A 72,089-nucleotide genomic window follows, 5' to 3' on the forward strand; every position below is an offset into this window, starting at 1 on the left:
AGCACCAGAATGAGTTTAGTCTTTTTTTTTTTTAATTTTTATTTTTTTTAGTGTTTATTTACTTTTGAGAGAGACAGAGACAGAGTGGGGGACGGGCAGAGAGAGACGGAGACACAGAGTCCGAAGCAGGCTCCAGGCTCTGAGCTGTCAGCACAGAGCCCGACGCGGGGCTGGAACTCACGAACCATGAGATCATGACCTGAGCTGAAGTCAGATGCTTAATCGACTGAGCCACCCAGGTGCCCCACAGCTGCCAGTCTAGTCCTGAGGTGAATCGGAAGCAGGGGAAACAATGCACTTTACTTAGACACTCAGCTCCCCCAGTCAAGCAAAAGAAACGAAGCCCTTGAGAAAACTGGAGACTGGAGGTATGATAGTAAAACACGCACCTCCTCCTCCTTAGTCACCCCGAAGGCTGCTGCCTGGTCCCAGCTGGCTTGAGGGAGGCCGAGAAGAGGCTGTTCATTTGGCATTTTTTACTTAGACCCAAACGAGAGCAAGAGGGTAGGTTTGAAGACATTATTGTCACTCCAAGCCATCAAACCTCCATCCCAAACACCATTGTCCACTCTGCCAGGCACACCAAGTGATGAGGTGACAAAGGCCGGCATCCCAAGGGAGTTCCCAACCTGATGTCACAAGCAGCTGAGAAACACGCACTGCCGCGGACTGTGCCTCCAAACAGTTACAGGGTGTGGATAAAATTCTGGGGAGCAGAGAGGACATTTCTGTGGGCACTGCTAAGCTCTGAGAACCTGGAAGGGTAAAAAGCAGAGTCCCCAGTCACAAAGAGTCCCAGCAGTTTTTAAGACAATGAAGGCTGGGTACAACAGACTTTAGCAAAGGGGAGAAAGTTTGCAAGAGGAGAAGTGATGCAGTGAAAAGGCAGGGCGGAAAGAACCTACGCCTAGAAAGCAGAGTCATGTCAAAATGGCGCCTGACTGAATAAGCATCCGGGAAAGGCGATGCAAGGGGAATAAAGAGCTCTCCTGTCATAAAAGGAAATGTTTTCTGTAACTCAGGGTACAAGGTCGGGAGACCTGGGATTTTTGATCACCTGGTTTCGAAGATAAGCCAAGCCCCCCATTCAAGAGAAGAGGCAGGCTGGACCTCCTTAGTACCTGGATCCCGAAGAGGCCCCACAGGCCCTGTGGAAGATGTGGAGGCCCGCCACTGTCCTTGAGGAGGTCCCAGTGCTAATAAAGACACAACACAGACTGGCACCCTGTCATGAGAAGTGGCTGGAAGTCAGGCACTCTGGCTGAGAGGCCTTGAGGCAACAATCATGTGAGACACCTTTTATGACTTCTTGTGGGTCTGTCTTCCTTGCCAGACATGGGCTTCTCAAGGACAGAGAACACACCTTTTTTAATCTCTGAATTTTCAGGGCCTAGCCCCTGTGGGCACATGAGAATATTCAATGTTCAATATATGAATTTCCTCAGGATTTTCATGTAATGTACACATTCGACCCTCACAAGATGGGTTTTAAAAATTCCATTGTAAAGTGGAGAACCGGAGAGGCTTGGAGAGATGAAATGCCTTTTCTAAGATGACACAGCTAGGAAATAGCAAAGCCCTGTGTGACCCATCTTCCCAGCAACCTCACCGTTCACCTCCCTCCACCCCCACAACTGCCCCGTGGCATTCCAACCACAGACGGCGCGAGATAGGCCCTCAACGCCCTGTCCTCGTCCTGCCTCGTCTTCGCACACTCAGCAAGCAAGAGTACGAGAAGCTTCTGTGTACGAGAGACTGAACGAGGCACCGCACATACTGCTGTGAATCAAAGTCCCTGCTTGCAGGGAGCTTGCATTCCAGAAAGGAGGCGGAGAGTGAGCAAGAAAGGACATACGTGAACCTCAGCAGGTGACATGAGCTACAAAGAAAACCACTCTCAGTCGTGATCGAGTGTCACAGGGGAAGACAGTGCGACTAGGGATGAGCCGGATACTCAGCAGAAACAGGGAAGGGGTCCTAGGGAAGGGGCATGGGCAGTCTGGAGCCCCGAAACAGGGCCTCTGGAAAATGAGCTCCCCACACTTTCAGCCCCTCCAGAGAAGAAGGATGGTCCTGTGCTGCCACTCAACCCCCCAGCACAGGGACAGGAGTATAGTAGTTATGAGGCTACTTCAGTGGTTCAGGTAGATACCAGTGGCTTGGATCAGGAAGGTAGTGGTGCGAATAGAGAAGGTTAAAAGGATCTGGGGGACACATTTTGGCAGTAGAGTCAAGGGGGGGTTGCTAATGGGGTATATTTGCTCATTATTGTCACTCTGCCCAGTAACCTTCTCCCCTACTGGTCCTCAGGTGTCACTGTTGTTTTTAACAACTTTATTGAGATTGAATTCATATACCATACAATTCACCTATGTGAGTGTATAATTCAAGGGCTTTTCGTATATTCACCAAGTTGTGCAACAATTACAGAATCAATTTCAAAGCACCACCTGAAAAGGAAAGCCTGTGGCCCTCAGCCATAACCCCTCAATGCTCCCATTTCCACCAGATCTAGGCAAACAGTAATCTACTCCCTGTCTCTACAGATTTGCCTATGCTAGATATTTCACCCAAAGGAAATCATACAATATTTGATGCTTTGTGACTGCCTTCTTTCACTCAGCATAACGTTCTCAAGCTTCATGCACGTTGTAGTATGCATCAGTACTTTTTTCCTCTTTAACGTCAAAGAACATTCCAGGGTACGGACACCACATTTAATTTATCCATTCATCACGGGAGGGACATTTGAGCTGTTTTCATTTTGCAGCTATAATGAGTAATACTGTTCTGAACATTCACGTACAAGTTGTGTGTGTGTGTGTGTGTGTGTGTGTGTGAACCTGTATTTTCATTTCTCTTGGGTGCCGACCGAGGAGTGGAATTGCTGGGTCACGTGGTAACTCTGTGTTTCACCTTCGGAGGAAATGCCAGACTGTCCTCCAAAGTGGCTGCACTGTTTTACGTTCCCACCAGCAGTGTGTGAGTGTTCTCTGGTGTCACTTTAAAGCATTTCCCCACCTCTTTTTCCTGGAGTGTCACCCAGGAGGCGTTAGATGCTTCTTCCATTCTCACCAATACTCTGTGCAAATCCCGATGGCACTTCTTTGCATGCTGTGCCGTCTTCACTAATTTTCTTAGCTCTCTGTGGCCGTCTTTAACAGGGACTGTCTCTTTCACCTCTTCATTCCCAACGTCTAATTCCTGGCACATGGCTGGTTTCCAGCCTCCTCCACGACTGGGTCAAAGAGGCAGTCCGGATTCATTGGAACACTCCCAGATAATTTGGAGCCAGTCAACAACAGGTCTGAAGTCTTCAGGGACACTGAAAAAAGATCAAAGCAAAATCTGAAAGCAAGCTGCTACAGAGCTGAGGCTACAGGGAAAAGATTATCTGCTTCTATAGCTGCCTTCCGACAGATGTTATAAATGAGTAATTTATAAATGTGCAATTTACAGGATATCTACAACAGTGCCCAGAATGCTGATTCAGGGAGAACAGGGTGAGTAATGAGATTTTTATGGGACATTGTGTGCAGGTTTGTTTGGGATACGTAGTATTGGTTTCTCAGCAATCACTAATGGCTTCCCTGACCCCTCCCAATCCCTGGGGCAGAAAAATATGAATTCAGACAGTATCCAAATAATACCATTTAAATAATTATTTCATAACTGACACGGCATACTCTTTGGACATGATCACATGACCTTTCTTTTTTTTTTTTTTTTCTTCCTGGCAGTCCCAATAAACCCAGATGGGCAAACGATCCCTTAGGAAACTATTGGTGTTTCAGAAAATCTATTTCGCTTCCACGGCTTGGCTCTACGTCCATTTCTACGTCTCTTCATTTATGAGGCCACATTTGCGTGAAAACAAGATCCTTGTTTTATCCAAAAGACATTCTTAGGCTTAGGGTTTCCTGAGACTCTTCTTATTATAGAGATGATCTTGGAGCTGATGTGAAGCTCAGAACAGAATAACTCATCAGAAATAAATAGATCAGTAAATAAGCTGAGGGGCCGGGGCCAGTTCCACCACAAAGTCACAATGGAAACCTCATTGCTACGTAACATTTTTTTCATGTGTCACCAAAGGGTTGAACAGAAGAACAGTTCCCAGTATAGGGTTCTAGGGTGGTAGAGCTCCTTGAAATAGGATTTGGGGTTTTTAAAACTTTACAGAAAGCACAAACATGCCACGCAAAGGCCACCGAAATATCTGAAACAACATCTAACAGTCTCAACTTATTTCTCATAAACCTAATTTTTTCCCCACCAAATCCACTTTGTCCCAGTCCATCCACCCACACTTCATGAAACAATCCTTGACGTCACTGTTCAAGCCAAAAATCCAACCATCGTCTTTGATTTCTCTCTGGCCTTTATTCCCCGCACCTGATTTGTCAGGAAGTCCTATCAGTTTTCCTCCCAAAACACATCCAACCATTTCTCTCCATTTCCACTCTCTCTGCACCAGCCTAAGCCACTATTCTCTCTTCCCTGGCCAAGCTCTTAACTTCCAGACAGTCTCCCTGCCCTTAGGGGATACATTACCCCATGACAATCCACTCTCCTCGCTCCAGCCTTGGCTGCACTGCTTCAAACCCAGTCATTCCTTCTACCTTAGGCTTGAAACCCTCCTCTCTACGGTAGCCTGCAACCCCTCCCTCCCAAACCCGCCCCCTGCCTATCCCCCATCCTTGTTTTCCATCCTCACTGGCCTTCTTTCTATTGCTAAAGTTCCCAAGCTCTTTCTCTCCTCCAGGCTGTATCAGCTGTACCCCCTTCCTGAATGTTTGCTGCAGAGCATAAAGGGCTGACCTCATCTTTTGGCTCTCAGCCTCTGATGCCACTTTCTCTCAGGGTCTTTCACTCCATCCAGCTCCTATCGCTTCTTGGATCTAAAACCAGTAGAGTCACACTATCTAACGTCATCGCCATCACCCTCTCACAGCCCTTACCTCCATTTCCTTTACTACTCTCTGAAATTAAATTCGATATTCTTTGTTAAATAAATATGTTTTTTTTTTATTTTTTGCTTACTATTATTTTATACTAGAGTAGTGCCTGGTCAAAAGTGCTTTCAACTGGGTGTTTTAGCACTGATTATCTTGGGCAGATCTAAACTCTGATTGGCAGTAACATATGACTTTGATCCTTGGGAAGGAGAAAAAAAAATACTTGATAATAATAATCACGGTGATGACAGCTAAAATTTATGGATCCCTTACTGAGTGCCAGGCATTGCAATAAATATTTCATGGGCAAACCTCATTTAACGCTCACAACAAACCTGTTACATAAATACTTTATTATGTACTACTATGCTCACTTGATAGGTGAAACAATTTGAGCACACAGAGACCCAACTAAGCGCCTATGGACATCATGAAGAAAGGCTAGAGGACCAGACCTGGAGCCCATGTTGTCTGAACCTGAAGTTCCTGATCGTCATCGCTGTAGTATTCTGAGTCTCTTAATGGCTGCAATTTAACCAACTTTTTCTCTTAGAATTAAGTTTCTAGATAATAAAAATGTCTGTCTGAAAAAAGTTCAGATGTATTTTAGGACTATTTACAAGTGCCATAGGAACCCAGCTGGTCCCACACTGGGGCTCCTTATCCAACATGGCACATAACTGATCTGTTAGCACCCCAAGTTTCAGATACCAACCAACTTGGCAGCCACCATGTTGCTAATTTGTTCGTTTCCAATGAGACAACAGCTGTCAAGTGGATGTGATAGGGATGTTTGGGGATCAAGCCATTCTCTCTCTGCAGACAAATCCACACAGGGAGTAAGACCATGAGCAGAAGTTGACTTGCCAAAGATCAAATGTGGCGAAGGGTGAGTATAAAGATGATAATGGCTGATGCTCCTGATTCCTCGGGGACAGGGGCTGGGGGTGGAGTCTCTCTCCTGCACAACGGACCTGGACAGGCACTGCCTCTCTTCAACTTCTTTCTGCAAAGCCTTTTCTTCCTTTGCCTGCATCGGTGCCTACAGTCCATTCATCATTGTCTTAGCCTAGAAAACATTTTATTTCTAAGATGACTTTGCACTTTTTCACACTGATCTAAGTCAGTGTTATAGCTTAACCCAGAGGACGACCTTACCGATTTTGACTCCTTGCGAGGCGCCTTGTGGACCCTGTATTCTATCTACAAGAGAGGATTGGTTGATCCAAAATGGGATGGGAAGGAGGGGCAGTGGAAAGCTCTCAGCTGGTGATCGGAGCGCCTTCTCATACTCCATCCCAAGCCTTACGTGAGCAGGGGGAAAAAATGTTTCTTTCCCTTTCCCCTGTTTTCCCTTCAGAGCTTTCAGTATGACACCAGCAATAAGGCATCCTGTACTCATAATTCTGTCTTAACTCATCATTTACGACAGCTGATCTTACAACCTTCCCTGCTTGTATCATAACGAAGAGAAAAATTGATAGGCAGTTAGGGCAAAGGTTTTGCCAACTGCTATTGCTTTTACCCCAGGATTGCCTGGAAGCATGCTTTTTCCTTTCACTTCTCTCCCTAACCCATCACGTGAGTTAAAAGCCATAGGGAACCTGGCAGAAACATCTCAGGCAAGGTTCTGATTTTCAGGAAGTCCCAGAGCCCTGTCTTTGGGATAGCCTTGGGGTAAGTGTTCTCTGTCCCATTGTGATCAGGGAACATTTTCTTGGTAGTGGCAATGCATGGAGAAACAAAATCTTGGAAAAGAGGTTACCCTCTGAGAATTAAACTAGTAAAATACACGGTGTCATTGTGATTAGCCATCTGTGAGCATAAAGCAAAAGACAGCCTGTAAATGTGTCACTGAAGAATTTGCAGACACCCAAACCTCCAATAAAGATGATGGGAATAATCTCAGGGAGATGAGTCTGGAACTTGACAGCAATTTCGAAAGCAGGAAACTAATCAACTGCGATGTATTTTGGCTCAGAAAAGCTTGGGGAGGCGGTGAAACTACCACTCCAAAGAGCATTTGACACGTGCTCCCCAAGAGCACTGCCATCCTGAGCCTAGGGGAGAGTGAGCCCCAGGATAAAACGCCCTGCATCTTCCTAGAGTGTCAATTCTACCCAAAGATCTCGGGGAAATTATTTTAAAATAAACGTGAAAGTTTTATAGAGTAGGTAACGGGAGGGAACATTTTATGAACCTGAAGTTTACGACTGACAAGAAGAGAAGATTTTTCTGCTTTGCCCCAAGTCTTGTCTGCACGCAGGTAAGAAAGCCCTGCCTAAAATATCCACCCGCTTGTTATTTTTACTGTTTAAGACTGCCACAGAGTCACTCCTTCTCTCATTCATTCTCTAACACTGACCAGAATTGTAAGATCCAGAGCAAACACTCTCAGCTGGCCCAAGTCACGAGCCAAGTCCTCGCCTAAAATTTCAATGTGGTATATCAATCAGGGTCCGGTCAGAAGTAACCACACCAGTAATTTGAACAGTGAGGACTTCATATAAAGAACTGTTCACTAGTAACAGGGGGTTGATGCCTATGGGCTAAGGAGCATAAGGAAGCAGGAGTGGACCTGTGGCCCATCTGGCCGTGCCCGTTCATTTGTGTGCCGTCTGTGGCTGTTTTCTCACTACAACATTCCATTGAGTAATACAGACCCCATGGCCCGTGAAGCCTAAAATATTTACTTGCTGGCTCTTTCCAGAAAAGTTTTGCACACCCTTGCTCTAAAAAATACAAGACCAGCAGATAAGGGAGACAGCCACTACATCTAGGGCTGAGACAGAGCACCCCAAAAAGAGAAAAATCTGAGAAAAAATATCCCACTACACCAGGCTGAGATTCAGATCCCATTTGAGAAGTTGTGACTGGGGCCCACTGGATAGCAAGAAATTCACTGAAGTGCCATAGGCCCGTGCTGGCAAGTTGAAAACTTCCTGTTGGGCCGTGATGGGACTCACTGGGAAGCCCCCATTAGGAGGCCCCCAAGACTCACTAGGAATTCACAGATGGGTGTCTGTGAAACTCACTGAAGTGTTTGTGTCATGGCTGCCCCATATGCCTTTGGCAGCCTCACGCCACAGGAGCCGGAGATAAAAGAACAGGGGAACCAGGAAGAGAAACTCCTTCCCCCTGCAGTGTCCCTCCAAAGTCCCCTATTGATGAAGCCTAGTATCAAGCCATCTGGTAAACCAGAAATGTTTACAGGATACAGCTCCAGTATCAGAAACAGGGCAAAGAAGCGTGCGTTGGGAGCTGAGAACCAACAAATTGGGTGCCAGTATGTATGTAATTTATTAAAAAGAACGACAGTTTCATAACATGTTGATTATTGCTATTGCTAGATTAAAAGGTTCTAGAATTTTTGAAATTCGCCTTAGGTTAAAATGCAAGTATAACTCTTCCCTCTCTCGAAAACCACTAAAATGGCAGCAAAAGATGTTTTGTTCTGTTTTGTTTTGTTTTTAGTATAAAACTCTAACGAATAAAGACAGTAGGAGGCACACTTAAAGAAATTTTCATAATTCCACAAATTTTAGGAAGACAGAAAGCAGATGGAGAGAGGCACAGTGAGTGACATACAAGGGTGGCAGCCTGCAGAGGGGATGTGAGCCAGTTCCTCCCACAGGACCTTGAAAAGAACAGAATTTGAAGGAAACAGGCATCATCAAACTTAGGGATGTGGAACAGGGCCGAAAACATGGTACATTAGTTTGCTTGGGCTACCATAACAAAGTACCGCAGACGAGGGGCTTAAACAACAAGAAATATATTTTCTCACAGTTCTGGCATTTAGAAGTCCAAGATCAAGGTGTCAGCAGAATCAGTTTCTTCTGAGATCACTTCCTTGGCTTGTGAATGGACGTCTTCTGCCTGTGGCTTCACATAGTTTTCCCTCTGTAATTGCCTGTGTCCAAATTTCCTCTTCTTATAAGGATACTAGTCATATTGGATTAGGGCCACTCTGATGACTTCATTTTAATTGGATTACCTCTTTAAAACTGTCTCCAAATATAATCACATTCTGAGGTACTTCAACACATAGATTTGGGGGACACACAGTTCAGCCCATAAAGAGTCAAAAGTCCCTTTGTGGAAGGGTTGGCTCCTTGCCTCCTCCTTCACCTCATGAAGCCCCCCATCACATACGCACATGCACACACACACACACACACACACACACACAAACACACACACAGGACCCATGGTTCATTCTCAGGAAAAGACAAACAGGAAACTCAGGACATTAGTCAAAATCCAGGAAAGAGAGAGGTCAACAGTTGAAAACAGAAGTTTAAGTGAAATTTCTACTTCTAGAAATAGCCCTTATAGGTGGAAGATTTGAAAAGTCTTCTTTTGGAAAAATTACAATCCCCAAATAAAAAGCTGCCAGATACTGATATCAGCTCTACAGGTAGCATCCAATCCCAGTATCTTGAAAATTACTTATGAATATGTCCAGTCCCCACTTTCAGCACTTCTAATCAGCTTTTAGTCATCACTATTAAATGTGAAGAGACAATCAGACATTTGGAAAAGTCATCCAACATGAAAAGAACCCAAAACATGGCAACAACTTTCAACATTTGGAAAGAACCCAAAATACCACAACTGAAAGAAAAAGGAGGAAGGGGAGGAGTAAGGAAGAAAAGAAAACTATGAGGTTAGTCAATAAGGCAGAAAGAATGAAAGTGGAGAGATAAGAAGAGATGAGGCAAATATAAGAGGAAGATGGGATGCTACATAGACAAGTGTTGGGGAACAAACTGGAAAATTGTTGGTCAAAATAAAAAATGTAACACTGAGGCACCTGGGTGGCCCGGTCAGTTAAGCATCCACCACTTGATTTCAGCTCAGATCCTGATCTCAGCATCGTGAGATAGAGCCCCACGTTGGGCTCCACGCTGAGCATGGAGACTGCTTAGGATTCTCTCTCTCCCTCTCTCTCTCTACACCCCCCACTCTTAAAAAAGTAACAACGAGTTTGGTAGATAAAAACTAAGAAACATTTTGGTAAGTAGAGCAAATAAAATCAAAAGAACTGTGAAGAGAAAAGATAAGAAACTTAGAGTATTGGCCCAGGAAACTCAACAATAGATTAATAAAATAGAAGGGAAAATGGAGAGAAAGCTATTTTCATATTCATACCAGAGAATATTTTCCAGGGCCAAAGGATATGAGATTCTCCAGACTGAAAGAACAATACACCATGTCCAGCACAGCAAACGATAAAAAGCAAGCACATAGGCTCTTCATTAAGAAATATCAGAGCACCAGAAAGTAAAAGAAGCAAATCTTGTAAATTTCCTTGGGGTTGGGAGGAAAGGTCATTGACAAAGTGTATGGAATGAAATAATATCAGACTTCTTAACAACAAATCTGATGATTAGAAAGCAATGGAAAAAATAGTTTCAAAATTATGAGGCAAAATGATTTGCAACCTACCATTATATACCCAAATGATCAACTAAGTATGAAGGTAGATCAGAAACAAAAAGGCAATATTTTAAACACATAATTATCACTATGAACAACTTCCCACGAGTATAGGAGCATGTGCTCCCTCCTTCAAGTGAGGGGGCAAATGCAGAATGAGTTGGAAACAGTGGATGCAACACAAAGACACAAAAAAGGAAATCCATGATGAGAGCAGCAGGCCTGAGAAGCAACTGTCCAAATGGAAACCAAGAGAGGAAGCATTTGGAGAGAGGAACCCAGGGAAAAAGAATTAGTTGATAGGTTATTTTGTTTATTTGACCATTTGGAAAATAATATTAATGGATGTGTAAGAAAATACAATGCAGCATGAAAAATATTAAATAGAAGCGCACACACACAAAAATAAGCAAATAAAAAATGAGGAAAATACTAACTCTAGGAAAAAACAATATGTACAAGAAAGAAGATAGAACTATGACACAGTTCTTGGTTATTAATATTTTTCATAGTCATAATAATGTCAATCCTGACTGCTGATTTGATCAAAAATACTTTATATCATTCAAATAGAGCGTAGGAAGAGAAGGTGGGCAGGATGGGGGGGGGTGTAGAAGAATGAGAGTTAAACCTTCGCCCATTGTAACAGAATATCCGTCCTTAACACCTAAAGTTAATAATTTAATAAATGATAAAGCAAGCGTTTTATTTAGAAATAAGAAGGTAACACCTTGGTTTGTAAGCATAATTCATTCTGGAAATATGCTTGTAATCCAAAGCACTTGTATTTCAAAGTGAATTTCCCATAAGAAATAGTGGAAACTCTCATGATTCGTTCCATAACCCAAAAATATTCATATAAAAATGATTACAATACTGTAATATAATACAAAATAATAAATAAAATACAAAATATAAAGAGAAATAAACAAATTAACCTGCACTTACCTTTGAAAACCTTCATGGCTGGTGTGAGGGAGACGAGAGAGGAGGGTTATCGTGCAGGACGACTTTCACTATCACTAGCAGAATCACTCCTGGCTCACTGGAATCTTTTTCTTTTTGTGAAACTTTAACAAGAAACCTATTCACTGACACTTGCTTTTAACCCCTTTTGAGGGTTTTGCGGAAAGGTGACATTGCATCGACGATCACCCACAATCCCACAGCAAGAGAGAGAAGAGCCATTGGCTCGGTTGTGATCATGTGATGTTCGGCGTCACGTACTACTCGTGTTGCAAGACAGCTCTCGTTTATAGAGCTAAAATACATTAGAAATGTTTGCTTGTGTTGCAGAACACCCAGAACAAGTTACTCACAATCCAAGGTTCTACTGTATAAGAAAGCAAGAGCTGGAAGAGTTGAAAATGGTTGCCTGCAAGGAGTTGGACAATTGGTTGGAACAATTAGTTGAGGACTTCTGTTTTGCATTTTGATCCATTGAATATTTGAGTTTCAAACTAGCGCATGCATTACTTCATTAAAAACTGAATTGAAGAAGCGAAGAATCGAGCTAGAATGTTGGAGTGGGAGATGACAGGCAGTTGATGCACCTTTGGAACCTTAAAAATACTGGAGTGGATAGCAGACTTCCTGCAGGTCAGTGGAAAGGGGGATCATACTATTTTAGCTGTATGTGAAAGGAAAATATGAGGCCAGCAGACTGAAGGACTTAAGAATAATCAGGTTAAAAGCAGAACCCAGAATTCACAAACTTTAATAAATCCTAGGGCCCTTTATGGCTTAATCTTTGCAGACTAGTAATCGAAAGTAGTTCAAAAGTAATTCCATTCAAAAAAAGCATGAAAGGAAATTCAATTCATAATCTAACACAGCCATTTTGAAAACCCTCCCTCCTGTCTTCACTTCTCTTGCTCTCTTTAACCACGGTTTCGGATATTGCGAGTCAAACCCTCTCTCTGCAACACCACGCGCTCTTGATCCTGAAGATGGATTTGGCTGCTCTCCTTTTTCTGTCTGAGGTCTGTCCCTTCTCACGTATTCTTTCAGTTTTAAATTTGCTAAGCAGGCTGACAAGACCTTTTCTGTAGCTAGCAGGACTGGGGGAGAGAGAACACCATAACAAAGTATCAAACCTTGTCCTTATTCCCACACATAGAATTTTCTGGGTTAATGGGGTGCCTGGGTGGCTCAGTCAGTTAAGCGGCAGACTTCAGCTCAGGTCATGATCTCGTGGTCCGTGAGTTCGAGCCCCACGTCGGGCTCTGTGCTGACAGCTTAGAGCCTGGAGCTTGTTTCAGATTCTGTGTCTCCCTCTCTCTGACCCTCCCCCGTTCATGCTCTGTCTCTCTCTGTCTCAAAAATAAATAAATGTAAAAAAAAATTTTTTTTTAAAAAAGAATTTTCTGGGTTAAAATTGAAGGCGTGGAGAGACATTTCTCACCACGTTGCCCTTTCTTTAGGTTATTTCTCCAAAGGACTGCCTCAGTATGCCTTCACTTCTGGGGTGAGCTGGTGAGACATTGAGGAGAGAAAAGAGAAATCCAAACATGTGTGCATGAGTGATTTACCCAGACCTCTGGGCTCAAATAGTCTCTACAATACAAGCTCCTTGAGGGCAAGGATTTCTGATTGCTTTGTTCCCTGCTGTATCCCCAGTGTCTCAAACAGAGCCCTCCCTGAACTAGGTGCTCAGTAAGTTGCCTAGAACTTGAACATCCAGCAGCTAGCATCTTAGTGATGTCAACACCAGTCTTTCTAGGTCTCACCAAGCAGGTACCTTCTCCCTGCAATGATCTGGCATCGACGCAAGTGTTTAAAAGGTGGCATTTCTATTGTAACTGGAGGGCCAGGCTCTTCCTCAGCCCCATAAGCTGGTTGATATACGGCCATTCCCCAGCACATTGTTAATACACTAAGACAATCTGGTTTCTGAGCATGCACTGCCAGCCACTTGACCTCAAACGAGGGTGAATTCACCTAGGAAACGCCACTCAAGAGGACCCTCGCAATTGCCAGCCTCCCCTGGTGATATCCCCAGCTTAATCTATAGCCTAGTATTGCAGAACTGGGACAATGGGCTGGGAACCATGAGATGCAGAACCAAAAACCAAACACAGAACCCCCTCACTCTGGCAAGCATGGGATTTAACAGGCAGACCTGGCGGAGCTTCAGGGGAATTACCCTGAGAACACACAGTCCTTTAGGTCATTTCCCAGAGCTACTGAGCGATCGGCACATGGGAGGAACCAAGGGACCCCGTGTCACCGGGAGCGAGTCAGCCAACATGGGTAGCTTTGGTAAGACTCAACTAGATATGACCCTTAAGGACATATAAAAATGACAGAGGGGATTTTTCAGTGCATCTCTGTACAGATGCAGATGACCCACAGATGCACCTGGAAACAACCTCTTCAACACCGCGTTCCCTGCCTCTACCCTGGGATGACTCCACTTTGCTTCCCAAGGGTAGAGAGCACACGATGTCCCCCAGAGAGGAAAAGCAGAGGGAAAGAATTTCCCATTTTAACCTGGTCTCCTTTGTTATTTTAGGGCCTACTGTCATCGAAGCCATTTCAAAAATCTGAAAAGAAGTTTTATTTTCAAATTCATAATGTTGACCAAAGAGACTTGCCTTTATTATGCTCATAAATCATTCATACCTCCTTAATAGCAAAGAAATTATTTTTAATTTTTAGAATACTTTTTTCCTCTTTCTTCCCAACACAAGAGGAAATGAGAATAATATTTTATGTTAATAGGAACAAAATGTTCAAAATGTATGCACTGTATAGAAATCTTATAAAATGTTTCATTGGAAACATTTTTTAAGCAACAAAGGAAATGAAACACAAAAAGCCACATTAAAAGCACATTGATGATTTTTACTTTAACGAGGAAACTGAGTGAAGTAGATTAGGGGAGGGTAGATGGGAGCCCTGAGAGAAAATTATGTTCCTCGGGACTCGTGGGGTTAGGGGCTGTCCCAGATCCCAACGGGAAGCCCAGCCCAGCTCTCAGGGGCACTCTCTGCTGGTCAGCCCCTTCCAGAGGTCAGAAAAGCTTCCCTGAGCAAGGTCAAAGCTCAGCCTCCAGGGACTGAGGCAGGTCCTGCAATACAGGACCATTTCTCTCTGCCAGAAGGATGTCAGTACACTCCCTGGACCAGACAACTGCTCCAATCATAACCTAGAAACTCCCTGGGATCCACCGAAGGGTTAATGGTGAGAGGCAGGGAGAAGTTAATAGCAAAGAATAAAGGGCACTGGCAACCCATCAGAACCCACAGCATCAAGGACAGTACGGGTGGGAAACAAGATTCAGAGGGTAGAAAGTCATTTCTTTGGCACTGACCAAATGGCACGTGGTTTTGGCAACTGTGCCGGAGAATGCAAAGGTGCATGCATTGCAGCGAGAGCGTCTGCGTGCGGTGGCTCAGTGGTCTGAGACAACCAGGCTTCCCAGCTTCCAGAGAGATTTACGACCCGCATTTTCGGATTACAGCACCTTTCTGTAGGAACAGCCACACTGAGTCCTAAAGGCAAAGCTGAGGGGGCCCTGGAGCAAAGCAGGCAGGACCTTGCCACACAAGGCAGGGCAAACTAAACAAGCAGCTGCCCCTGGGTGCGAACAAGAGATGGAGGCAAGCCCCCTCCTGCCCACCCACCCCGTCAAAATACCACTCACAAGTTACTAACACTAAAATATCCTAAATGCTTTGAATTAGTCTCATCCTTGTTAAAATGCTTTCTAAGACATTTACAGCTTATGCACTAAACAAATCATTTTTTTTTAAAGCAGATTCTGATCAATGAGAAAGGGGAACGAAGGGAGAGGAAAATGTGTATTTGAGGACCCACCACCTACCAGTTACTTTCCTGGTGTTTTTCAGCTTTACCTCATGTAAGTCTCACAATAGCTGCTCCGCGTAGGTATTAGGTTATTTTTTTTGTTGTTTGCCAGCTTCGTTGGTTCTCCATGCAATCATCTTCTGCCCTGTTGAATGCATCACCCAGGCTCCCGTTTCTGGTAAGGACTGGCCCACGGGAGACACAAGACAGGAAGAGAGAGAGAACAACGTATTTCTTCCCCATTCCCTCCATGTTTTCAAGCTGCATTTCTGTCTGCAGCTGTTTTCCATTACAGGCTCTTTAATATGTGACTCTTAGGCTATTGCTTGCATTACTCTGATAAAAATTAATTTTCAGAGGGGCATCCGGGTGGCTCAGTCCGTTAAGTGTCCGACTTCAGCTCCGGTCATGATCTCGCATCTGGTGGGTTGGAGCCCCACGTCAGGCTCTATGCTGACAGCTCAGAGCCTGGAGATTCAGATTCTGTGACTCCCTCCCTGTCTGCCCCTCCCCTGCTTGCACTCCATCTCTCTCTGTCTCTCAAAAATAAACAAACTTTTTTATTAAAAAAGATTTTTTAATTAATTTTCAGAAATGAAGAATTAGGCTACAGGGAAGAGGTTGGAGAGAGAGGTGACAGATAGCTACATGGGAGCACTCCCTGTGGAACCTTGAAAATCAGAAGGCTTGTGGGAGACGACCCTACATGACACACAGGCTCCTCAATCCAGAACCACAGGTAACCCAGGCTGGTGGCAAATGTCTTCCAACTTTCTATGTAGTAGGGCAGTTTCCCTGTCTTCTTGGTTGGGGCAGTTGTGATCTCTTCTTTTCATTCAAAAAGAGATACACCGGATCAACCTATAAGCCAAAGAGCCCCTTCACTGTCTTCTTCCAGGAAAAGTAGATAGTTTTCTGATAAATAGGAAGTCTGTGTCCAGCCCTGATATCTGGGGTCCATTCAGATCCCATCTCCACCATGACTCACGTTAGACTACAAATGGTCTGGTGAAATAGAAATGATGATCTGTGCCTACTTGTCTCTTTGTTCCTACTACAACAGGAAAAATAAAAATAAAAACATAGCCAAGTCATTGCTTGGTTCGTTAATACAATTAAATTTAAAAGAACACTAAACACAGATTTTTAGCGTCCATGTGGAAATAGTACAAAGTCAACATACCACATAACTAATGACAAGAACATCTACTGTCTTTGTATTCCCTGACTTTATTACCTAAAGTATGTTATAGTCAAAGAGGACAGTTCACATAAACTATAATTTTCCATTTATTACACTCCTTTTGTTTTGAATTTGAGAGGCCTGATGTTTGAGACATGCTCTTTGACATCCATAAATAAAGACCTTTTTTAGCCACCGAGCTCCTCTGACATTAACAGAGCAGCTGTTAATCTGAAAAAAATTGGCCCCTTTGAGGAAGCCATCAGAATTTTACTGTGCAAAAATCAATACCTGTGAACAGGAGCTCTGGCGTGCAGTGAACCAGCAAGGAGACATTTCACAGGAGTAACAGTCCTTCCCCAGCTGGGACTGGCCAATGCCCTGACCTTCTGGTAGGCAAGATAAACCTGGCTAGAAAGTAAAATTCTATCATCAAGAAAAGAAACAGCAACACATTCACAACTTTGCTTGAAGAGTGGAACTTCAGTCAAGAAGGATCGCATATCTCATCACTCTATCTATAGGAAGCTTAAGAATAAAGCCTACATATGTTGTGCTGTGTAAATAAAAGAAATTCGATATATCTTTTTTTCCTAATAAAGCAGGTTTATTAAAGGTGCAGAGTATAATGCCATCAAATAAGCTAGAGTAGGTGCAATTACATTGAGCCAGAAATTTCTAAGAAAGCACTTAAATAAATGAAGCTCAGAAATAATTAAGGTTCCTAATGATAACCCAGTGACCCAGAGACACCACACGATCTGAAAGAGCTTTCTATCTCAACTTCTTTCCTGTAGAGTTTTCCTGCTGAGTTTGTTATAGCATACCAGTTCTTGATGGAGTCATAATTCTCTGACAGTAGGCATAATCTCACTGCTATAGCAAACAGAATGTTAATAATCTGTGCAACTAATTCTTTGTTTTTTTTCTTTATTTCAAAGTTTATTTAGGGAGATAGAGAGAGCGCACAAACAGGAGAGGGGCAGAGAGAGAGGGAGAGAGAGAGAACCCCAAGGAGGCTCCATACTGTCAGCATGGAGTCCAGTGTGGGGCTCGAACTCACAAACCCCAAGATCACAGCCTGAGCCAAAACTAAGAGCTAGATGCTTAACCAACTGAGCCATCCAGGTGCCCCTGTGTAATTTTCTTGATCTAGGTTTGTGAAACTTTACTTTCCAAAATTTAGGTGAATAAGTTACAGAATAACAGAGCCAAGTTAAATCACTCCCCATGGGCATCAATCAACCTCCTGTATGGTTCTATAGCATCCGAATTGTAATGGTTAATTTTCTGTGTCAACTTGACTGGGTCATGCTGTTCCCAAATAGTTGGTTAAATATTATGTCTGGGTATGTCTCTGAGGATGTTTCTAAGGAGACTGGAATTTGAATTGGTAGACTAAGTAGATTGCCCTCCCCATATGGTGGGGGGCGGGGGATATCATCCAGTCCATTGAGGACCTGGATAGAACAAAAGGGTGGAAGAAAGGGAAATCGTCTCTCTCTCTCTCTCTCTCTGAGCTGGACATGGCCTTCTCTTGCCCTTGTACTGGGACTTATACCATTGGCACTCTTGGTTGTCAGAACTTTGGGACTGAGCTGTAACTTACACTATCTGCTTTCTTAGGACTCCAGCTTGCAGATGGCAGATCATCAGACTTCTCAGCCTTCATGACCATCACATGAGCCAACTGGCCATTACTAATATATATTAACATATATTAATTATATATTATGTCATTATAATATTTATTTAAATTATATTTAAATTATTAATTAAAATTAATATATTATTATGATATAAAATATATTAATTATATGTAATATATTACATAATATAATAAATGTTAATTTTATATACTATAATTATATAATTTATATAACATATACAATTTATATAATTATATAATTATATTACACCTTAATTTATTAATGTATGTAATATGATATATAAAATGTGAAATATGATAAATCATATATAGTATCTGTAATATGATAAACAATATAATCAATGTATATTAAATAATTATATTAATTATATATTAATTAATATACATATAATAATGCTAGCTAACGGTTGCCAAATACTCTGCATTGGCATTATCATGTCAAGTTCACAGGCATTATCTCAGTTAAGCCTTATAGAATTCCTTACAAGGGAGAAGGATTATTATTATCCTCACTTGTAAATTCAACATTCCATATATATTTATTGAGCATTTACTGTGTTCCAGACACTGACCAGAGTTTATAGCTGTGAACCCATCTGACCTGGAGCCTATTTTCTCCTGCAAAGCATACACTACATAAGTAAACCAACAGGTAAACAAGGTGATTCAGGCAGTAAAAGTTTTCATAAAGACAATAAAATGACATCATGGGAATAAGAGTGACCATGGCAGCCAGGGAGTAACTGGGGAAAGGCCCTTTGAGAAATGGTACTTGAGCAGAAGCCGAAGGTGGAAGAGTAGTTACCCATGTGAAGGTTCTGGAAAGTTGGCTGATCGGTCTCATCTGGCCTTATGAGTGTTTCAGGGAGGGTGAAATCTCCAATATCAACCAAAACTTCAGGGCTCCAACACACTTCACACCCACCACCTTGTTAGTCTCTATACCCCCAAAGGGTTTTATTTCTCTGAAATTTGTATCCACTGGACTGTGTATTTACATATCTTTCTCATGCTCCTCCTCTCTGGTGATGCATAGGCAATTACATGCTACAATCCCAAAGGCTGTTTTTATTATAATTACATTTTTTCCAGTATCTACCATTTTCATTCTAACCCACGCAGGTTATAGCTACTGTGTGTTATCAGAAACAGCTGTTTGGCTCTTTTCAACTATTCTGAACAGACTGAGAAGGAACAGAAGCATAAAGGTACTTCTGACGAATACAGAACACACACACACACACACACACAAGATCAGAGTTAGCACTAAACCTAAGCAAATCTGGAATAGCATTCACCAGTTTCATAAATACCAGAAATACCCACATGCTTTTTGTTTAGCATGATATATTTTTTCAAGAAAGATGCTTTAAATTTTCCATTTCATGCCAAGGTAGGTTTTATGCCTCGGTAATGTACAACATATGGATCTTATGACATTATGCATTATTTGCATCCCAATAAAACAGCTCATTAATCAAATGGCCTATTGTAACCTCCAGCCGCAGAAACCACAAAACACACCCAAGAAGGAGGGTCATTTTTAACTCAGAATGTCTCCTTTTAAAATAATATTTGTCTGATCATGTTAAACAGTGGTCAAATGTGCAAGAGATTGTTAGTGTATTAGGAAAGAGATGGTAATAAGGACGAAGCCAGCCCTAAAACACACACACAGTGAATTTCTTCCCTGACTTTGGGCCATGTGTTTTGCTTTCCTCCAGTTGATTCTGAATGGTGTTTTCTTATGAGGTCAAAACAAGGTCTTTTTGTAGCAACCAACATTTAGCTATAATAATGTACAGCTAAATTAGGAGCAGGTCAATCGTTGAAGAGTTCATTAGAGAAGTAAATTGGAATTTTACACCCACACCAACGATTGCAAACTCACCAAACCTAATGAAATATGCAAACAGGACTATAAGCCCTAGTCTACTGCTTCTCTCATATCAGTTCTTCACATGTGTGTCAGCCAGGATCCCAATGGCAAGAAATAAAAGCCAACCGCAGTCAACTTATTAGCAAAGGAAGAATTCTTCAGAATATCGATGGTGGGAGGGTGCTACTGCTAACATCATCCGTGAGAGCTGGAAGATCAGACTTCGGAATGAGTAGGAAACCAGGAGGCTCCACAAGGACATGAGACTTGAAGCAAACAACCCTGCAGTGTCCCCATAACTCGAAGAGCTTGGTCAGAAAGCCTCAGCTGCCACTGCTCCTAACATGAGTCATCTCTGTTTCTCCTGACCTTGCATCATTCACTCAGGATGCGATGTCCCAGGGAAGAGAGGTGAACTAGGTTCACGGGCCTATTTGGAGTGGAAAGATGTCCATCCTCTTGGCTTCCTGGGTAGGAGATGAGTGCCTGGAATTACTCTCCCACTAAGACCTCTACAATGACAACAGAGAATTAGTATGCCTGAAAAGGGGAGCGATTGCTAAATTGTGCAAAGCATTGATTGATGACCTATTACATGCCATGAATTACGCTAGACGATTTTCAACCCACGTGTTCTCATTTAAGCACATTTAAAACCCCACAGCCATCATGTGGGATTTCGTACTCATTTTATTGATGGAGTCGGTGAGGATTGGGAAGATTAAGTAACCTGGACAAGGTGACAGTGTTTAGTAAGGCCCAAAGTTGGATGTTCAGTCTTGGTCTCCCAACTCCTGGTCCAATGTTCTCTTTGCGATACCAGAGGTGCCTCATTAACTGAAGTCAACTTGACTTGTAAATTTCAACTTTCCCAGCCCTGTTAATTGGTCTATAAATATCCTAAGGATTAGAAATTTCGGAGTGACCGAAATATTCTAACGAAGAACCTTACATTTAGAAAACCAGGGGTTTCACTAAATGTATTCTTTGGCCTGTTCTGGTGTTTTATGACTTTCAGCTTCGGTGTTCAACCACGGTCCCAAGAAAGAAAACATAAGTCGCCTCGGCTTGTCTCAAATGGACACACAACTGCATGAGTACTGGAATCTTTCACTGCCCCCATCATAGAGTTGGATGGTTATTATACTAAGCGGGTTGCACACGAGTTGTCCAGAGGCTGACACACCATCTTGTTTCATTTCCCAAGCACAGAGAATGGTATATGAAGTTGTCATTTGTCACTTGTCCCCATGAGGGCTACTACCAAACTCCACATACATGGGGCTACCTTCTAGGAATTCTAGGCTGAAATACTGTCATCTCTTTTACGGAGAGCACAGACCTTGGAGTCAGGTTGACCTGAGTTCAAGTCCCTGCACTGCCTTCACAAGCACGTTCTTGGTAAGTTATTCCCTTTCTCTGAAACACCACTTCATACTCTATAAATTAGAAATGATGTTTACTTTGTCACATTTTTTAAAAATCATAAATAAATGTAAAGTCCCCAGCTTTGTGCCTGGCTTATATAAATAGACATTCAATAAAAGGCAGCTCTTATAATTGATATGGCTTTGGGTGACAAATTGCCAGAAAAATCATTTCATTCCATTTCTTCCAGGTGGATGAAGTGTAAGAAGTTCATGAGTTTTCAGGATTATGCTTTCGTTACCTAGCATTTTGCTTAATATAATTTTGTATTTGGTGATATATATCTCATTGCATATTTAGTTTTCTATCTGTATTAGGGTTCTACTACAGAAATAGAATGAGTTGGATAGATATAATATGTATTATGCACATATTTATATTATATAATATATAAACATATTTAATACATATACACACGCACATACACACACATACACACATATTTCAAAGAATTAGCTTATACAATGTGGGAACTGGACTTAAATTTCTAGGGCAGACCAGCAGGCTGAAAACTCTCAGGCAGAACCTGATGCTCCCATCCAGAGGTAGAGTTTCTTCTTCCTTAGGGAAACCTCAGCTTTTCTCCTAAGGTCTTTCAATTGATTAGATGAAGTTCATCTACCTTATAATCTTCTTTATTGAAAGTCAACTGATTGTAGGTGTTAATCATATAAAAATACCTTCACAGCAACACCTAGATTAGTGTTTGATTGAATAACTGGGTGTTATAACCTAACCAAGTTGGTATGTAAAACTACTACAGTTCCCTCCTTATCAATTTGGCACCCCTTCATACCTCCTTCAACCATACTTTACCTCCAAATCAAGACAAAAACAAGTAATAATTCCACCTAACAGGATCCAATGACCTTATATATAACTGAAAATGCACTAACCCTTTCCCCAGAAGAGGACGCAACGTTTTGGGGTGTCATTTGTACTTCTCCTTGATATTCCATAACTTAAACACTGTGATGTAAGCTTAACTATTATTAATACATCTTATGTTAGATGATAAGGGGATAAGGGAGGAAAGAAAACAAAAATATTATATATATATATATATATATATATATATTAATACAGGCATACACACACATAAATATATTCATAAAAAATTAGGAAGAAATATTAACAATGACAGTCCTTGTTTCTGCAACTGGTCATATGGTCTTAGCTTGCATTTATGATTACTTCCACGACTCATTCCATATTCTCTTTGTCTTCTGCAAGAACCTTAGTTTGTCATGGTTCTTAGCCTAGTGGAGTGACCCAAATCTTCATCTGAAAGGTCTGGGCCATTAGTCCAGCCTGAATTAAGTCCCTGTAGTTTTCCATTTACTTTAATCACATTGGGAATCAGGATCAAGGAACCCATCCAGCATAGGACAACATTGCCTGTTGATTTAGAGGCATAAGGAGACCTAAGTGGCCAGATGATGGTCTTAACTTTCAGTTCAGTGGAACCACTGTTGTGTCTCTCGGTTGGAAATAGTTTCTTCCTTGGAAACTAAGACTTCCGGAACAATAGAGAATAAAGTCCCAGGGGTAGAAAATAAAATTTTTGCTAGTGGATCATTAGGGGTAATAGTAAATAGTGCCATTTCTATGTCTACCCCCTCATTTCCTGGACCTATGAATTCTAGTTTTTGGAGAAACTGGACCATGTATTAAATGCTGATTCAGAGTACCTATAGCCTGTTGTATGACATTGGTCCAGTCCTGCAAGGTATTGTCACCTCACTGGCATTGAACTAAGGCTTCAAAAGGCAATTCCACTTTTTTAAGCAAACCAGTTGCTTCAGGATAATGGGGAACATGATAAAGCTCATGGATTCCATGATCATGGGCCCATTACCATACTTCATTCACTACAAAGGGAGTTCCTTGATCAGAAGCAATTCTGTGTGGAGTACCATTATGGGAGATAAAGAATTCTGTTAGTCCACAGATGGTAGTTCAGCAGAAGCACCGTATGCAGGGAAGGCAAATCTATATCTAGAGTAATGTTTATTCTAGTAAGAACAAAGAACTGCCCCTTCCATTATGGAAGCAGTCCAATGTAATCAACCTGCCACCAAGTAGCTGGCTGATCACCTTTGGGAATGGTGCCATATCAGAGACTCACTGTTGGTTTCTGCTACTGATAGACTGGCACTCAGTTGTGGCTGTAGTAGATTGGCCTTGGTGAGTAGAAGTTCATGTTACTGAACCTCAGTCCCTGCTACCATACCCACTTTGTTCACGAGCCCATTGGGAAAGATGGCCAAGGAAAGAAGCTGACTGGTAGCCACAAAACAAGTCATCCTATCCATTTGATTATTAATACCCTCCTCTGAAGAGGTTACTCCTCTGTGAGCATTCACATAGGACAGAGATCTATTCACTCTATTTCCCAAAGATATTCCTCGACATACCTCTTCCCGAGACCTTCTTATCACCAGTTTTCCAATATTTCCCTTCCAAATCCCTGACTGTCCAGCCAAACCATTGGCCACAGCCCATGAACTGATATAAACTCACACCTCTGGCCACTTCTCTTTACAAGTAAGATGAGAAACCACTGAGAGATTTCCCTTCACCATGTACTCCAGGGATGTTCTAGAAGAGAACTGTGGTGCTGCAGCTGTCCACTTTTAGGCGGTGCCTGAATAGCATGCACATCAAAACCACCTGTACATCAAAATTGTTTCTCTTCTTTCATCAACTGCTCATAGGGAACTCCCCATGAGGCCATAGATACACGTTTGGAGAGAGACAGTAATAGAGTAGAAATAGGAACCATGGACATTTGGTCACTTCCTCATGTAAATTATTAAAACTTCAGGGTCTGATTTTTGTATATACCACCTCCACTTGAAAATAGAATGCCACTGTACACATCCATCTTGGCTTGGGCAGATCAGACAATAGCAAGTGTATTATGCTGTCATGAACACATGGAAACTCGTCAAGTCACATGGAAACATGGTGACCTCTGGTCAAGCATTCAGTTTCTATTAAGTCCCAGGTGCAAGAAGAAGCTGTTTCTCCAAAGAGTAGTTATCCACAGGGTATGGCAAGGCTTTGATCCAAAGTCCAAAGGGTCTATACTGACCAGCATAATAGCATCAGTGTCATGGACTAGTACGATGTCTTGTGGAAGCCAAAGTTGATTGAGGTTCCTGAAGTTGTGACATAGGGATGGAGAATTTATATTCTCCCAATGTAGGACAGTGAAGGTGTATTGCTGACCTTGCCAGCTGGAATCAAACTGCTACTGATTGCCTTTACTAACAGATATTTAAAAAAAAACAAAAAAGCATATGCCTGTACAACAGCTGCATATCAGTTACCGGGGGGTATGTTAAGTTGCACAAGCAATGAAACCACATCTGCACCAGCAGCTGCTGGTTAAGTTGCAATAATCCACTGTCATTTTCCATGATCCATCTGTCTTCTACACAGTCTAATAGGTGAGCTGAGTGGAGAGTGGTGGGAATCACGACCTTGTGTCTCTGAAGTCCTTGATTAGTGGCACTAATGTCTTAGTTCACTACTTAGATAGCATAAGTTCTAGTGGCTTCCACTTGGACTTCCCCCAATTACAGCTCTTACTCCACAGGTCGGGGAACCAATGTGTGGATTCTGTCAGTTGTCGAGTATGTCTTTTCTAATTATGCATTCCAGAATTGAAAAAATAACCATAGTATGGGTTCAGCAACTCAGTGAATCCACTGTGACATGAATCTGAGCTAAAACTCCATTGATCACCAAATCTCCATAAGTCCTACTGTTTTTGACGACAACGATATTTTGAGTCTTCTGAAGTTATTATCAATTCAGGGCAAGTGTCCAGTAGTCCCTGAAAGGTCTGATTATTTCCTTTTACCCAGTGCAGTTATTCTGGTAAAAGACAATAGATCCCTTTAGGGAAGTCCAGGAGAAAGATTAAAAGTATTCACTTTGGGGACACCTGGGTGGCTCAGTAGGTTAAGCATCTGACTTCAGCTTGGGTCACGATCTCACAGTTCGTGAGTTCGAACGCCGCATCAGACTCTGTGCCGATAGTTAAGAGCCTGGAGCCTGCTTCAGATTCTGTGTCTCCCTCTCTCTCTGCCCCTCCCTTGCGTGCTCTCTCTCTCTGTCTCAAAAATAAATAAATTTTTTTTTAAATTAGAAGTATTCATTTTTGGCAAGTGTAGCTGGTTCCTTTCTAACCTGGCCTTAATCGGCTCAAGTCCAGTGATTGTCTGAGGAGTCATGACTCTCTGTCTTACTTTACTCCCATAGCCACAACAAAATACCACAGACTGGATGATTGAACAATCAAAATTTTCTCAAAGTTCTGGGACCCAAGATCAAGGGGTCAGCAAGTTTGGTTTTTCCTGGAGCCTCTCTAGTTGTCTTACAGATGGCTCTCTGTCCTCCACTGGCCTTTTCTCTGTGCTCAGAGAAAAATATTTTGACAGTATTTTGAGACAGAGAAAGAGAGCATATGAGCATGAGGTGGGGAGGGGCAGAGAGAGAGAGAGAGAGAGAGAGAGAGAGAGAGAGAGAGAGAATCCCAAGCAGGGTCCACAACTGTCAGGATAGAGCCCAGCTCGAGGTCTCAGTCTCACCAACTGTGAGATCATGACCTGAGCCAACATCAAGGGTCAGAAGCTTAACTGACTGAGACACCCAGATGCCCCTCTTCCTCCTCTTATAAAGACACAGGTCATACTGGATTGGGGCTCTACCCCATGACCTCATTTAACCTTAATTACTCCTTTAGGGGTGCCTGGGTGGCTCAGTCAGTTAAGCATCCGACTTCAGCTCAGGTCATGATCTCACGGTTCATGAGTTCAAGCCCCACATTGGGCTCTGTGCTGACAGCTCAGAACCTGGAGCCTGCTTCAGATTCTGTGTCTCCCTCTCTCTGTGCCCCTCCCCTGCTCACACTCTGTCTCTCTCAAAAATGAATAAACATTTAAAAAAATTAACCTTAATTACCCTTTTAAAGACCTTGTCTTCAAATATAGTCTCATTGACAATTAGGGCTTCACCATACAAATTTAGGAAGGGCACCATTTGATGCATAACTATTTCTATGCTTCAAGTTAGACTCCTGTTCCCTCAACCTGCAACACTTCCACTTGTACAGATCAAGTGAGAATTCAGTAGAATGTCTATCTACTCTTTTTCTAGGGACACTGTGATCATCTAGCCAGCACCATACCTCTTTGTGAGTCAGATTATTCTGCTTCCTTCTTTGGTGTCAACAGTCCCCACTGTAAATTCTGACCTGAAAGGAAGAGCAACCACAGAGCTCATGAAGGACGCTGAGACTGCCCTCAAAAATTTATTTCTCACAGTCGTAATGAAAGGTGTGTTCCCTAGGTCCTCCCAGGGTGGATGAGTGGGTCTTAGATGATAAATCTACTCTAAAATTCCAATCTCCCTAAGCCTTTAAAAACCTTCCCGAATAGTATAGCAAGGCAATTCTGCCATTTCAACTTAATTAATTTATTTTCGAGAGACAGAGTACGAGTAGCGAAGGGGCAGAAAGAGAGGGAAACATAGAATCTGAAACAGGCTCCAGGCTCTGAATTCTCAACACAGAGCCTGATGTGGGACTTGAACCCATGAACCATGAGATCATGACCTGAGCTTAAGTTGAACGCTGAACCAACTGAGCCACCCAGGCTCCCCTCAACTTAGCTTAGAGCAGACAACCTTTCGGTCCATGTTTCAGCCAATTAAACAAACAAACTTAGAGTGGTTTCTAAATCTTCAGGCTAAAAAACCGAATCCAGGAGTTTTGCTTAGTGAACGTATATCAGTTAAATTCAGCCTGACCCAACTTTATGTTTTTTTCTGCGATACCCCACTCCCTTACTATGCATCCTGACACATATCACAGATTATTATCCGTATGATTTGGAAAAATCATGAGGTTCTCTGGGTATGTTTTGCATCTCCTCATGCATCACACTTTGCACCTCACCCCCTGGAACTTCAGTCTCATTAGAGTTTTAAAGCAAAGATGGGTATGGAGTATGTCCTGAAGAAAATCGGCAGTGTCTTGCCAGGGAATCACATCAGGGAGATTATTACAGATTCTTCGGACAAAGCAGTGTTAACGTCCTCAGACAAGGAAGGGGAGGTACTATTGGCAAAGAACACTCAACAGAACTTAAGGGTCCAGTACCCTCAGGTTCATTGAGGTTTCCTGATACATCCCATTTCAATTTTCAGGATCCCATTCTTTCCCACCAATGGGCCCACTTTAACAGAAGAAACTCTGTGAGGTTGGGATTCGGTGTTTGTTGTATTAATGCTACACATAGGATAAGACTCAGAGTTTGGCTTTCAGAAATCTCAGTCCTGCAACAATAGAAGATTGGTGTTTCTTTCAGGACGTGTATGCAGAACTTGAGCTAGGAATTTACACCTCTGAGTTCATCCTTGTGTTTCCCTAGTTTCTCCAGGCCAGTTAGAAGCAAGCAACCAAGATCATTATACTCCTTAATTTGACTAAAATATTCTGAAACACCAATCAAATGTAATTACCCAGAACTTTGCCTTTTATACCCATTTGATTAGGAGTATCCAATGATGATATTTTGTGTTCCTCTATTGCCACATCATGCCACAGACTACCAGTGCCCTCTTTACCACAGGAAATGGCGTTACTAGTGCCTCTAAATGTAAACAGTCTAATCACATTAGTCTAACAGTAGAGCCAATTCTCAATCTTATATCCCCTTGTAAATGTAGCTGGACTCTGCCAGATTAGAAAAACAATTCCAGAAAAGCTAGAATCAATTCAGAAACTCATCTTTGAGATTCTGTACTTCTAGAACTACCCTTGGTACCAAATTTGTATTGGTCAGGGTTCTAGCAGAGAAAGGGAACCAATAGAGAGAGAGAGAGAGAGAGAGAGAGAGAGAGGGGAAGGAAGGAAGGAAGGAAGGAAGGAAGGAAGGAAGGAAGGGGGATTAGATAATAGAGAGATAGATAGATAGATAGATAGATAGACAGACAGACAGATAGAGGCATAATTTCTTCTTCAGAGAAACCTGATTGTTCTTAAGGTTTTTCAACTGATTGGATGGACCTCACCCAGATAATGTGGTCAATGTCTTTTACTTAAAGTCAATTGACTGTAGATGTTAGCCACAGCTACAAAATACATTCACAACAACACCTAGATTAGCATTTCATTGAATAATTCGGTACTGTCTCCTAGTCAGGTTGACACATAAAACTAACCATCACACTACTGTCTGCTGAGAAAAATTGGAACATTAGAGCATGCGACATTTCAAGAAAATGAAGTCCATGTGATAGTCCATCATTCCAAATACTCTCTGGCATTGAACTCAGTCCAGGTAATTCTGGAAATAAATCAAAATCCAATAACTGAGATGAAGCCAATGTTGATATGTCAAAGATAACACCAGAGCGATGAAACCTGCATCTCAACATAGTTAAGCCTTTGAGATGGGCACTGGTTACTCTGTGAGTGAGAATTAAAGGACCCTGTTGCCCCAAAATATTTCTGTGGCATTAAAGTGCACTATTTCCAGGAGTCACTTTTCAAAACTTTTCCTGAGAGTATTCATGTTATGTCATTAGTGAGAATTATATTAAATATTAAATAAGACTTTTGGTAAGTATCCAAGGAAATAAAACACAGGAAAGTTTATTCTTATCAAAGCAGAAAGAGAAGGGAGGGGCCCTTGGTTGAACAGCTCTTCAACTTGACTAGTTCGCATTATACCACTTTACATTAATTCGTCTTATCTTCAAAACAACCCCAGAAGTAAATATCACTATTTTAATAGGGAAATTGAGGCCAATAATTGGCAGTGCTGAAAGATTCCCCATCAATTCAGCTCTGAATATACTTTCCACTACATCTGCTTTCTGTCCAACCAGACTATATCTCCAAGAGATGCAGAGAAGCCAGGGAGAGGAAGAGGAGAGGTCCAAAAGAGAGCTGGGGTCTGTTTCACCTCTGCCTGACATCAACACTCTTAATTCTGTCCTTCTCACAGAACTGGTAAGTCATCTTTGGGGACGTCCAATTATTTCCAACCTAACGCTAGACCAAATTCTCAGTCTTATATCCCCTTTCAAGTGCAGCCAAGCTCTGCCAGTCCCATACCTGATATTTGCGAGGCCTGTGGCAGGAAGACAAGCGAAGGTCCATATGCCACATTTATAGCCTTTTCAGCATTATAAACTAAGCTAGCAAACTGCTATCTAGAACACGTTCTATCCTTCCACCTTAACAAGTGTGCCATCATAATGACCTAGAGATCCAGTTCAACTTTGCCAGTCTCAGACCCTTTGGAGTTTCATAACAGAACATGGTGGTGATGCTGGGGAAGTTGACAGCTCGCCCTCAGCTCAGAGACCACTCCACTTTTTTTTTCTCTCTCTCCAGCAACCTGTTACACCTCATGTGTGCCTGTATGGACACCCCACCCAGGATCTAAGGTATGTCCACACCTCTATAAACAGCTTCCCCTTGGCCAGCACAGGGACCCAGGGATTCCTATCTACACAGTGACCTCCCCTCAGGAGGATGGACTTTAAGAAGATCCCAGAAGTGGGAGTGGACTATTTGGGCAAGAAACTGTTGTTGAAGTATGGTCTAGAGGGATGGATATGGACTCTGGGTAAGCACATCCCCTTGCCTCTCAAGAGCTGTGCCCAATGGGGAAGGACACAGCTGGAAAAGGACCAGAGCAGGACCATCTAAAGCATGAGGACCCAGTGCAGGGACCTCTTTCGCACAGTATAAAGACTGAAGACGGCCTCCCTGACAAACTGGTGGCATGTCTCAGTCTCTGGGCTACTATTGTACCTGGCCCCCTTCCCTAGCCTGCCTCTCTTATTCACTGCCAGCTCCAGACCCATTAAGACAATGTATTGTCGCCATGTTCATTTTACAATAACATACACAAGGCATGAATTCACAGTCACCAAGCCTTATTACACTCTCAAACAGCTCTCGCTAGAGGAAATAGTCTGGCGGGATTTTGCACTGTAATATTTATTGTGGCAATAACATGGAGACTCCCTACTCCCCACCAACACACACACACACACACACACACACACACACACACACACACACACTCTGCTTCTGCTTGTTCCAGAATCCAATAAAAGAAAGCAACAAATAAAAAGAATGTATTTGATTAAAGTCACTAAGTACAAGCTTTTCCTTTAAAAAAAAAAAAAGGAAACTAAATAGAACAATCTAATTTTTTTTAGGCTTTTGTTTCTCTGCATCACAAGGCATAATTTTTTTAAATAGGATCTTGGCAGGTTTAAAAAAAAAATTGTGACTTTCCTAAATTTCCCTTGGGCTCCTAGATTCTCAGGGACTCACTCATGATTCCTAACATTCTGCTAGACATTCTAGCCTTCAACACTATAACGGCAAAATTTGCATACCAATTTTTATTTATTTATTTTAAATGTTTATGTTTGAGAGAGAGATAGAGGGCTCATGTGTGAGCGCGGGGGAGGAGCAGAGAAGGGAAGAATCGGAAGCCGGATCTACGCTGGCAGCACGCAGCCCAATGCAGGGCTCGAACTCACGAACTGTGAGATCATGGCCTGAGCTGAAATTGGATGCTTAACCAACTGAGCCACCCAGGTGCCCCTGCATCCCAATTTTTAGTTGGAGAGATGACTCCGACAGAGGGATTACGAGAAGTTGCTGGGCAGTGTTCTTCAGACACACAATACACATGTGAAGCTCTGGCTCCTGACCCCTGTGTTTGAGTCTGGTGCTATCTGTCCCAACAGGACAGTTTCCATACTATTTTTCTCATCACCTTGCCTGGATTAGCTCTTTCATTTTTAGCCATGACTTATTTTTACCACACGGGCAGTCCCTTATTGTCTGTTTCCTCATAAGTTACAACGGTGCTCCTATCGTAAAAATCATTGTCACTATCTCTTTAGGCACATGATAAGCCCACAGACAGCATTTTTCAAGCCACGGGCAGTAGGATATGTCCTGCATACAAGAGACAATCTATCTCCATGGCTTCCACCATAAAAATCACTTCTTTATTTTTTTTTTTTCTTTTCAGTATTTCTTTTTTAGGTTTGTTATTTTTAATGTTTGTTTATTTTTGAGAGAGACAGAGACAGAATGTGAGTGGGTTGGGGGCAGAGAGAGAGAAGGAGACACAGAATCTGAAGCAGGCTTCAGGCTCTGAGCTGTCAGCACAGAGCCCAATGCGGGGCTTGAACTTACAGACTGTGAGATCATGACCTGAGCTGAAGTCAGACGCTCAACCGACTGAGCCACCCAGGCGCCCAATTTTGTTTGTTATTTTTAAATTTAAATTTTAGTCAGTTAACATACAGCGCAATATTGGTTTCAGGAGTAGAATTCAATGATTCATCACTTACATACAACACCTACATACAACAATGCTCATCACAACAAGTGCCCTCCTTAATGCTCATCACCCATTTAGCCCAACCCTCCACCCACCTCCCTCCATCAACCCTCAGTTTGTTCTCTCTTGTTAAGAATCTCTTGTGGTTTGCTTCCATCTGTCCTCTTTCCCCACCCCTTCCCAGATATTCATCTATTTTGTTTCTTAACTTCCACATATGACTGGAAATCGTATGGTATTTGTCTTTCTCTGATTGACTTATTTCACTTAGCAGAATACCTTCTATGTCCATCCACATCATTGCAAATGTCAAGATTTCATTCTTTTTGATGTCTGAGTAATATTCCATATGTATATATGTGTATGTATACATGTATATGTATATGCGTATATGTATATACACATATATGTGTGTATATATGTGTGTGTGTGTGTGTGTGTGTGTGTGTGTATATATATATATATATATATATATATATATCTTCTTTATCCATTCATCAATTGATGGACATTTGAGCTCTCCCATAGTTTGGTTATTGTTGATAATGCTGCTATAAACATTTGGGTGCATGTACCCCTTTTAATCTGTATTTTGGTATCCTTTGAAAAAATACTTAATAATGCAATTGTTGGGTAATCGGGTAGTTCTATTTTTAGTTTTCTGAGGAACCTCCATACTATTTTCCAGAGTGGCTGCACCAGTTTGCATTCCCACCAACAGTGTAAGAGGGTCCTCCTTTCTCCTCATCCTCGCCAACACCTGTTGTTTCTTGTGTTATTAATTTTAGCCATCTGACAGGTGTGAGGTGGTATCTCATTGTGGTTTTGATTTGTATTTCCAGAAGAATGAAACTGGACCATTCTTTTACACCATACACAAAAATAAATTCAAAATGGCTAAAAGACCCACATGTGAGACAGGAAACCATCAAAACCCTAGAAGAGACATAGGCAGCAACCTCTTCGACCTTGGCCAGAGCAACTTCTTACTAGACACATCACCAGAGGCAAGGGAAACAAAGGCAAACATGAGTTATTGGGACTTCATCAAGATAAACATCTGCAAAGCAAAAGAAAAAATCAACAAAGCTAAAAGGCAGCTTATGGAATGGGAGAATTTGCAAACAACATCTCTGATAAAGGGTTAGTATCCAAAATCTATAAAGAAAGAACTTATCAAACTCAACACCTAAAAAACAAACAAACCAGTTAAGAAATGGGCAGAAGACATGAATAGACACTTTTCCAAAGAAGACCTCCAGATGGCGAACAGACACACGAAAAGATGCTCACTTATTTAAGTAAACCTAACAAGAATTACAAGTGTCACAACTCACTCATGTTTGTGAATTAAAAGATGCTTAGAAACACAGCGGGGAGGGGCGCCTGGGTGGGTCAGTCAGTTAAGAGTCTGACTTCAGCTCAGGTCATTATCTCGAGGTTTGTGGGTTCAAGCTGTGCTGACAGCTCAGAGCCTGGAGCCTGCTTCGGATTCTGTATCTCCCTCTCTCTCTAGCCCTCCCCTTTTCATGCTCTGTCTCTCAAAAATAAATAAATGTTAAATAAAAAAAAAAAAAAAAAAAAGAAACAGTGGGAAGCACCAACCATTCAATGAGTTAAGTGAATTGACCCCTAGTGCTAGTCATAGATGTTTTTCTTTGCTAGTCCTTCAGGAATTAAAACTAATTAATGCATAAAATGATTTTTTATAAGTGGGTTTTTATTTCTTTGGGAAGCAAAATGATGTTATGGGAAAAAATAGACCAGATAAAGTATCAAGTTCACACTTAACTTGCTCTATGACAGTGAGTTAAAAATCCACCTGCCCAGAGAGCCTGCTCTATCAGTAAGTGGCGATAATTTCCACCTACTAGAGCTGTTTTAGAAAAAAGTAATATATGCCCTCGTACAAAAAAAGACATTCAATAAATGTTAATTTCTTTCCCTTCCACTTGGATATAATTAATTACATGTACACTTGTAGATATAACATAGGTGGTACTGAAATCAGAAAGAACAAGTTTCAAAGTCTACTGCTGTCCAGCAACGGGCAAGTTATCACCTCTGAGCCTCAGTTCCTCCATCTGTAAAATGGGAGCCACCTCATAGGGCTGTTCTGAGGAGCAAGGAGATTATGGGAGTCGGATCTCTTGGTACAGTGCCAGACACAGAGTAAGGACTCAGTACATTTCAGTACAGCTTAGGACACGGAGTAAAGCAGGCCAAAGTTCAAGTCCTGGCTGTCACTTACGTCCTGTGCCACCTTGGGCACAGTAACCTCTCTGAGAATCACTTTCTTACTGGGTATTCCTGAAATGATCATTCCTCCTTACCAGTTTTTTAGGAGGTGTATATGAAATAATATAAGGGAAGTGCCACATTCAGAATATGCACAGATTAGTGTTAACAAACAATAGCAATTGTTAATACATTTTAAAGGCGGGCTTGAAAGCTACCAGGGGAAGAAAACTACTAGATTCCTATATTGCAGATTCATATGGTTGAATTGGAGAGAAATAGGCACAAGTCGGAATCTAAATACAAAGCCGATCTGGAGCGCTGCTTCCAGAAACTTCCTCTGATAGAATATAGATAGATAGATAGATAGATAGATAGATAGATGGATGATTCTAGGGCATTAGCGTTACAGAACCCAGCACACGATGGGTCCTCCACAGATTTGAATCATTAATTAGTTAATTAAAAATTGAATTGATGCCAATTAATTTAACTGAACTTATACAACTGACAGCACAGCATCCTGTGTGTCATCGGACTCCTCAGAAGCATGGGGATCCAGCCACGGTATTTTCTTATTCACACACCTATCAGTCAAATGCTAAGCTGCTCGGCTGTACAGACGGAAGCAGTCAAGTCGCTGCTCTCTCCTCCGTCTCCTAATAGACCGGAGCTTGCGTACCTTTCAGCAGCAGGCTGTGATCCCACCAGATAAATCGGAGTGACAAAACTAACGCTAAACCCGCAGACATTAAATCCTAGGGGCTCACAAAAGGAGGAAGTTGGGCTGTCAGAGGCGGCAATCTGCCTGGGGGCAGGGAAGCACTCAAAGCAGCAGCCGGAGGAGAAGAAGGTGATGAATGTGAATCCAGAGAACCCGTCTCTGCTTCCCCAGCCCCAGAAGTCAAAGAAGGGCTCCATGGGCTGCAGAGAGCCCGAGAACAATGAAAGTGCAAGGCTTGTCCCTTCAGAATCTCGTGTTTGGGGGGGGGGGGGGGGGGAAGCATAACCGTAACTTTTTTGAATCCTCTTAATTGCTTGAGCAGGAAATCTCATTCAACCCGTGATCCGGATTTCCCTTCCCTTCGTCCCCCCAGCGTTGTGGCTATGTTTCAGGGGGGGTTATGCAGGGCCAGGGTATTGTTGCAAATTCTACAAGAGGCTGGCTGGACCTCATTCATGCCCTGCCCACACCGGTGTCAGGACATGCCCCCCCCCCCGCCCCCGTCTCCAACTAGGCTCCTATCCTCAGTCTACACCCGTCCTCGGTCTACACCTGTCCTCAGTCTGCACTGCTCAATGCAGCATCAGCCCTTGTTCCTGATTTCGAGGGCTGTTTGGGTCCCGCTATCTCCCATGTCCCCTGCCTTCTCCCGGAAGCGTGATGCTCTGACGTCACGCTGGCATCTGGGGACCTTTGTGAGGCTAGGACCCTCTGCCTCTGACACCTTACTCTTCGGTGAGGGAGGATGACCCTGCGGGTGCTCTGCCATGCTGGGCTTGGTGGGATCAGTCCGCCTCGTGGACATCCAGCACAGTCACCTCTGTCCTGGGGACTGACACCTCCTGAGTCTCTGCTGGAAATGTGGACCCCGCACTAGAGGACTTGACTCTATCGTAACTCCTCCAAACCTAACTGGGGTTTACGTAAGCCACCCCCGGCCCCAGCTGCCAACTCGGCCCTTCCTTTCCCTCCATCTCCCCTCAGCCCAGGCTCGGAACTGGGAAGCTGGGCATCTCACTTTGCTACTGGTTTCCCTTAGGCCCAAGGTCTTCGGGACTCAGAGGCAAACATCTGTCCGTTCGGTCATGTCTCCCACCCACACGCCATCCCCTCCGAGAGCGCCGCTCCGGAACAGGTGCACGTACAAGAGAAGGCAAATCTGGAGGTGTGGAAACCCTGGGCGGCAGTTCCCACTTGCCCTGCTGAAGCCAGACTAGAAGCTGCAGATAAGGTACCGGTCCCACGCGCATGCTGGGGTGAGCACCATAACCCCTGCTAAGCTGGGTATGGGACGTGGGGAGGGTGAGCAGGTGGGTACAATTCCGGAAGCAGACAGAGGTAGGCCAGAATTTAAGCCAGGAGAATGAAAACGGAAAATGGAGTTCTAAGCCTGGGGCTGGGAAAACGACCTTCAGGTTAGCATGAGGGTTCTGACCCCTGGATGGGCTCTTTCTGGCTGCCCTGGCTCAACACAACCTTCCCTGTGTGTGGCCAGGGAGCGCGGCAGGTCTGAGTTCAGGCGTGGCGGTCAGACAGCTGTGGTTCAAATCCCAGCGCTGCCCCTGGACCCAAGCGGGTTGTCTAACCTCTTGCTGGGTTTCTGTTTCCTTATTTCTAAAACGAGGTGAACTCTTCCCCCAAGTTGTCACACACAAACACACCTCTATACAAACAGACTCATACAACCAGGGCCCCTCCCTCAGCCACTCTGGAGCTGAGAAGGTGCTGGGTAAAATTAAAACAACTTCTTCTGGGCTTCTCCCAATGGGACATCAGTTTGACTTCCTGGGACATCAGTTTGACTTCCCGGCTGAAAGGGCTCCTTTGACTCTTCTTCCTGACATCATCTCAACCCCTTAAAAAGTAAACTCTTTACTCCCTGACAGTCACAAGCCCACCTAGTAATTAAGTATTCGAGCTACAGCTTTTATTTAGAGAGCTTCCCTAATTATCTGGGTGGGTGCAAACTCCCACCTGTGCTCATGATCAATCTTGGACCTGCACTAATCATCATAAAACACAATGGCCTGCAATCTAAAGGCACAGTCAACCCCCAGTGGAGGCCATGGGGAGAGGGGGAATTACACGCAACCATTGGTGTATCTTAGAAATGCAGGATGTCCTTTTCTCGCTTTCTCTTTTTCTTCCCTTAGGAAGGCCCAACACAAAGCAGCAGCAGCAAGCAAGGAGCAGAGTCTTGCAGTGGGAGAGAAGGAAGCAGGACACCTGGGTGCTAAGCCCAGCTCTGCAACCCCGAGCACTCACAGCCCCATGTGCAAGGGGATGGACTGAAGCAGGGCAGTGGGGCCAGTGGCTGATCATTAGAATCCCTCGTAGAATAGCGACAACAAAAAGGTTCCTGGGCTATCTATCCACCTCAGACCTACTGAGTCAGAATCTCCAGGGCTGGTGCCCAAGGAATCTGTATATTTCAAAGCTTTCCGGAAGATTCTTGAGGTCTGTCGGGACCAAGAATCACTGGACACCATAGATAAAACCCAGACCCCTTAAGCTTCAATAATCACCCTCTACTGCTTGTACACTTTAGTTATTGCCATTGGTATAAGAGTCCAAATGCCCCATCATAAGGAAAGAGCCCACGCCCCCTTAAAGCTGCGCTGAGGGGCGCCTGGGTGGCGCAGTCGGTTAAGCGTCCGACTTCAGCCAGGTCACGATCTCGCGCTCCGCGAGTTCGAGCCCCGCGTCAGGCTCTGGGCTGATGGCTCAGAGCCTGGAGCCTGCTTCCGATTCTGTGTTTCCCTCTCTCTCTGCCCCTCCCCCGTTCATGCTCTGTCTCTCTCTGTCCCCAAAATAAATAAACGTTGAAAAAAAAAATTAAAAAAAAAAAAAAAAGCTGCGCTGAGAGGCTTCTCAGGAACTTGGGGACTTCTTTAGAGCTCACATGGTCTGTAGAGCTATTCTGTCGGCATTCTGAGCTGGCCAACTTCAAGAAACCGCCCCATGCATTGTAAGATTCGTAGCACACCTGGCTTTTATTTGCTGAATGCAGTAAAATCTTGGTTTGCGAGCATAATTCATTCCAGAAACATGTTTGTCATCCAAAGCACTCGTGTATCAAAGAGAATTTCAAGAACCATTGGCTCAGTGGTGATCACGGGACATCCTGCGTCACGTACTACTCGTACTGCAAGACATCACTCATTTATCAAGTGAAAATGTGTTAGAAAGGTTTGCTCGTCTTTGGCACGCTCGCGGAGCAAGTTACTCACAATCCAAGGCTTTACTGTACTCCTCATGCCCTCAGCTGCACCATGACTATGAAACACACTTCTCAGGTGAGGAAACGAGTGCCAGGGGTGTGTCGAGTAACAATAACTCCTACCTCGCAGGCTTATCGTGAGAAGCAAATGAATAAATGCATGGGAGGCACTCATTGGCACAACGCCTGACTTTCAGAAGCGTTCAGTAAATGTTTATGATTATGATCATGATGATGATGATGATGCCAGAAGCACAATAAATTTCCAAATAGATGAAAATGGCCCTATAGCCATAAAATAGGAGTTACAAACCAGTCAAACATTGACCCGTGCTCAGTTGTTCAAGCTGGGTACAAGACAAGACCATAGTTGTCCATTTACACAAGAATCCCCTTCCCTGCATCCCACCGCCAGTCATTATGTGCTGCCACAGTCAACCTGACACAAAAGTGTGCGTACATGGGGTGAATACATTGGAAACCGCCAATAGTGATAATGGGTAGAAATAGAATCTTCAGTAAGCTACCTCAGTGTGCGTGAATATCATATTTCAAACTAAAATTTCCTTACCATAACTTAGCCCCCTTCCTAGTTCTTTTGCCCTCCTTTGTAACGAGGCAAATTGCCTTTTACTTTGTCCGCTACATCAGCATGCATGTTTATAGTTATTTCTCCCCTACGTCTTCTTGACACAAGGCTGAACATGTTTGGTTTCTTACCTCTTCCTCCAGGGTCTTATTTTGAAAACATTTCATCATTTTTTTGCTCTCCTCTGAGCTTCCCTAGATATCTCACTATGAGGGAATTTGTTTCAAACTGCATCATTCATGGAAGAGAATTCCAGGGGAAAAAAAAAAATGTCAGGCCAATACCAAATGGCGTGGCCCTTCATACCTTCAGGGGTTTTGTTCCCACTAACGGATTGCTGTGGATGCTCCTTTACAACATGGGCCCCAAGGATCAAGAAGAGAAAATTCAATAAGTAGTAAAACACTATGAGAGAGAATCACTGCCTAGGTTTGCATGAGGCTAGATATTTAATAGATCAGTGTAGGATGAGGGAAAACTTAAGAGCATTATAGGAGGATTTTGTTGTAATCATTGTCATCTGTTTACCACATTCGCACCAGGAAAAGATTGGCTCCCAAGTAGAAAATCAAAATGAAAACAGCAAATATCACTTGCTCAGAGCAAAACAAAAACAACAACAACAACAAAGCACGTTTAATAATCAAAGTCAAGGAGGTACCACAATGAAGTTAATGGAAATACCCCAAGACTGAGGGTAAAGAGACCCTAATGCTGTGTTTAATGTCCTAGAATGGGTTCATATTAGCTATGCGGCCTTGGGTAAATTACTTCCTGAGTGTCAGCCAGAGTTGTTTTAAGGCCTGAATATCCTAATGGACACAGCACAACATTGGCACGCAACAGGCATCAAAAATGGTTGTTGTTATTACTGCTGTCGTAAGTCTTTCCCAGCAGTGGGAAAGCGTATAGCCCAGGACGAGGCACGCGGTAGGTGCCTATGTGAGTTCCTAAACTAGGAAACCTCCATCCTTAGCCTTTACCCCCTTCATTCCACCTCATTACCTGCGAGTGAAAAAGCAAATGAGTGACAAAGTGAGTAAAAAGCAAGGTACTTGAGAGGAAACCGTCATGATGCCCCTTTTTATTGTGCCGACAGAATGTGTACTAATCGCTCCTGTGTTCTCATTTCATCACCCTGAAGTTCAATGACCATGTGCCAGGAAAAGGCATTCAGCAGTAGAAGCAGGACATCTCTCGTCTCCAGGAGAATTTGTTTTGAGTTGGGGCTTTATAGAACTCTGTCCACGAAGTCTCTGCAGGATCTTATTATAAGATGACCTCATTTTTATCTTGCCTCCACAGACAACTCCTACGATGCCGTTTTCTGAGTCTCCAGAGTATTATCTCTGCCATTGCTGGCAGCCAACACAGTCACCTCTTTTCTTCCTCAAGTTGCTCACTAACTACATTGATTACTAAGTCGGGCAACACCTCATGTCTTTATTAGGACTTGCTCTCTGACCACGTGTCCGAAAAGTATTGAAAAAGTCATTAAGCATTTACATTAAAAAATGCACTGTCTCCTTCCATACTACATTCTAAACACTCACTGGCAAGGTTAAACACAAAGTAATGAGAAATTTCAGACTCCTGGGGAAAGTCTTTCCAAACACCTGAATCATTAGGGTTCTCTGTTTAGATCACCTTCTTTTGTTTGTAATTAAAAAGAGACTTGGTTTTGTTTGGTTTGTTTTTGTTTTTTGTTTTTGTTTTTTGTCATATTACAAAAACAATATTGTATTGTAGAAAAATACAGATGAGCAAAAAGAAGAGAAAAACACCCATAGTCTTACACAAGCAGATTATCATAGTTCACCCTGGGGTGATTCATGATGTATGATTGCTGTATGTACGTAGACTAAAGGGGGCAACAAGGGAAATTATCGGAAAGTGTCCATTCTCCCACTGGGGGAGGAGGGCAGGAGAGAGAGGTGAACGATGATGACCCTCCCCAGGGCCACATGGATGCCGAGCTGCCACACACTGCTGACAGCCTTCCCTCTGTGCTACACGTCACCATTGCTGAAGTCTCTTTCATACACCAACCTTGTAGCTGGTGGTGCCTGGGAGGGACAGACGGAGCTGTGGTAGGAAAGCAGCCTTGGTCCCACCAATTCTCCAAGGCACAGTGGGGATAACAGCAACACAACCAGCGAAGGCGTTTGTCCCAGGGTTCCAGAAGGTGACCAGCAGGGCAACAGTTGCCCCAGAACAAGAAGTTGCTGTCGAAGGTCAATGGGGGGCGGAACATGTTGGATGAAGGAAAAGATGGGAGGCAGCGTCCCTTATTTCAAAAACAAAAACACTGAAGGAAGGTCATATTTTGAAAGTGTAAAGAGAGGCTGAATCCTTCTATTAGCTGAACAAGTCCTCATCACCAAATATGGCTCAAGCAGGTGGCAATGCCAGTGTCCCACATACATTTTTCAAGATTCAGCTGCTCTCTGTAAAGTATGAATGAATGTGCTACAGTTCTGTTGCCAAAGATGGCCACACAGTCTCTTGTATGCCCCGTTGCTCCACCCACAAGAAGGAGGAGTCTGTTTCCCTTCTCCTTGAATTGAGGCGGCTTTGTGACTTGCCTTAACCAATATAATGCAATGGAAGGGACATTGTACCCGATGGGAGTGCTAGCCAAAGACTACCAGGAGGAGTAAAACCTGCCGTCCAATGAAATTGGGTTTTTTGACTGGCTGCAATGAGAGAGAATGCACACCAGGGGGTGCCATGGAGTGTCTCAACAAGAGGGTGTTAGAATGGCCTTATTGTAGAGACTGGGTCTGTGGTAGGTGATTTTAAACAGAGTTCCAGGAAGTGGGACTTCGCCCTGGAATGGATGCTGTCAGGAAGCAGGGGTAATCATATGACTGGGTATCTTCATCATTTTTATCTAGAAGGCAGAAAGAATGGAATAAAGTTTATGTTGTAATTAGTAAAGAAGCAGCAGTTGCTCATATAAGCCACAGTGTTCTTGTTTTTGTCTGCCTTTGGACATGACTACGGAGTGGACTTTTTTCTTTGTCTTGCTCCATCGGGGTACAGAATGACTTTGATTGATCTCAGTCTTCAGTGAAAATGTTTATATTTAATGGGGAAAAAAAAAAAAAAAGCACAGTCCACCAGGTGGTGCAGGACAGCTCCTAGCAACACCTAGGTTTAGCTGATAGTGCCTGGTCAGCTCCCGAATGTCAAGGATCATTTCTCTCTTTATAGGGGAATAAACATCAAGAGGCCTGATAACTTCCGTTTTTGCTTGGGTTAAGCCAGCCACTTATGTAATAAGTTCAACTGCTTTGAGACCACCATACTGTAAGGAAGTCTGAGCTAGTCACGTGGAGAGACCGTGTTGAAGAAAACCATTAAATCCAGCTGAAAGCAAGAACTGTGGCTCCAGTCATATGGCTGTAGTCAAGACATCCTGGCCAGCCCCTTTTGACCCATCTCAACTGATCAAGGAATGGAGACAAGCTGTTCTTGCCATGACCTCACAAAATTCCTGGTGCACAGAATCCTAAGAAATGAAATGGCTATTGTTTTAAGCCACTATGCTTTGGGGGGTACTTTGTTACACAGCAATAGATAACTGAAACTAGTAGCAAGTAAATTTATACTGTGCTGGTAAGATGGTCCTTGCTTTACCCAACTGAAACAAAAAAGTTGGAGACTGAGAAGCCCATCTAAAATTTTTTAAAAATTTGTCATAGGTTGGTACAAATAACAGTTGGCTCATCTTTATACTACAGGGGCAAATTTCAGTACATTTTATCTCCTTGGAGAGAATATCTGTATGTTAATAATCTAACATCATACTTGTGAGAATACATGGCACCTTGCTGATAGAACCGAGCATAATGAGGCTTCTGGCACCCTGTTGAAAATCAGCCAAGCATATCGCGAACTGCAGAGACTAGGGTATATATAGATTCACTGTGGGGTTTTCTGACTCCATCCAGATCAACCCTAAGAGGCAGTTCTGAAGACTACAGGGAACATGCAAGAAATTGGAACCAATATTTATTTTTTTAATGTTTATTTATTCATTTTGAGAGAAAGAGAGAGAGGGAGAACACAAGTGGGGGAGGGGAAGAGAGAAAGGGAAACAGAGAATCCCAAGCAGGCTCCATGCTGTCAACACAGAGTCCAAGGCGGAGCTTGATCCCACAAACCATGAGATCACCACCTGAGCCAAGACCAAGAGTCAGACGCTTAACCAGCTGAGCCACCCAGGCACCCCAGAGCCAATATTTAAACCCATTCCAAGCAGGCCTATCACAACCAGGCCATCACTAAGCCTGACCTCAAGGGCGGATCCAGATGTACCAGTATCAGGTAGGCCTGAGCTTCCCAGTCTTGACTCAGCCGCTCAGAGCCCATCTGTCACATCACAGCAAACCCATTTCACTCAAGCCCTTCTCAGAGCCTCCTGAGAGACTGTGTTCTCAACACCCATTTTCAGCTCCAGGGTACCATGGCGGCCAGCAGAAAGGTATGGGATTTCTGGTCAACCATCAACTGGGTGTCAGCTAGATTCTGCTGGTGGCTGAGTTACCATTACTGCAGATATAGAGGGAAAATACATAGGCATATATCCCACTACCAGGTTGCATTTGCAACAGTGGTAGCTTGGGCGAGGTAAGTTACCTTTTGTCTCTTGGACTAAGTTGTACTCGGAGCAAATTGTGAAAAAGGACAAATTTCTGACACTTCTTTGTTACAGTTTTTTTTTGCTTCCCTACTCCCTTACTGGGTTATACCATGCTCCCCTTCATAAACATCAGTTCTTCAAGGGCTGGCCACTCTCCATATTTAGTATAGCATAGCCCAATAGAAGCATAACGCAAGCCCAAATGTGAACCACACATAATTTGAAATTTTATAATAGCCACGTTGAAGTAAAAAGAAACAGGTAAAATCAGTTTTTAATAATATCTCTATTCAACTTAGCATATCCAAAACTTTGTCATTTCAACATGTAATCAATACAAAAACATTTAATGAAATATTTCACATTCTTGTGTGTTGTTGTTGTTATAAAGATCCAATGTGTGATTTACAACTATAGCACATCTCAATTCAAATTATCCATATTTCAGGTGCTTGACTGTCATACGTGGCCATGGCTACCATTTTTGATAGCATATCTCTATTTAATTGAAACTCATCTGTCTAGTAATCCATTCTCTCAATGATTAGCTGGTAACCCTGCCCAATAAATTAATTTAACTATGACACAGATGCACCTTCAATGCAATACATCAGCATTAACAGAGATATAGAATGCCTTGATTAAACTGTCCAGGAATTATGGCAATCCATTAAGTGATCAACCTCTACTATTCCTCAAATCACACAGGCGGGCTCCGATCCCTACATATGATATCATTATGAGGGGAAAAAATGAGAAGACTAAGAAAAAATTTTACATGGGCAAAAACTGATCCTAATTTCATGTAACTTTAAGGTAATTCATTTTTCTAGAAAAATTTGCAGAGTAATAGGTAAACATACCCCAGAGGAATCTCTTAAGTCATAAAGATGATGCACACATTCTTACTTTTCCAAAAACTTACCTTATCAAGAAAAAGAAGTCCTGAGGAACTCCTCCTGGGGAACATCTGTAGAAAGCATGAGAACGAAGGACAAATCAAAACTCATGGAAACAGCACAGCTGTGATATCAGGCAGACTTGGATTTACCAGGTGAACTTGAGCAGATGCCTCCTTGGCACCAGTTTCCTCGGAATGAGTGGAAAATCCCATTTTCTGGGCAAAGCCAAAGGGAATTAAACATCCCCAATACCATGTTAGACCCTGAGTAGACAATATATGTTTCCCAGCATGTTGTTTTAGAGTGAAGGCCAATCATCTTTCCAATACATAGCTACTGGGAGTCTATGAAAACCCCAAGAAACAGACCAGCAAGCCACAGTGCATCCTTACCCATTCACGCCCAAATCCGGTCCTCCAGGTAGCTCCAGGCTGGCTACTCACAGGTGCTACACCTTCCTGCAAGGCATCCTGGGAAAGGCTCTTTGAGAAAGGTCAGCTCCCTGGGGAGCAAACAAGTTCTCACAAACTTTGTTTATTTTCTCAGTCCTAATTCTAGTTCTAGGAAACAGTATTTTCTGGTCCAAGAACACAGCAAACAAACCATTACTTTGCTAACAGCACAAGTGCGAGGCTTTTGGTCAGCTCGTGGATTGGCCACTTCTCGATCAGGTGTTCACCCTCATCCAATCAGCGGTGGCCTCTCTAGAAACCTGAAGTCAGCTAGGTGTGTGGACAGGAATTTATGCCAAAGGTGAGAAATTGATAGAGACAGTCCCCTGATCACTATACCACTCCCTCAGATGAGAGAACTGAGACTCAGAGAGAAGTAACTTGCCCACCTCACTCCCTGATCTCAGGGACTGTGTCTGGTTACTGTTGCATAGCTCTCGTACCCACCTCCCTGCCTGTATTAAAAAGTGCTATAAATAACTGTTAAATGAATAATTAAAAGGCCAAAAAACTCAAGTTTGGTCTCCTATACTTGTTCTAAACCTTGGCTGCCCATTGAAATCACTAGGGGCTTTTTAAAAACGCCAACCCCAGAGATTTATTTTTAAAATTTCAGATGAACCTAATGTGCAGCCAGTATTAAGAACCATTGCACTAGTCCCCAAGTTCTTAACCTTGACTGCACATTAGCATCACCTGGGGCTTTTAAAAAATCCCCTTGCTGAGGCCACACCCCCCAAGCCAATTAAAGCACACTCAGTCCCCCAGGTGATTCTGATTTGCAGCCAAAGTTGAGAACCTTGGTCCAGAGGGGCCCTTCTCCGATTTCAATTTGCACTGACTCTACTGGGGGTCTTATTAAAATGCAAATTCTGGGTCAATGAGTCTTGGATGGGCCTGAGGGTCTGCTTTTCAAAAAAGTTCCCAGGTTGGTGGGAACGCAAACTGGTGCAGCCACTCTGGAAAACAGTATGGAAGTTCCTCAAGAAATTAAAAATAGAATTACCCTACAGCAATTGCGCTATACTAAGAATTTATCCAAATGATACAAAAATGCTGATTCAACAGAGCACATGTACCCCAATGTTTATAGCACTGGAGTTTATAGTACTATCAACAATAGCCAAACTATGGAAAGAGCCCAAATGTCCATCAACTGATGAATGGATAAAGAAGATGTGGTGTATATACATATATATTTAAGAGACTCTTAAATACAGAGAAAAAACTGAGGGATGCTGGAGGGAGGTGGGTGGGGGGTGGGCTAAATGGGTGATGGGCATTAAGGAGGGCACTTGTTGGGATGATCACAGAGTGTCATATGTAAGGGATGAATCACTGGGTTTTACTTCTGGAGCCAAGACTACGCTGTATGTTAACCAATGTGAATTTTTAAAATGAGTTTCTAGGTGATGCTAATGCTCCTGGTCTGAGAGCGACACTTTGAGTAGCAAGGCACTGCTATGCAGTCACTTTTAGGTTGTGAAAAAGCTGCTTCAATGAATGAATAAAAAAAGTTCTTGAGTTGGTTGCTTATTAGTTGACTATAGCAAATGGTTACTTGTAAACTGCCTTAAAGATGCGGCAGTGATTCTTTTCAACAAATGCCTTCCCCCACCCCCACCCCCACCCCATACCCATGAAGATGAATTTCATGATTTGTTCATGTAGGATTTGGTGTTGCTCAGTGGTTAGGAGCACAGACAGTAAGTAGTGTTAGAGTAGGCACTTAGTTAGGTTCCAGCAGGATATCTGGAGCTCAACAATGAGGAAGTCATGGCTGGCTAGCTGGAAGGTCAGAGACCTGTGCTGGCAGTTCTCTACAAGAAGCCTGATCAAACCAGACAGGCCCAAGATGGCAGATGCCACGACAGGAAAGCGGTGACCAAATTAGGAAGAAAAAGCAGAAAGCCTGCTTCCTGCTCCAGGTAATGAATATTTTGCCCCTAGTTAACAACAGCTGATGAGAGATAGAAATCCACCCCGCCAGGATGTATCTCATTCTCTCTCCCCCCACCCTCTCTGACTCTCACTCTCTCCCTCCCTCGCCTCCCCCATCTCTCAAGTATACGTTTCCCTTTAATAAGCTTTCCCGGTTGTGTTGCTTGCCCACTGTGCCTCGTATCTGACCTTGAATTCATTCTTATGACAAGACCAAGAACCTTCCGTGACTCCTTCAGATCTGTCTGGGTCAGGGTCCCAGAGCTCAGGGACTCCCCAGTTCACCCAGCAATTGTAAGTCAGATCTCCTTCCCCTTAATAGCTATGACCTTTGGAGAATTTCCTAAACTGCTCAGTGCCTCAGTTTTCTTATCTCCAGTAAATTAGAGATTTTTTTTTTAAAGTACCTATATGTTCACTCAATAAACATCAGTGATGATTCGATTACTTATCACAAATCAAAACCACAAAGAGCTCTGACCTCACCCCTGTTAGAGTGGCTATCTTCAAAAAGACAAGAAATAACAAGCACTGGCCTGGATACAGCAAAAAGGGAGCCCTTGTGCACTACCGGTGGGAATGTAAACTAGTACAGCCACTACAAAAAACAGTATGGAGGTGCCTCAAAAAATTAAAAATAGAAATGCCATACGACCGAGCAACTCCACTTCTGGGTGGAAGGAAATGAAATCACTATATATATATATACGTATATGTATATGTGTGTGTGTATATATATATATATATATACACACACAATGGAATATTAGCCATAAGACAGAAGGAAATCCTGCCATTTGCAACAACACAGATGGACCCCGAGGAATTATGCTAAGTACAATAAGTCAGAGAAAGACAAATACTGGATGTCCTCACTTACATGTGCAATCTAAAGAAGCCAAACTCTTCGAAACAAAGAGAAGATTGGTGGTTGCCAGGGGTCAGGGGTGAGGGAAATGGGGAGATATTGGCCAAAGGATAAAACTTTCAGTTATAAGAGGAATAAATTCTGAGGATTTAATATACAGCATGATGATTGTATTTAAAATAGTGTATTATACAAATCAAAACCACACTCAGATATCACCTCACACCAGTCAGAGTGGCCAAAATGAACAAATCCGGAGACTATAGATGCTGGAGAGGACGTGGAGAAACAGGAACCCTCTTGCACCATTGGTGGGAATGCAAATTGGTGCAGCCACTCTAGAAAACAGTGTGGAGTTTCCTCAAAAAATTAAAAATAGATCTACCCTATGACCCAGCAGTAGCACTGCTAGGAATTTACCCAAGGGATACAGGAGTACTGATGCATAGGGGCACTTGTACCCCAATGTTTATAGCAGCACTCTCAACAATAGCCAAATGATGGAAAGAGCCTAAATGTCCATCAACTGATGAATGGATAAAGAAATTGTGGTTTATATACACAATGGAGTACTACGTGGCAATGAGAAAGAACGAAATACGGCCCTTTGTAGCAACGTGGATGGAACTGGAGAGTGTAATGCTAAGTGAAATAAGCCATACAGAGAAAGACAGATACCATATGGTTTCACTCTTATGTGAATCCTGAGAAACTTAACAGAAACCCATGGGGGAGGGGAAGGAAAAAAAAAAAAAAAAAAAAAGGACGTTAGAGTGGGAGAGAGCCAAAGCATAAGAGACTGTTAAAAACTGAGAACAAACTGAGGGTGATGGGGGGTGGGAGGGAGGGAAGGGTAGGTGATGGGTATTGACGAGGGCACCTTTTGGGATGAGCACTGGGTGTTGTATGGAAACCAATTTGTCAATAAATTTCATATATTAAAAAAATAAATAAATAAATAAATAAATAAATAAATAAATAAATTGTGGTTTATATACACAATGGAGTACTACGTGGCAATGAGAAAGAATGAAATATGGCCCTTTGTAGCAACGTGGACGGAACTGGAGAGTGTTATGCTAAGTGAAATAAGCCATCTGAAAGACAGATACCATATGTTTTCACTCAGGTGGATCCTGAGAAACTTAACAGGAACCCATGGGGGAGGGGAAGGAAAAAAAAAAAAGAGAGAAGTTAGAGTGGGAGAGAGCCAAAGCATAAGAGACTCTTAAAAAATGAGAACAAACTGAGGGCTGATGGGGGGTGGGAGGGAGATGAGGGTGGGTGATGGGTATTGAAAAGGGCATCTTTTGGGATGAGCACTGGGTGTTGTATGGAAACCAATTTGACAATAAATTTCATATATTTAAAAATAAATAAATAAGTAAAATAAAATGCTGTATTATATACCTAAAAGTTGCTAAGAAAGTAGATCTCAAATGTTCTCACCACCCATATGTACACACACACACACACACACAAATTGTACTTACGTCAAGTGATAGATGTGTTAACTCATCTTATTGCAGTACTCATTTTGCAATGTAACTTGTATCAAATCATCACATTGTACATCTTAAACTTACACAAGGTCATATGTCAAGTAAGGGGCAATAAAGCTGGAAAAATTATTTATGAATAAGTACATACCGATAGCAAAGGAGTTAACGTGTGCAAAAGACTTAGAACAGTGGCAGACACAGTGAGTGCTAAGAGTGAATTTATTGTTGTTATTCACGAAGCTTTTGCTGATCGTTCTGGAGCTGCAAAGGTCAGGGGCTCTGGAATATGACCACCCGGGGTCACATGCACCTCTGCTCATAACCAACTGTGAGGCTTGGGCAAGCTCCTTGACCTCTCTGCACCCCAGTTTTCTCATGTGCAAATGGACATAGTGGTAGCACCTGCCTCCTGGGGTTGTTGCAAAGACAAATTATATGCAATGCACCTAGAATAGGGCCAGACAAAAAATAAACACTCAACAAGTGTTTGCGATCACTGTCATCACCATTGTTATTACCATGTGCCACGCACCGGGGAGACAAAGGTAAATAAGAAACTTCAAGCATGGCCCTTGTCGGAGCTAAAAAGAAATTGCAAATGTAAAACCCTTGATTTGAAGAGGTTGTACAGTGTCCGGACATCCTTGAAGAGAAAGTACAAAAAAGGAAATCCCGTCAGTTAATATCTTCTGTATCTGGAGTCATTCTCTCGGTTTACAACAGTTATTTTTACTCTGTGCTTTAGGCCTCTCATTTGCTTAAAACTGATGGCTTGGAAAGGGATATTCATCTGGATTCCCTCCCCGAGCTGACAGTCCACTGCCACTGTTATTACAATGATTTATCACCATTCTTTCTCTGCCGCTTTTGACAGGCAAAGGAAGGGTCTTATGTGCTGTCTCATGCCCTGACTTTGATAGACACATCCCCTTGAAAAAGCAGCTTATGTTTTCTGATCTCAACATCATAAAAGCTATATTCTCTGGTCCAGCTAAGCCAAAACCTCTCAAATACGCGCCAGATAAAGCATAGACTCCTACTTGCGTAAGTAATTGCTGGATATATTACACAGAAAAGAATTCGATTTATGAGATAGTTACGAAATAGGAATTACTAACATGTATCAGCATGTTTCCGCGTGTATTGAATGGTATATAGAAATTTGGGCAACACAACCCTCAATTCCTGGGAACATCTGCTTGCTTCAGGGCACTCTTTGTAATGGCTCTCCCTTGGGTTCAGGCAGTATTGAGAAAATAACCTTTGTGAACAGAGATTGATACAAATGAAATGATAAAAACAGATATTTTTGGTATTATTTGTATTTGTTAACACACGCACATTCACCATAAGCTGGTAAAAATAAGGCTGAAAAATCTGGAAATATAAAGTGTAAGTTGGAGCTCGAGATGTACCTTTATTAGTCTCCTACGGCTACGATACCAAATTACTACGGACTTGATAGCTTAAAACAACAGAAATTCATTCTCTCAAAGTTCTGGAGGCCAGAAGTCTGAAATCAAAGTGCGGGCAGGGCCCTGCTCCCTCTGAAGGGGCTAGGGGAGAATCCTTCCTGCCTCCCCAGCTTCTGTGAGTCCAGTCTTTCCTTGCCTGTAGCTACATCCCCACCAACATCCACCTCCCTCTTCACCTGACATCCTCCCTGGGCATCTCTTAAAAACACTTGTGATTGGATTTGGGGCCAACCCATATAATCCAAAATGATCTCCTCTTGAGGTCCTCAATTTAATTGCGTCTGCAAAGACCCTCTGTCCAAATAAGTTCACATTCACAAGTTCCGGGGATTAAACTACGGATATACCTTTTAGGGGAGATGGTGGTGGGGAGGTCACCATCCAACTCACTACAATATCCAAAGGAAGCCTTATCTGTAATTATAATTAAAAAGCAATTAACGTCTGTCCTGTCAGTGACCCCAAAGGTACAAAAGAGTGGGCAGGAAAGAGCCTGTGAACACTGCAGAGCAAAAAGCCCGTCACCTGGACAAGGGCGTGGCCCCGGCACCCATGATCTCCAGTGCTGGATATTCGTTCATTTTCAGATTAGATCCATATAAGAGAATTTTGAACACTCAGCCACCCACTGCTGCTTGGAGCAGCTCCTATGTTGTTTCCACCTCTGACTTCATGAAAAACACACCTGCCTACTTGCCTGCTCATTGGAGAGAGACTGGCAGAGCCGCATAGATGCATTTTATCGTCCATGGGAATCCCCAGTTCTTCCAGTATGATGCAAAACTAGCTGTTTGAAAGTGTGCGTGTCCCTCCCTCCTTCTCTCTGTGCTCCATGTCTCCTTTCTGTTTATTTCCATATAAATTGGGGAAAGGAAAGGAAAGGAAAGGAAGAGACAATCGTCTAAGAAAGCCATACAACTTTTCATTCATTTGTGGCTCCTGAGAAATCACGGAAGACAAAATAGTGGTCTGCTCCAAAAAGAAAAAAAAAATGTTTACAACTTAAATTATAGCTTTTGGCAAATCAAAAATAAACCTACAGGGAGTTACTCTGGTCCCATGATGCAGATGAAGAATGCGGGATTTCAGAGGTTAAGTAACAAGAAATTGACGAACTGGGAGGCAGACACAGTTCATTTGGTCCCAAGCCCTTTCCTTTGGGAACCAGGTTGACTGTTTCTGAACTCCCCTTTCAGGTGTGTGACAGGGTCAAGGCTGGCTCTGGGGTATCAGGAGGAAGGCGAGGAAGTATTCTCCGAGGAATCGGAAGCAGAGAGGGGGACATTCAATGTAAGAAACCGGGGCGGGGGGGGGAGCTGCCTAAGACAGCGCTAAGCAGTTAACAAAACTGGTGTCTTTACTCGACGGGGAATTATTCCTTGGGCTTATTAAGAAAATCCATGTCATGGAGTCCAGAAGAAATAGCCTGGCAACGGGGCCCCTGGCTACCACATGCTCTGAATTTCTGGCTTCCACCAGCAAGTAGTGCTGCTGCTCTTAAAAGAGAAGGGCTTTGGCATCTTGCTTCCTGCTGCCCATTCACTCAGAGGGGAGGTCAGTGTGCCCAGGGGCCCGGTTGGGATACCGCCAGTCACAAAAGGAGTTGACCCATGATCCCCAGTGAGCTGGTGCCCAGGGATCACATTGCTCTGCTCCTTGCAGACGTCCATCCCACAGCTTCTCCTCTCTCAGCAGCCAAACCCAGGCCAGGAGTCACTTTTGAACAAATGCCATACGCTGTGCAGAAGCCTATTCATCATAAAGCTAATGAAGCTTATGCTTCAGGGACCCCAAGTAGCAGGGGCCTCTCTCCAGGGGCTACAGGCAATTTATATCCATGATCTGTTATTATTTTTTTGTAAGATGACCCTCCAAATTGTAGATCCTTCTACAGATTTCAAAAACCTGAATCTTCCCCATCTTTTATGGCTTTTCCCATGGAAGTTATAATTGATAGAACATAGAAGAGGGACTTAATAAATATAAGTCAGAATAATTAATAGAACACTGTTAATGTACCAACACTAGGCACAGGTACAATCTTTGCCTTGGAGAAGTCCAAAGTGTATTGGAGAAAGGAGATATGAATAAAAGAAGCACCAAAAAAAATGTAACCTCTGACTCAAATAAATGCTATGCAGCCACACTGTTATAGGAACAGACAGTTGGAGGACGTTACCCAAGCAGGGAAGTTCAGAGGAAGCAACAGTGGCCCTGAGATCTGAAGGAAGTAAGAATTAACTAAGCGGGAGGGAGTGGAGTGGGGAGAGAACTTTCCAGGCTGAGAGCACAGAAGCGCTGTCAGGGGAAAGACCGGTGTGTGTCCAAGGAACTGAGAGAAGGCCAAATCAGCAACAGCCCAGACAGCGAGGAGGAGGGTCTTGGCATGAAATGAGTCCGGGAGGCAAACCAACCACACAGGACCTCATTGGCCACGTGACGGTCTTCTGCCTTTATTATAAGAAGAGCAAGAAGTGATGAGGCCTGTTTAGTTCGAGCGTTGGGGTGGGGGGCGTGGATAAGAGGAACGCCATGAGCAGGTTACAGGAAGTTCCAGAGAAGGCCCTGGAATCCAGCTGGCAAGACAGTAGGAGCGGGGGGATTGGCTGAAGGCGAGAGGAGGGATTTCCTCTGTCGTAACAAGAACAGTACTCCAGCAATGGGAGCAGGGGGTTTATATGGGAAGCAGGTGCCCTCTGATGGCTTTGTTTCCCTGCTGGGAGGGGAAACGTGGGAAGAGAAGCAGGAAGCTTGTGGAAAAGGAGAGATCTGAAAGATTCTTGCAAGGAGTCAACTCTCCAGACACCAGGCCACTTTGCAGGGCACACCCCCGTGCCTGGCGAGGGGCTTGTATTTCCCAGACCTGCTAGGAGGCGCTGTGAAGCTTAGATGCCATCTCCCGTGGTGTTTCGATTCACACTACCGTCACAGGAGGCCCTTGGCCTGAGCAGAAGGTGGGGCAGGAGGACTTGACTTTAAATATCCAGGCAGTTTTCCGTCTCGGCAAATTTGGAGAGTTGAATGCCTCTTTGAGGCAAACCGTTTCTCTCTTCCAAGAAAACTACCAGCTTTTCTTGGGGAAAATTATAAAGTCACGCTAACCGGAAGACAGACATTGTAGAGGCCCAGAGAAGTGCTCTCGCTGGCAATGCAACCGGGCGTGTGCGGTCCCGTCAGAGCCACGTCTCGTTGGGTCCCAGGCTTCCGGCAGCAAGAAATGCCTCTTTGGTCCTGCTTGGGTTTGGGAAGCACCGGAGCTGCAAGCTGTCACTTGTTCTTGGGGAGGTGTCTGCATTTTTATGGGCATTTTCATTCTGACTCGGGAGGTCAAACTAATACACATAAAGCGATTGGCAAGCTGTCCATGCCACACTCAGTGATTGAAGTCGGAAGAGAGGCAGAAGACGAAACGTAGCAAAGGTTGCAGCCATCAGGGAAATTTCTAAGGAGGAGGTACTTGAATGAGGTCGTGAGGAACAGAGAGGGCTGGGACGCGTCGGGGAAGGACAGGGCATCCTTAGGAAGGGAGCAGCTTGCGTGTGATTTCTCAGCATGCTGGTCTGGCTCTATCACTTACTGGCTGCGTGGCTTTGAAAAAAAATAAATGAATAAACTCTTCGGGCTTCCTTTTCCCTCACTGTGACAAGAGCATATTAGTACTTGCATGTAAGGTGGTACTGAGGAGTCAATGAGGTAATTCTCAACACTGCTCTTACCACAGCGCCTAGGCCATATGAAGCAGCCCATAAATATTACCAGTATTTTGGGGGGAAGGTGTTAGTGTTATATGTTAGAACATTCACATGCCAACCGCCCTCACATTCCAAAGCAAACTTTGCGACCACCAAGCAGGACTTCCCAAGCAGGTGTAAAGGAACACTTTGCAACACCTAGGCCCTCCCCCACACCGCTGATATAAAAGGATCACGAGCAGAACTGATAGGGAAAGAGGGTCTCTTTTGCGAGAGTTGTGGGTGTGGTCTGGTCTACTGTCCCAGGGGTAAGTCGCCCCTCACTTCAAGCGGGGGAAACGGACTTCATGAGCCCCACTTGGAGAGCTTGATAAGTGGCCCCTCCATGGGGGACACAGGACGACGGTGTCTGATTCACTCCGGGGAAATACAAAGAACAGACTGCCCTTTTCGGGTGGTGGAGGGGAAGGGCAGCATTCGAATGGCAGGCATCCAGAAAGGTTGTTAGGGAAAAGACGTGAGGGTTTCCTGTTCACCATACCCCAGCCACATGAGAAAGAACTAGCTTGGGGTGCCTGGGTGGCTCAGTTGGCTAAGCATCTGATTTCGGCTCAGGTCATGATCTAGCAATTCATGAGCGTGAGCTCCGCATCAGGCCCTGTGCTGACAGCTCAGGGCCTGGGGCCTCCTTCGAATTCTATGTTTCCCTCGCTCTCTGCCCCTCCCCCGCTCACACTCTGTCTCTCAAAAATGAATAAACGTTAAAAAAAAAAAAAAGAACTAGCAAGAGGGCTCGAAAGGGTGACTAATAATGAAGACCTCATGAAACGACATTTGAAATGCTAAGATCCGAGGAAGGAGCCCCAAATAACCAACTAGAACAAGCATTCACCATATCAAGGGAAAAACGGGTAAGGAACCGCTAGTCAAGGTATGCGTTGAGCGGTAGGGCGGGGGGTCTGTGGAAAGGAGGAGGAATTCTCTGGGGGAAGAAAGTACAGGAAAGCAACCCCATAAGAAAAATCAGCTGTTGACTGCCAAGCCCAAGGAAGGCAGAGGCCAACTCACACAGAATTAGTTAAGTGCATCAGTGTATTAGTTCCCTATTGCTGTTAAAGAAAATCATCACAAACTTGGTGACTTCTAACAACACAAATTTATTGTTTCACAGTTTATAAATTCAGAAGTCTCAAATTGGTCTCAATGGGCTAAAGTCAGGGCGCCAGCAGGCCTGTGTTCCTTTCTAGAAGCTCTGGGAAAGAGTCTAGAGTTTTTTGCTCTATTCCAGCTTCTAGAGACCACCCACATTCCCAGGCTCATGACTCCCTTCTACCCTCCAAGGCAGCAATGGCCAGTTTTCCTCACGTCATATCACTTGGAGTCTCTCTTCTGCCTTTCTTTTCTTCTTAGAAAGACCCTTGTGGTTACATTGAGCCCACCTAAATAATTCAGAATAATCTCCCCCATTTCAAGCTCAGATGATTAACAACCTCGATTCCAGCTATAACATATTCATAGGCTCCAGGGATTCGTATGGGGATGTCTTTGGGGTGCCATTAATGTGCCCACTACAGTCAGTAAGAATTTTCCCACCCTTTAGCAACCTGTTGGCCTTCAACCCCAGACTGGCCAGGGGCAGCCTGGCAAAGTGTTAGAGGCTGCAAACAGAAAAGGAGCCAATGTGTGTCTGTGTATCCACGGCATCAGCACAGTCCCTGGAATAGCAAGAGTAATAAATTAAATCAAGATTCAGCGAATGTCTGCACTCACATCCCGCAGTAATTGGGGGTTGAGCATGATTCCTGGTGGAAGCAGCCCCCTTAGACGCGCCCAGCCACATTTGCCATCTTCAATCAGGGAAGCCCCTTTGCCAAAACTGAAACTCTGCCTTATTCCCCTTCAAATTATAGTTATTGCTTTCACCCCAAACTCCACAATTGTGTAATTATACCTTGGAACATATGGTGCACACAGCTCCCTGAAAAGGGGGCCCCATCAAAATTTATAAGGCGAGAGTTTGCATCTCTGACTTTAAATGGGCTTAACCACTCAAATTAGAGTCGTTGTTCTATTCCAGAGAGAGAGAAGAGTGTTCAGCCATTCCAAGAACAAGCAGGGCAGCGATACCCTCCAGCCACTGTCAGATGCAATCTCTGTTCTGCCAGCACAGAAGGTGGGACTGAGGCACGCAGGCTCCCAAAAGAGGAAAGTGAACATGTCAGCTGATCAGAGCCAACTTTTGATTTTTCACAAAAGGGGGGGAAGAGGACAACATGAAAGACTGAGAGCCATATACAGAGAAGCAATAAGGTGCTTCCTGAATGAAGAGATCAAGCCCCCCTTGTTGGAGTGAGGGGTGGGAAAGTCAGCACCTGTTGTCAGCAGTCCCACCAAACTGGCCATCTCACTGCAGGGGCTCAGAAACCTTCAAAAGCAATCGTGATGCTAACTGGATAGTCTCCATGTGTCAGGAGTGTCCAGGGCAATAATCGGTGAGGGTTTAACCAGCACCGAAAGGGCAGGTGAGAGAGGTGGACTGTTGTGTAGTCCAGGGAGGCTCAGCAGACCTTCCGGTGGCCAGGATGAATTTTCCGTCAAAAGCAGCTATCTCAGGCTCACCGAATAGTCTTCTGATTACCAGTTTGGCTCATGAATTTGGGGAAGGAGTTTTGAATAATCCAGGACTTGACAATTAATCATCTCCTCTGTACTTTAATAAATTTGTGTTTTTTATACATCTGGTCTTAGAACAGCCTGAGTCATTGTCTGATAATGACTCTGGGCTTTCCCAAATGCCCCATACTGTGGCCATCCATTGAGGGCCACCCTGGCAGCTACTCACAGCTCTCTCTGAATTTTAATCTTTGCTCTTTGGTCCTTGATTTATGGATCATTTAGAAATATTACTATCCTGGGGCACCTGACTTAGTCGGTTAAGCGTCTGACTCTTGATTTTGGCTCGGGTCATGATCCCAGGGTTGTGGGATTGAGCCCCACATCAGGCTCCATGCCAAGCATGGAGCCTGCTTAAGATTCTCTCTCTGTCCTCTGCCTCTCTCTCTCTCCCTCCCTCTCTCCCTTTCTCTCTTTCTGTCTCACCCTTTCTCTCTATCTCTCAAAAAGCAAATATAATAAAATAGAATTAAAATTAAAAAAGAAATATTATTATCCTGGAATAACCACACATTCACATCTATGCACCCCTCATGGTGAACTCCTACTCATCCTTCAAGACCCAACTTATATGCTATATTTCTGAGAAGTTTTTTTTTTCTGGCTTACCCAGTTCTACTGGGGTTGGGGGGGGGGGGTGGTGGTGGTGAAGGACATGGAGAAAATAAATCATAGAAAAAAATGATGAAATATTAGCGATCCACTAGTTTTCTAACCTCTTTACATGAAGAACACTTGTTCAAGCAAATGTTGATACGAAAGCCAATACATAAAACATGAAAACATAAAAAATGGATGAGCTCTGGCTAAAAGAGGGATAGGAGGCCACTAATAATTCCCTGGGCTTCCACAATGCACCCCCATCACAGTGAAACTTTTATCTCACAGTTTGAAAACCACTTATCCAATCTAATTGTCATTTTACAAATGAGGAAACTGATATGGAATTCAATGTCAAGAAATGGCTGATACAATTGTTTCATGGGGTTCTCCCAAAACAGAGATGACAATAATAACATGGTATTAATACCGCCCCTTCCTGGCTTTGGCAGGCACAATTTATCAATCCCATATGCAGCCTCAGAATCCTTCTCAAGGCACCAATTGAGTAAACTGCTAACAGCTAACTAGAGTTGATATTTAAGATTAATTTATTTACCATTGCTATTCTCAATAATAATTTTTTCTGTCCTAAATGCTAACACATATTATTTTATAACCATCCCATTATTAACAAAAGTCATTAATATTTAAAGGGGTAGAAAAGGCTTGAATAGGATAACATAAGCCAACAGAAATCTCTTTTTTTTACATTTAATTAGGTTTTACACTACATTTGGGGGGAGTTGACCTTCTAAATCTAGTAGTATAAAGCAAACAATTACTATCTGATTACATTTTCTTTACTAGATTAAAATGTAAAAATAAAGGTGCTCTATCTATTTCTTGGTGGTGGTGGGCAACATCAACTCAAAAATAAAAAGATGCTGGGGTGTCTGGGTGGCTCAGTCAGTTAAGCATCAGATTTGGGCTCAGGCCATGATCTCACGGTTCATGAGTTCGAGCCCTGCACTGGGCTCTGTGCTGACAGATCAGAGCCTGGAGCCTGTTTCAGATTCTGTGTCTCCCTCTTTCTCTCTGCCCCTCCCCAACTCATGCTCTGTCTCTCTGTCTCTCAAGAATGAATAAACGTTAAAAAAAATTTTTTTAAATAAAAAGATGGGAGGGCACCCTTGTTTTTTAACTGTCTAGGGTTTCATTGATTTGAGCTGGGAGTGAAAAAGCAAAACATTCCAAAGTCTGATTCTGGCTTAGCCTTTATCATTTTTAAAATATTCAGCTCTTGGGGCACCTGGGTGACTCAGTTGGTTAAACATCTAACTCTTGATTATGGCTCAGGTCATGATTTCAAAGTTCAAGGGATCAAGCCCCATATCAGGCCCCGTGGTGGCAGTGTAAAACCTCCTTGGGATCCTCTGTCTCCCTCTCTCTCTACCCCTCCCCTACTCGTGCTTGTTTGATCTAAACAAATAAATAAACTTTTAAAAAATTAAAATAAAATAAAATAAAATAAAATATTCAGCTTTCTCTTATTAAGAATTGCCTTTGGGGGCTCCTGGGTGGCTCAGTTGGTTAAGCATCCAACTCTTGATTTTGGCTCATGTCATGATCTCACAGTTCATGAGATAGAGCCCCATGTTGAGCTTAGTGCTGAGAGCACACAGCTTGCTTGAGATTCTCTCTCTCCCCATCCCTCTTCCCCCTGTGCCCATGTGCATGCTCACTCTCCCTTTCTTTCTCAAAATAAATAAAATAAACTTAAAAAAAGAAATTTCCTTTGTGGGGAAAGACGTGAATATCCTTTACCAGTCAACAGAGCTGATTCAAACATATTGGCTATGTACAAGACATAGGTAGGCTTGAAGGCACATCATACAGCCATCTGCCGGCTCTGAGACCTAGCCTCTCTCCTTAAGTTCCTGCGCTCGGGTTCAGGACCTGCTACTCCAAAATGTGTAGCACCTTGGCATATTAAATACCTTAAGTTGAAGGCATCTTTTTTTTAAATGTCAGAAGCAAGAATTTCGCTCTGACCTCTCCCACCATCTGCTGCCCTTCTTCCCTGAAATAAGTCATAAAATTCCTCTGGGAAACGTATGTGACCTGTACAAGGAGAAGGGAAGACATTCTTATCACCAGAGATGGGAATTTGGGGCCAAGAAATCTGTACAAACTTGGTTAAATTAACCCTTACCTTCCTGGTTACTTCTTCACCATTTACTACCCCCAGCCCAATCCCTTTGTCTTGTCAATTCTGCACAAATATGTGTTTTTTGTCTAACAGATATTAAAGCTTCCTGCTCTGGTCACTTCTCCAGATCTTCATTTTCTTGTGAGGGCTCCCATGGATGTTTAAATATACACTAACATTTGAATGTTTTTCTCCTGTTGATCTGTCTTTGTCAGTTTTATTTTCAGATGCAGGCAGGGACCCTAATAGGGTTTAGGAAAAATTTTCCTCCCCTACACCTGCCTATAGGCTCTTAAAACAGAAAAAGTCTTCCCTTTTGGAAGAACAGGGGGGAAAGTCATTGCCCTTCTCCCCACCCCCTTATTCCTCTTCCTCATAAGGAGGGGTCATTTATCTGCTTAGGCTGGTTGGGACAGAGCACGTAGGCCTACTAGCCAAGTCCCAAGTCTCCATCCATCTTTGTCCATCTCTCCCACTCTCTGGCCTGTTTTCACATTAACTGTAAACTAGCCCCCCTCCTCCATGCAGTCAGCCAGTGAGAGAGAGTATCCTTGTGTCTGGGTTGCAGGTTCAATGGGAGGTGGAGAAGAGACCAGACAGAGAATGGAGGGGAAGCCCATTTGGGCCTCAAGTTCACTTCTCAATGTCCAGTGCTGCAACTGACAGACTCTGATCTCTTTGTGACTCTGAGTTGTAGAATTTGAAGGACAAAGTCAACATACAGTCTCTTCAGGAACCCCAATATTGCCCAAGATGAGGCTCTGTGCACATTGTATTTGTGCATGTATATGTGTGTTAGTTAGTACATGTCTCCTTGTTCGTCATGGTTCCAGACACACCAGAAAACTTCCAAACATCTGCTAATGCAAATTTTAAGTGGTCTTTAAGATCAGTAAGGCTCAACCAAGTGGGAAAACTTTCATTTTTCAAAAAAGGTTCTGCGATGGGATCCTCATTACCTCCACCCCTCCACTGCACCCCTGTGCTGCAAGCACCTGCCCCATACACAGGTTCATGGAGCTTTGCTGGGAGCACTTTATTGCATGTCGCACATCAGTTGTCTTCTCTCCAAAAGCAGTGTAGAGTCAGTGTCCTGGGTCTCTCACAGGACTAGATGGTGAAACTAAACTTCTACCCTCCCATCCATGTCACTTCCACACTCTCTTTGTGTGTCTCTTTGTCTAATCATTACTAGGAGTGACCATGAAATACCTAAGCGCCCTGCAGCTGACCACAGTTAGACAAGACATGCCTTTTCCTTCTCTGGGTTTAGAGTCCAACAAACCTTCCTGACACTTATCTCAATTCCTAGCAGCAGATCCGTTTTCTGGCTTAAATCATGAGGCTTCAAAAGACTGATTTCTTGGGAGCCTGATATGAAACTCTGATTAGCTACTATATATATTGATATATATGGTGAGGAATATGGGAGGAGTTTCAAATCCTCAGGTTATCTCTGAAACCAGAATATACACCCTACTCTCACTGTTTTAGGGCTAAAGCATCTGCAAACTTATAATAAACTTGCCTCCAAAAACCTGCTTGTCAAGTACTTTGACTTAGGTCTTAATTCCTAAATGTCTCCGAGACCTTGGAAGTCTTTATGTAAAAATTTTCATTTCTGTTTTTAATAACTTACTAGCAAATATAAATATAAAATAAATATATCCATATAGCAGTACAAATTCAAATATTACTAGACCTGCTCAAAAGCTAAAAACTAAGTTTTCCTGAGGTGCCTGGATGGCTCAGTTGGTTGAGTGTCTGACTCTTGGTTTCAGCTCAGGTCATGATCTCATGGTTCATGGGTTCAAGCCCCACATCAGGATCCATGCTGATGGTGTGGAGCCTTCTTGGGATTCTCTCTGTCTTCTTTTCTCTCTGCTTCTCTCTCTGTCTCTCTCCTGCTCAAATGTGCTCTCTCTCTCTATGTAAAAATAAATAAATGAACTTAAAAAAAAAAAACTAAGTTTTCTTTCCCCCTCTGCAACCAAGAGTTCCATTCCTCAGAGGTAATAACTCCTTCTTTTGTATAATTCTTTTTTTTAAGTTTTTTTATTTATTTGAGAAAGAGAGAGAGAGAGAGAGAGAGAGAAAAGAGAGAGAAAGAGAGGGAGAGAGAGAGCATGCACAAATGGGGAAGGGGAAGAGAGAGAGTGAGAGAGAGAGAAAGAGAGAGAGACAGAGAGAGAGAGAGAGAGAAAGAGAGAATCCAAAGCAGCCTCCATGCTGTCAGTGCAGAGCCTGACACAGGGCTCCATACCAAAACTACGCACAAGTTCATGACCTGAACTGAAATCAAGAGTCAGACACTTAACCAACTGAGCCACCCAGGTGCCCCTGTGTAATTCTTATGGGCTCACTTCCACAATACTAAGTGGGTGCATACACTGTATTTCTTAATTTGCTAACTTTAAGCATGATATATTGACTCTCTGCAATGAAAATGAGAGATTGAGTTCATTCACGCTGCCTCCAATACTGTGTCTTCTGTATTTCTGCCAGTCATATTTTTTATTCTCTAATTTATATTCACAAATCTTACTTACGCATTTTGAGTCTTTGACCATTGGCTTTACACAAGATCTTGGCCCATTACCTTTAGACAATATGTGATGTTGAGGGAACAGGACCCCCATATTTGCCTTAGTGTCTCCTCACACCCTCCCAATCTTTGTCTCCTTTCCCCCTCAGTCCAACATGTCATTAACTTTATATGGCCAATGTCAAGGTTTATAACATGTGCATCAATGTAAAATAAATCTAAGAGTTTCATGCTTTATTTATTGTCTAAAAGTTTTCTGTCTTACTGGACTGCCCTCATCCTGGACCTTCTGCTAGACAGAGAAGGCTTTGGTCATGACTTTTATTTTTGTCTTCTCCCATCTGTGTTGCTGGGCTGCCAATTTCTTCAATTCCTGGGATATATAAGGCCAAAAAAAAAGAGTCTGGCCTACTTTCTTTTCTTCAGCTTTCAATGTCTTCTTATGTTTGTTTTATATTTAATGTCTAAGATTTTTAGTTGTACTTAGTAGGGAAAGTAGAAAGTGTGTCTACTCCATTTTCTGAGAAACGGAAGTCCGAATTCTTTTGTAACTTTTCCAGAATATATATGTTTTTCATATTATCTCTCTGGGTAGTAAAACCCCTGAATCCTCACATGTCAAAAAATGTCTTTACTTTGTCCTCACTAGATACATAGTTTATCATGAGAATATAAAGACTTCTAGGTTCAAGGACTTCTGGTTTTAGCTCTAGCATGTAAAGAGCTTGGAAACTGTCCTTCTTCTCTTTACAACCATAAAGAGCTGAAAAGCCTGAAAATCAATGACTTGTCATGGTCCCATCAGAGAACTGAGGTTTCAGGGCAAACCGCGACCTAAAATCTAAAGAGATGGGTGGATCCAGAGAGCCATTGCAGGGATCTGTTTACGTGCAACAGAAGCCACTGGAGCCACAAACTGATAGAAACACTTAAATGGTAATTTTGACAAATTGCTGGAGGCTAGATGCACTAGCATCAGAGTGAGGAACTCTTAGGGACCACAGCCTTCGGGGTGCCCCGACACATTGTTGGGTTTTTACTCTTGGAGCCCCATTAGATTCTCATGGTGAAGATCTAAGAAAGATCCCCTCATGGCTCTGACAGGAAAAGGGGGAAGACAGCCATTGTCAATACTCTCCACAGAAAAAGCCAGGAGAAAAGACTACCAGAGGTGTATCCCACTTGGGGGGAAGACATTTTCTCTCTCCAGTCATCCTATTTCAGCTAGTCAGGAATGGGGAGGAGGTCATGAGTGGTTGGGAAACACTCATGAAGGTCACAGCCCTGTGACACAAGCCTGCTAAAAAACTGAGATTTAACCAAAAGATTACAAAATGCTTCACCTCCCACATACCTGACCACCAGGCCAGAAGGGATCAGTACAAAGAGTGGATTGCAACCGAAAGAGTTGTAAGACATAGACTCTCTCTGACGTACTTCGAGAAGCCCAAAGGCAATAAAGGAGATAAAAACAAGGTCACTAGAGGAATTTGAGGTTTCTGACACCTGGATCTACAGCAAACATTAAACACAACTCAATGCCTTCTCAAATTGGCATAAAATATCACTAAAGGCCCATTTACTTCTGATTCTGTTAACCAACACCTTGGGCTTTCAGCCAAAAATTACGTGGCATGCTATAAAAGGAAACAGAAAACAGTCCAAAGAGACAAAGCAAGCATCAGAGCCAGACTCAGATATGACATCGATATTGGAATTACACAGGGGATTTAAAATCACTATGATTAATATGTTAAGGGCTCTAATGGGAAAAGTAGACAACTTGGAAGAAGAGATAGATGGGTAATGTAAGCAAGAGTGACTATGTTCTCATGGTCTCCTCGAATAATTATTAATAGTGCCTCCTTTTTACTTTCAAACCTGTCCTGGAGTAGGTAACAAAACATATGGGCATCTATTCATATGTCACCCTAACAGACATCAGATGTTGTTTCCACAAATATTTAATTCCATTTTTCTTTTTTGAAAGCTCCTTGAAGAATAGATACTCTACTGCTGCTGATTTGGTTTTTTTAGTTTGGTTTTAGCAAAATTTGAAACTTTACAGGTGTCTTGACTATCCATCACAGCTATGCCAGAATGTTTCCTAATTTGTAGAAATCGAATTGTTTATGGTTTGAATTTTTCATTCAAAAGTTTTAAGAGTCCCATCAATATGAAGCCATCAATAATCTAAAGGTCATTTTTCTAAAAAGGCATAAAAACTAGGAACACAAGGTGTAGAGGATAAAACTAGGATTGTTTGCCCATTCTCCTTTATCTGGTAACCTCCTCCCTCCCACCCCCACTGTGAAAGCAGCCATTTTGTAAACAAAACCCTGCCCACTGGTCACAGTTCATTGGTCTGGGGCAGATACTTGCCACCGTATGAGCCACTCAGAGCCAACCAGAGTCCTTCCCAGGAGTGGATTAATTAGATCTCAAAGAGAATCCATGATTCTCTGGGTAGGTAAGGCCCAAAGATGTAAAGCTTTGGAATTATTGGTGCGTATTCCCTAATCTGGTGGAGAAAGAGGGAGAAAGAAAGGAAGCAAAGGGAGAAAGAGACAGACATTAATGAAGCCAATCACAGAAAGAAGCAAAATTCAGAGACAAAGAGAAAGCCTTAATGTCATTTGTATACCTGCTTGTAGTCATTTCTAAGGCTAATGGTCTCCTTATCTTTCCTGTGGCCTGATTGTTCTCATCTTCCCCCAAATACCCAGATTCCTGCCAATAAATTTCCTTTTTTCCATAAGCAGACTGAGTTTGCTTTCTGTCACCTTTGGGTTGAGGAGTCCTAACTAATACAAGAGGTTAATGTATGTGTCCCATTTAAGAAGGATCTTATGACAGGAAGTTCACAGAGAAGCTACACAGTTAAAAGCCTTTACTTCTAAGCTGAGATGCCCTCGAGCAATCTGCTGCAATTTCTCTACTTACCATTTAGGAATCTAAAGGCAATTTTTTTATATCCTTTCCTCGCTTGCTGTATCTCTAGAGTCATTCAACCACCCTTATCCTTTCAACTGTTTCCATTAAGGAAAATAGCACAGACTTTTAAAGAAAAGGTTGTTTGGCCTCATAATCCCCCTGATTAAAAATCTCTCTCTTTTTTTTTCTATGTAAGCCATTTCCAGTACTTACTTTTAAAGCATCAAGGCCTGACTTTGAAGCTCATGAATCCATACAAAGTGTCTTTGTTATAGGCTGAATTGCGCCCCTCCTCACAAATTCATATGTTGAAGCCCTAAACCCCAGTGCCTCAGAATGTGACTGTATTTGGAGACAGGGTCTTTAAAGAAGTGATTAAGTTAAAATGAGGTCACTTAGTGTGGACCCTAATCCAATATGACTGGTATCTTTGTAAGAGTAGGAAATAAGGCACAGAACTGTACAGAGGGAGTAGGTGGCCTCATACAAGCCAAGGAGCAAGCCTTCTGAAGAAACCAACTCTGTCAAAAAAATTTTTTTTAATTTTTTTAACACTTATTTATTTTTGAAAGAGAGAGAGACAGAGCATGAGCAGGGGGAAGGGCAGGGAGCGAGGGAGACACTGAATCCGAAGCAGGCTCCAGGCTCTAAACTGTCAGCACAGAACCCAACGTGGGGCTCGAACTCACAGACCATGAAATCATGACCTGAGCCGAAGTCAGACACTGAACTGACTGAGCCACTCAGGCACCCTGTCAACATCTTGATCTCAGACTTTCAGCTTCCAAAATTGTAAGAAAATACATTTCTGTGGTTAAACCACCCAGTCTGTGGTAGTTTGTTATGGTAGCCTTAGCAAACTAACATCATCTGTATTAGCCAATGTTCTCCAGAGAAACAGAAGCAATAGGAAAGAAAGATGGATAGTTAGGTGATAGGTAGATAGATGATAGATAGATAGATAGATAGATAGATGATAGATAGACAGATAAGGAATTGGCTCATGTTATTATGAAGGCCAACAAAATCTCATGATCTGCGAACAGCAAGCTTAAGACCCAAAAGAGCCAATGATACAATTCTGAGCTGACTGCCCACAGACTTGAGACCCAGGAAGGCCTGATGTTTCAATTCAAGTCCAAAGGCGGGAAAAAATAAACCCGATGTCCCATCTCAAAGGCAGTTAGACTGGAGGATTGCTCTCTTATTTGTGGAAGGGTCAGTTTTTTTGGTCTATTCGGGCCTTTAACTGATTGGATGAGGCCCACCCACACTGGGAAGGGCAATCTGCTTTACTCGGTCTACCAACTTAAATGTTTATCTCACTCAGAAACACCCTCACGGACACACCCAGAATAATATTTGACCAAATGCCTGGGCACCAGTCAAGTTGACACATAAAATTAACCACGGCACTGTCTTCTAAAATGAGATATAGGGGCGCCTGGGTGGCGCAGTCGGTTAAGCGTCCGACTTCAGCCAGGTCACGATCTCGCGGTCCGTGAGTTCGAGCCCCGCGTCAGGCTCTGGGCTGATGGTTCAGAGCCTGGAGCCTGTTTCCGATTCTGTGTCTCCCTCTCTCTCTGCCCCTCCCCCGTTCATGCTCTGTCTCTCTCTGTCCCAAAAATAAATAAACGTTGAAAAAAAAATTTAAAATGAGATATATAACTTAGCCACCTAAAATCCTAAATTATTGAAATCAAGACCCACCTAAGCTCTCTACAAGTATATTAGATGCCATCTAGATAGCAGTCATCTGATATCTCAATGATCCATTGATTAAGGCACATAAAGCTTCAAGTAAAACTGTCCTGCCTGCCAGCAACTTTAATTTCCAAGTCAGGTACCATCAGGATGTGTCAAAGATAACAAACCTATGGGGAGAGAGCTTTCACACAGGAGCAGTGCCTGGAGGCACTTCACTTTTTACAACCATTTTCACTCTCCTCTAATCTAGTGCATTTTATGAGGAATAAAAGGAGTTTCCATATTAAAGTGTGCTTTCGGCAACCTGGTATATGCCTCATCACTGGAGAGGGCAATCGGCAAAGCTGTTCTCGTTCCACACACCTCTGGAGCTTGTCAGCACTCTGTCAGTTCAGCTTATCCTTATCTTTGGCACCCAGCTCCCTTCAATGTTGACATGTAGAAGGATAATGGCTAATTATCAATTGCAGCCCCTGAAATGTGGCTGATTGGGTTGTAATATGTGGAACTGGATAAAGAAAGCTTTGTGTAGGAACTTTGTGAATTAGCAGAAAATTACACCAGTGTCTTACAAGTTAAAAGTGCCAGAAAGTTGAACGGCACAGAAGAAGAGAGAACCAGCATCCTTTCCTGGACTCGTTTCCTTCCTCCTGTTAAGCTTGCTGAACTTCCTTCATCCCCACACATCAAACCACTTACGATTTTATCCTCAAAGTGCTTACTCTTTGAAACTTCTTTAGGAAATAAGAAAATTATCAGTTGTCAAGAGATGTCCATTTTGTTTTCACATTTTCACATTCACATATTTCACATTCAAATACTGAACCACCTGGGTAAATGCAAGATCATTTACATATAAGTGTCAGGCAAATATAGGCAGGGATTGATATATGCAGAGTTCTGAGAAAAAAGGGAAAGGATGGTTGAAGAGTCCATTCGCTCATCCAAAGGATCTTCACAGAAACAGCATGGTTGGGGCAAAACTTTCTCCCAGTCTTGTGAATGTTTTGATATGTAGGTCAATCATACATCCAGGTTTGCCTGGGAGAGCCCTGGCTTCCTCTTGTTCTCCCCTTGTAACTATTAATAGTACCTCTCTTCCCTCTCAAGGGTGTCCCTATTGATTTGTCTCCCTGTAATCGAGCCCTTGTGGAAAGAGGCTCTCAAGCAAAAGAATAACCTTCCTACTGGGAACTCGAGTCTCACCACAGATCAGACCCACTAGCTGGCCCTTTCCAGCTCTTCACAGGCCAGATTCAGCCAGTTTTAGCAAGACAGCACCAAGAGATGTTTGGTGACCCAGCTCAATGTCTGACATGGAAAGAGCTATGGAACCCGAGAGATTCCTCCTCCACCTTCCCAGGATAGCATCCAGGAGACCACATTACATTTAATCATGTATCTTTAGGTTCTTCCTGGCAGTAATCATCTCTCAGACTTGGTTTTTGCTGACCCTGGCAGTTTTGAGTAGTGTTGATCAGGTATTTCATAGAATGTCCCCACCTGGAGTTTGCTTGATGTTTTTCTCATGATTACACTGGAGTTACAGGTATTTGGGAGGAAGACCACAGAGGAAAAGTGACAGTTTTCTCACATCTTTGCTACTAACGTGACTTATCACGGTCGATGTTGTTGACCTTGGCCACCTGGTGGAGGTACTCTTTGTCAAGTTTACTTTCTGTAAAATCATTCTTTTTTCCCCATTTCCATATTGTGCTCTTTGGAAGGAAGTCACTATGCACAGCCTGCATTTAAGGAGTGGGGAGCTGTACTCCACCTTCTTGAGGACAAGGAATCTACACAAATTATTTTTAATTTATCTTTTAATTAATCTTCTGTACAGGTTTTTTCTTCTCCTCCATTTATTTAATTATTCAATCATTTATGTCAATATGGACTACTGGATATTTATTTTATACTTTGGGTTATAATTCAATAGTATTTTATTTTCTTATTCATATTGTTCCAGATTGGGCCATTGGAGGTTCTTTCTATTGGCTACTATGTCTCCTTGACATACTCCCATCATTGTGGTGGGGATTCATTTTTGTTTTTGTTTTGTTTTGCTTTTGTTTTTGAGCATGTTCTGACTTTCTAACACTACAAGATGACCCAGGCTCATCCTGTAAATTTCCTTCCCAGACCCAGAATCAGCCATTGCTCCAAAGAGCCCTGGATCCTTTTCCTGGAAAAATCATACTAGAAACCAAGGTCTGAGCGTAAACATGTGCTAAATTCGGATTCACTCAAATCCAACTGAATTGTGAAGAAGCCTTTAAATATCAGCCTATTTCTTGCACATAATAAATAGATAAGCTAATTTTCCCCATCTTACTTACAGATACAAATCATTTTTGGCCTTTTTATAAGAATGCTTCTATCCTAGCTCCTACTGATTGGATAACATTGGTGAGGTAAATAAAATTAAAATGATAATAATAATAATAGTAATGGTTATAGCTACGAGGAAGACATTAAGCTAAATACTGTACAGACATTATCTCATTATATCCTAATGGCATCTTTGAGACATGGGCACTATTATTATGCCATTTAGTAGATGATGAAAGTAGTATTGCCCTTGATTGTCATTCTGAGAACTACACAAGAAATCACTTGTAAACTCCCTAGCACAGAGCATGTAGAAGTTGCTCAATAAATCATTATTTTCTCACTTCTTTGCCTCTAGATAAAAAGAAAATGGGCAAACTTCAGCAAGACATTAACTGTAAAAGTTCAGCTCATGGTTTGCAAGATGAAAAATACAGGGGTCATATTAGCTCATTTGTTTTCTTTGTTGCTATCAAAATGTGATCTGACTCACAAAGGCTGAAAATCAACCTCCTTCATGAAAGATTTCAAACAAACTGAAGATATATTTATCTGATAGTCAAGCCTGTTTACAGAGTTGCCCTTTATATAACCCAAATTCCCAGACACCAGGAGAACCCAGACAACATTTTTGGAGATCTTTAAGTAGTCTAAGATACTTTTCTAAAACGTTAATGTTTGAATTAAGATGGAGAAAACATTAAATAAATCCACCACACCACCTCAACTTATGAAGCTATTGAAATTGTATAAAGTTACCAAATACTTAAATAACATGCAGAAAAGTTCTGGAAGCTTTGTCTCTCCACGGAAGTAATTTCACTACTGTGATCAATCTTGCGCAAAAAGGTTGAACCACATGCAAATTTGCTGGCTTTCTTAGAACAGACAGAATATCCTGAAGAGTAAAATTCTTTTTTTCAGTCTCCACTGTCTTTTCCAACATTCCCCTATCCAGATATCTTAGGAAGATGAAAATTGAGACTTGCAGGCAAAACCAAGGACATGCATCTCAGAAACAGCTAAAGTGGCATCAGGATTTCGACCAGCTCTGAAAACACCCTTTCACAGCCCCTGTGCTGGCCTCACCACAGCAAGAAGCTTTATTCATGGCAGACCCATTTCCAAACTTCTAAGGGCAACATGCTCCACTTGAAGAGCCCTTGCCTTCCTTCCTGACACTCCAGATCATCTCTGACAGCCAGGTGTAAGACCCACCTGCTCTGAAAAGTCATCCCCATTGGCGGTCTGCTGTCAGTCTTGGACTCCCCAGATTTTGCTCCTTGAACAAATCTCTGGGACCTCCCCTCACAACAGATGGACATCCAGTGTCCCCGGCTGAATTATGAGCTCTCCCAGGCCTGTTGCTATCTTTCAGTTCTCTCTCCTGCTAAGCCTAGCCCGGATGGCCTCGATAACTATTTCTGAGCTCTTCTCATTGATTGATTATACCTGGGGTGATAGCCTTGGTCTTTAGAGGTAAAACCAGAGCAATGATGTCTTCCACCCTAACTGTGGGCCGGCAGGGGGCTTGGTGGGTACCTGCCCTCAGCAAAGGTTTTCTAGAGCTCCAGGAATGTTCCTTTGATCAGATTCCTCTGCAAGGGAATAATGGAGCTTAAAACTTTTTTTTTTTAACAAAAGGGCATAAAAAGTGAATTTAAAAGCAAATGGGCCAAGGATTTTCCCTAGGAAGTCTTTCAATTTCACACATAGCAAATTCCTATGGTATGGACCTATTAGAAATGCTTTTTTTAGTGTCTTTATGCATATTTATTATGTTCCTCTGCGGCTCTATTACTGCTTAATTTGACACCACGCCTCCAAAGCCACATCTTCTTTCTTCTCAAACTATTAAAAAGGGGCAAAATATTTTAATCATGAAGCTCTGTATAATTTAGAGATTATCTGCTGTCTGCATGAGTTACAGCAATAATCAAAGAGAGGCTAGGGATGTATAAAACTAAGGCCCTAATTTCTTGACAGGTGTTCTGTTTGGTATGGAATTAACCTCTTTTCACATGTTCTATATACATAAGAGCAAATCATTAAATACATCCTTGGTACACATAGAATAGACAGGAGACAGAATCTACTAGGTGAGAACTACCCATGACCTCCGTAAGCCAGGTTCTATTATTCACTGACGAGAGAGAAATAAATGATGGGGGATTCTATCAGCTGCACAGTCGGAATGTGCTTGAACAGTCCATTTGGCAGCCCTGGGGGGACCAGGAGTTTTGATCCAGCTACTGGTTACATTCTCCACTGGAGCCAAACAGAAGATTGAGGTTGGCTACTGGAACCCACACGACTTGCGAGTGCCCAGCCAGTTCAGTGCAGTGATTAAATCCATAGCACCCGGAGTCAGACAGAACTGGGTTTGAATCCTGGAGCCACGACCTGCTAGCTATGTGTCCCCTGGAAAGCCACATCACCTCCCAGAAGTCCAGTCTCCTCATTTCTATAACACTGACATTCGTCTCAGCTACCCACAGGGTGCTGTGAAAGAGGTAATGTGTGGACAGCACACAGCATAGTACCTGCCGAATAGTAACTGCTCAATTAATAACACTTCTTCTCTGGCAACCTGATTAGTGTCTTGTTATCCATTCATTGTTTGTTTGTTTGTTTGCCCACTCAACAAATACATTTTTGAGCCAGATACAAAGTACCAGGTGGTGACTATATACTGATGAATAAAGCCCTGTCCCTATCTCCATGGAACTCACCATCAGGAGGGGACACATGTATTAATCAAGTAAACAAATAAAACTTAACACTACATAAAAGTTCATAAAGGGGAAGATAAGGTGTGAAAGAAAGGAATGGAAAAAATGGGGGCAAGGAGGTATTTGGATAGAGTACTATAGCAGATGGAAAACATAATCGGAGTAATTGAGGAAAGTTTAGAGAAAGACTACTTGCTTAAAAAGCGTGAGGAAGGTTGAAAAGAGTAGCAGGAGTGGTAAAATTCTTTGGCAGGGCAGGCAAGAGGAAAACCAGCAATCTACCTTTACCAACCCAACAGAGCAGGGGAAGGAAGGTTTCTGCAGTTGCAGAAAAGATCCTGTTGACTGTGGCTTCTGATAGAGATGACAGAGCACCCATGGGACTCATCAGAGAGA

General features: G+C 42.9%; 1 long non-coding RNA gene across 5 annotated transcripts; it reads right to left on the reverse strand.

Annotated features, from left to right (window-relative positions):
* Positions 1-222: 222 nt before the first annotated feature.
* LOC115516759 lies at positions 223-44,623 on the reverse strand. Of its 5 annotated transcripts, none has more exons than XR_003969652.1 (5): positions 44,482-44,623; positions 44,113-44,157; positions 16,687-16,806; positions 15,229-15,397; positions 223-3,325 (listed from the first exon to the last, which is right to left on the reverse strand). It is a non-coding gene; the product is annotated as an uncharacterized LOC115516759 (long non-coding RNA). The 5 variants fall into 5 exon arrangements; XR_003969653.1 differs by lacking the exon at positions 16,687-16,806 and adding an exon at positions 26,572-26,637 and having other exon boundaries at positions 44,482-44,621; XR_003969654.1 differs by lacking the exon at positions 16,687-16,806 and having other exon boundaries at positions 15,260-15,397; positions 44,482-44,613.
* Positions 44,624-72,089: the final 27,466 nt, after the last annotated feature.

The sequence above is a fragment of the Lynx canadensis genome, chromosome B3, assembly GCF_007474595.2.
Source record: "Lynx canadensis isolate LIC74 chromosome B3, mLynCan4.pri.v2, whole genome shotgun sequence".
Taxonomy (NCBI): Eukaryota; Metazoa; Chordata; class Mammalia; order Carnivora; family Felidae; genus Lynx; species Lynx canadensis.